Genomic DNA, 72,089 nt, shown 5'->3' with positions numbered 1-72,089 from the left:
CTTTTTTAAAAAAATTGATTCCTTGCTTATTTTTAACCCAATTACAAGTCTGTTGGCTGCCAGTAAAATTTGGATCCAAATATTTCTGCTAACCAAGTGGAATTGTTTGGATAGTACCGTCAAAAATTCTAACATCTTAATCAGTTTGCTTTCTGACTTTTTTAATAACAAAAGTAATTGGGTATATTAAAACTGCAATTCTTGAAAGTCCAAGACAAACATCATAATAAAATACCAATTTCTTTAGGGAAAATTCTAGTATAATAAAGAAACCAAGTGGATTTTATTGAAATTACTTCCAAAACCTATAAAAGTTAACAGATTAATCTACTTTCCATAAGTTTTGCTGCATCTTGGGTAGTTTTACAGGAGGACTGGAATTACATGTTCTGTTATGCGACCACTGCACCTTTTAAAATGTTATGAACATCTTGTCACTTGATTGTGGCCAGAAGAGCCAGAGTGCAGAAGCCCAGCAAGGGAGAGGCTGAGGGCCATGCCCTGCAGGTCAGGGCTCCCCTGTGAGCCTGTGAGAGCAGTGCTGGACTGGCCACACCAGCACCCTGTGTGCTACAAACAGGAGGAGAACAGGTGGAGCAGAGCACCAGGGCGACACCTCAGGCGCATCCAGGGGCTCTGCACAGCGCAGGGCATGGGGCACGAGAGCACCCTCTCTGCCCCCAGAATGGCAGACCCTGCAGAAAGCATGTACAGAGCAACCATAAAGAATGATATTAACTTTCAGAGCAAACAATTGCCACCCCCAACCAGTCCCAAACTAAATATTTTCAGGCAAATATGTACTGAAAGCGAATAAAGTCTGACCACTGCAGGCAACCATCAGACACTCTAAATAATGAGATTTTGTTATAGGCATTTCTTAATGCAGAACAGCAGTAGCAATGAATATGCTGGGACAATGCAGGGGTTTTTATTCTCTTTCTGTGAAAGAAAATAAATGGGGAACTTCATATATTCATTGGCTCCAAAACCAAAGAAAAATAATCACAAACACACAGCAAAACCCATTGCACAAACAAGTTGTATAACTTCTTTTGAGTGCTTGATTAAATATTCCCCCATAAGATGTACTTTACTTTTGCCATAAACACATGAAGGAATGCCAAATTTACCACATTCCCTAATAAATTATTCATTTTCTGTCTTCTAAAAAACCACATCTTCTTTCAGAATTCATTTTATCTAACTTCAGTTAGCAGCCATCTTGCTATGCCTTTCTCAGCAAGACTGGAAAATCCTCAGCATGAGCCTTGGTGAAGAACCCTGTGGCATCTTTGTTATGCCTTAAGCACCCTTTCTTCAAGCCCATCTCTCAACTTCCCTTTGATAAGAAATGAACATATTTGCAGCCCTTCTTTGCTTCCCAGCCCTTGTGGTCCTGCCCTTTACATCATATTCTCCCCTTGTAACGCTCTCTTATTTGTGCTGCAAACTTCATTAACCAGGAGCCTCCCAGACACACCATCAGTGTCCTTTGTCCAGTAAAACTCTCATGGAAAATCAGCTGTTAACCACTGAAATACAATCTCCTGCTGTGTCTCCTCTGCCCTCCAACATGCCATGAGAACAAGAAACTTTCACAGCAATTTCAGTACTGGGTGTTGTTCTGGTTTTAACCTCATTCTGTGAGCTCTTGGTGCCCTGGAACTCCTTCTGAAGTATCTTGAGAGATACAAACCATCATTGTAACCAGTTCAATTCCCTCCTCCTTTTTTCCCAGCCATGCTTCCCACCAGCATGGTGCTGGTGAGCATTGTCCACGAGGCTGGACAGGCACTACCCACCTCCTTCCAATTCCCAATGGCTTCCTTCCTCTGGCCACAAATACTGTGCCTCACACTTTTGTGAGGCACAAATAATTGTATTTTCTTTTAAAATCTATGTTGTTTCTTTCGCTTTTCACAGTGAAAAGAGAATACAGTTTATTAGTTGGATCCTGTGGGGTTTTCTCAATATTACTGGAAGAAGCCAATATTTTGCTGACTAAAGGAAATTTATAAACAGCCAATTTCTAAATGAAACAGATGGCTTATTAAAAATGAGCAGTCACTTCTTTGGCACACAAAAACAGTTTTAATTATTTTTGTATTATAATATTACTGGTTTTGTTTATGTTAGAAATAAGAAGAGTGACAGTTATCACAGTCCCACCATGTTAAGCAACAAATAAAAAATAAATTGTATGGTTTTGTTACAAATTGCAAATATCCTGTTACCTTCACTTATATGTATGTATGAATTGGGTTTGTGGGGCAAGTTTCTGGTAATGGAAGGGGGGCCATCTCTGTGGAGCTGCTATAAGATTTCCCCATGTCCAGCAGAGTCAATGCCAGCTGGCTCTAAGATGGACCCAACACTGGCCAAGGCCCAGCCAGTCAGAGATGGGATAGCACCTCTGGGATAACATTTTTGAGAAGAAAATAAAGTTATTCTGCACAAGTAATGGCAGGCAGAGAAGAGAGGAGTGAGAACAAGTGAGAGGAGCAGCAGACACCAAGGTCAGTGCAACAGGAGAGGCAGGAGGTGCTCCAGGAGCCAGAGCAGAGGTTCCCCTGCAGCCCCAGGTGCAGCCCATGGTGAGGCAACTGTGTCTCATGGAGGGGATGGTAATTGGTGAATGATCTCTCTCTGCCCTTATCTCAACTTCTGAACCTTTCACTATATTTTCTATCCCCTGTCCACTTGAGGAAGGCAGTGATAGAGTGGCTTTGGTGGCCAACAGCATCCAGCCAGGGCCAAGTCACCACAATGCAACAGAACTAAGTGAAAAATATCAAGCAGGTACTGAACTTAAGATCAACTGGTTTTGTTTATTGTCAAATATCCCCAAACTTGATTCAGACCTGCTAGACAGAAAATTCACTGTAGTGGATTCTGAAGTGTCCATGCAATGGTGCCACTTCTTCATCTAGTTCAGGGTTAGATCTTTCACACACATTGTGGATAATCTAAGTTAGCTTTTTTTCTTCTTGGAAAGTAAAAAAAAAACCCAATCAAATACAAGAGAGTCCTAACTTTGCAAGTGCAAAAGTGAACCAAGACACATTTTCTTAAAGTGCTGGACAAAAATCTGGAGGAATTTCTTGCACTCTTGCATCAAAACTCTCCAAGAAAAGCTTCACACAAACTTCAGACGCACCTGCATGGACATATGTTATCTTATTAGAAGACTGGAAACATCACACCAGTTTGAGTCACATGCCCAGTATTTCCTAAGAGATGAAAACAAGTTAAAAGAAGGCAAGCTGGCCTATTCTTCATGCAAAGACTGTGGCTGTTCATGTGAACTAAACATCTCAGATAAATTCTGAAACCAGTAATATTTCCTTTTCCAATCAGTGTGCTGTATAAAACAAGCAGCTTTGAACATATTTGTTTGAACCTGAAAAATATTACTCTCTGAAAATACCAATAAACCTAAAGAATATTAACACCTTTATATCTAGATGAAAGCTGTAATAATTCATCATTTGAAATCACTATTTGGATTTTCTTCACAGATACAAAGTAATTGAGCTCTAGAATTATGTTCACCAGAAAAAGGGTGTCACTGCAAAACCTGTGTACACACCATCAAGCTAGCATTTTTTATGGCCAAGGATTTGCATATTTGTTGATTATCTAGTCTGTGCAGCTTCCAGAAACTTTAATCAAGAACTAATCATGGCAAAGGAAAGTTAGTCACAAATACACACCCATAATAGTTAGCTTCTCAATCTTCCTAAGACAGACCACACTGGACTCTGCTAGAACAAAGTTGCTGACGCCATCATGAAATATTGTTATATATAAGCTAAGTCTGAGGATTTCAAAAGATTTTCAAAGAAAGTAACCTCCTGACTTCCTACAACTTGGTCCTTGTGCCTTGATTCTATGAATAATGAATTTGCAGTAATTTCATTTAGAAAGAAGCTGATGAAAAGGTCACTTCAAACATGGGAAATTAGGCAATGTGATTCTATCAGAAGTCATATTGAAAGGATTCTTTAAAAAAAATTTTAAAAAAGGAAAACTGAAGAGCAGTTAAATATATTAATCTTGTTCCACAGATGTTTGACATAAAAGGATGCATGAAAGAAGTTTCTACAACCCCTACCAGGAACACTGCCACTTCCAGGCTGTGCCTCAACTGAACAAAGAGAACACACACATACATGTGCTGCACTCTTCGGCTGTTGCCTCCTTTCAGTAGGATATTACATGTTGGGAACACTGCAGCTGCTCAGTGCCACACTGAGGAAGCAGCACCAGCTCTCACTGCTGCAGGATTTGGTCCAAAATAGCTGAAGACACCATGGTTTTGTCTTGCCACCTTTCCCAAGCACTAGCAGAACAGTACAGTGAAGCAGAGTACCAGAAGTCCTGACACATCACAAGTACAGGGATTAGATTTTTGAAACGCCTTTACCCAGCAGGACAGCAACTGAGGGCATTTTTAATATCCATGTTTTATCAGATCATCCTCTGTAACCAACAGTAGTTTTAGACACTGATGTGTGGCAGCACATCCTTTAGTAGCTGGCCTCTCCTGTGATAAAACATACTATTTTCTATCTTGTAGCTTCTCTCCACCCTAAAAGGTTGTCATTCATGCATTGGTCATACTGGGTAACATTTTTCTGCAGTAACAGTGATTGATACTTTTAAGTCTTAAATTATTAGCAGTGTGGCAAGCATCTAATTGCTGTACTTGGTCTAAAACCAGAAATAATATCCAGTCTGAGTTGAATTAAAAGCCAGACAGTGACAAAACCAAGAGGATTTGTGTGTGTGACAGTGCACTTGATTTATTGCTTCAGATTGCAAGCAGGGAAAGGCAGTGTCAGTACTCATTTTCAGGTGACAAAAAGATATAAAGAGGTTATTATAAGGACTCCAACAAGTTTCTGCAGGTCTGATCTGGGAGAAGATAATAATGCCAGGTACTACACAGGGATGGAGCAGAAACACAAGAGACTGAGGATAACTGCACTTGCAAGAGCCTCCCAGAAAGCACCTGAGGGCTTCAGCCCCTGAGAACTGTACACATCCAAAATACAGATTTTCAAAGCTTTTATCTAGTCCTGAGGCATTTCAGCTGCAAACAAATAGTAAAGTCCCCAGAGCATGCTCTATTTTGCTTCCAGGAGAAAAGCTGTGCTCAGAAATGAAGAGCTCAGCACTGAGCTCCCGCCTAACTCCCAGCAGGACTGGCACAGCAAGGTCCCTGGTCTGTCTCCGTGGTTCAGCCCCACAAGAGGCACATATCCTGGCAACATGTATGCCAAACACAGCAGAGAACACACCCTTTGGGTCATACTCATGTCAAGAGGAATGCACTAAATCCCCGATGCTTACACAGCCCATTTCTCAGAGCAGGACCATCCAGGCCCTGGATACCCGGAGGTGAGTCACTGGCAATGAAAATAAAACCTTAGCAGAGCCACATATTTCACACTTGTTTCTTTCTTGCTTTCAGTGGGCCACTGAACAAATACAGTCATTCAGGGTGGGCTTCACCTTCTCTAATTTCTATTGCCTGAAAGTTAAATGCCTACTCAAGGAGATGCTGCTAACACAAGGAGAGACACTTGCATGGAGCAATTTATCCCGCGCTCCTTGGACACACACCTTAGGTCAGGCAGTTCACTGTCTGGAGGAGTGTCTCCTAGGGATTTGGGACATGTCTGTTCAGCAGCACAGTGCAATCCATGGTGTCAGGCAGTCCAGGTCTCTTTGTCATCAGCCCAGGGCAATCCTGGGGCTCTCCCTTCCTGAACATGGGCTGAGGTTTTCCTGCAGGAACAGCCAGGACATGCAGGGGTCAGGAAGAACTCTGGGTTTACCCTCAGATGTAGATGGATTGCAGCTGGAGTAGACATCTGAGGATGAACAACACATCCTCAGATGTGTATTGCTGTACTACATATTGCAATATAAACACAGCCTGTATTCATAGCTTAGGTGAGGACCCTTTTAGCCAGGCAATTAGGAGGCATAAATCCAGAATTTAATGATACATACATTAATAATACTTTTAATGGCCCTTATGAAACAAATAACACCAGAATGAAAGATGAACATGTTCTTTCTCACTATCTTTCAGACTGGATACCAATGTCAAATAATTTTAATGCTAATTATATTTTTTCTTTAATTTAATATATTACAATAGATTTTGTGCACATACAGGGCTGGATTTGAAATAACTGTGTCAAAAATAAATATTCATTGAAATTTCACTTAAATGAGAGAAATGATTTTTTAAAATCTGGTCATATTTGGTCAAACTTTTTTCTCTTTAACTAGAATTGGCCAGGTCACCAGTTAAAAGCTATTTTCTGCTTTACTCTCTTCTAAAAATAAGGTCTTAACTGGGGCTACTTTTCAGAACAATGAGATTAAATTATGCTCAAACTAGAAATAAGCACAAGCTGCCTTCAACTACAGACCATGGTATAACATGGTATAATTTACAGTGTTGAGATACCTCTCAGTAGCACTTGGTTTGCCATGATTAAGTCTTCAACACTAGGATACCCTGATGCTTTGGGGAGCCTGCACAAAAGGAATAGTATCTTGCAAATTATATTTTTACTGAGCACATAGGTGGACTAGAGGAAGACTAGGCTACCAACCAAGTGCACTTATTCTCTGGTTGTCACAGGTCTCTTTTGAACAGCCACAATTTTCTGCAGGATTTATGAGCTTAGGCATGGAGATACCTGCTCAACACAGAGTAGATGAGAAAGGAGACATGCACCATCAAAAAGCATTATTTCCACTTAGAAATTCTTGCTAAAGAAAATGCTACTAGAATAGCTATATTGTTGCAAAACATGGCGTCTTAGAGAGCTGAAGTATTTGTGGAACTCTGTAATCCAGCCAATTTCATAGGTACAGTGAGTTCTTGATCTCAGATAACCGCCATTTCAGTGTCAACCAACACACTTTCCTAGCAAACTTTAACCTAACAGAACCTATAGGAATTTCATACCAGGTTAGTCAATAGAATGAGGTTTTCAGTTACTACCAATGTTTTCCTTTTGTGGAAAATTGTGCAGCAGTGGGAGATTTTTTCCCTTATTTCTGCCCTTTTCTTGATTATTTGGAGGGGCTGGTGACACCTTGGGGAGCTGTACAGAGATGCCTAGCCATTAATGAAGTGCCACTTGCCTTGGGAAAAAATAAAAAAAGGGGGGAAAAAAGGAAAATAATAATCATAAGTACCTAGAAAATTCAGTCAGAAGTCGTAGTTGTAGCTAAGTGGAAATCCTGCAAAAATGCAAATTTCTGCTGCATGGATTGACTCTGCAGTGTCTGCATGTCTGCGCAGAGAGCTCAACACTTTTTGGCTTTGTGGCTTATACCCAGTGTCTTTGCTGGACATTGTGCACACATATCTGGATCACAGTGTTACTGTGCTCTACACACAGGTGTAAAACCTCTCTTATTAGCAACAACCATGTGTGCATGCTACATGGCATACACACACACCTGCTTGCCCAGGGGAAATAGAGAAGCCCAGCTGCTATGGAAGTCAGCCCCTTAGAAAATACTGACTTTGAAACAATCAGATAGGAATACAATTGGTTCTAGGGCTTGAGAAAATAAACAAAATAAGTTTATCTGCTGCCATTGTAGTTTTAAGATAACATTTTCTCTTCTGGGTATGCAACCAGGAAACAGTGCTGTAGGCTGGTACCTGGACTGGCCCCAAGATCAGTTCATCTCTTGGAACTTTTGTCTGGCAGATGCTGCATGAAAAAATATAGTTTTGTACCATCTAGCTGCAGCACATGCTGCTGTGGGCTCAGTGGAGTGGTTCTGATTTAGTGTGTCTGGGCAGTGAACAGCACACTGAGCCGGGCAAGGCTCTGCAGCCGGGCGAGGAGCAGGACAGACAGGAACCTGGTGAGGCAGATCATTCTCAACAATAGTCTCTAATGCAGAATGAAGTGGCAGAAACAGTACATTATGGACATTATCATCATTATCTCTTGCTACCTCTAATAGGTTCTTATATCATTTTGCTCATTTTTATAGCTTGCTGGCTCAGAACCGACATTCTTTGTAATTCACTGGAAGAAATGCTTGATTTCAGCTCCTCTAGTTCTAACCATACACACAAAGGATGAAATAGGGATGTGTCTGCTGGAGTAGACCAACCCTTTCTTGCATAATTCTAGTTAATAAATTTCTAAAGTGTGGTATTGTTTACATAAAAAGGGATAAAGGAATATTCCTTTTACATTTCTTTTGGGCTAGCCTTTTTTTTTTTTCTGTTGATTAAAAAACAACAGACAGGAGAAAACTAAACAAAGCTTGGTCCTCATGAAGCTGAAAAGAGGGATTCAGCAGAAAAAAAATCTCAGAAAACTATGTAAAGTGGTTACACAAATTCCTGAACTACTATCTGTAGGATTTTCTCAGAAGATAACTGATAGTCTGCCTCTTTCAAACTGCCTTAGGACATGAAAGAAAATGATACCTCATTACAGAAATGTCATAAATTGTTCCAGCTTTTTTATCATCTGAATATGAAAGCTCTTCTATGAGATGGCTAACAACAGGTTAGTCATCTGTGTTATGATAGAAACTCCTCTGGAAATGCAAAGTAATTTAAAATCACCACTATCCCACAGTGGTGCCAAGAGCCAGCATGGGGGCAGCTCTGGAGACCAGGTAACGTGCTTCTTTCTACCTCCTTCTTCAGCAGTTTATTGTTTTTCCCGTGTATCTGCTGGCACAAGAAGTGCCCTGGGTTTCTGCAGGACCTGCAGGGGTGTGAACTCCCCAAGGAGGAGGCTCAGGGACAGCAGGGAGATCCCAGCTGGGGGATGGAGGGAATGGAGGGAAAGGGGTGTTGTAGAGCATGGGTGAGGGGAAGCAGAAGCACTGGGGTTGCAGAGTGGGAGCCAGGCTGGAAGAAACATAAAAGAAACATAAAAGCAAAGAGGCATGGGCGTGGAGTCTGCAGGGAGGAAAGCCAAGTCTGGACACCTGGAGCACACATGGGAGCTCAGTGGGAAAACAGAATTCTGCATGAAGTGTCTGAGAGGTAGGAGGTTTGAGAAGAAAGAAAAGGAATCTGCTATGCATGCAGGAGAAAGCAGGGATACTGCCACCAGCAACATTCCAATATGCAAAATAAAACAAAATTTACCTAGTGAGTGTCATTACTGAAAAAGGCAGTTTCAGGTGTCACATCCACTCATGTCTCACACTGTTCAGTCTTTATTAACCTACCCACACTTATTTCTTTTTATACCCCAGTCATACTGGTATTTCTAAGCATTCTGTTGGGCCTGTCCTTATTCTACTCAATAAGTATTCTTCAAAAGTATTGTTTGCTCTGTTGTGGGAAAAGAAACTGAGAAATGGAGATGAGTTTTCTGCCTTGTTTGCTCTGTATTCTTTTCTAGACTGCATCACTCTCTTATTTTCTTTTTTTAAGTATAGCCAATTATTTACAGTCTCCTACTCTTAGCAATTTTTCTTATGATGTTTATTACTGACAGTGTTCTTTGCTATGTCACTCTAGTCCTATTTACAGCTGGGCTGGGCCAGTGTTGTTCCAACTGCTCTAGCTGAGGTCCTGGGTGACATGACAGACAGTCACACACCCCCTGAAATACCACGTACACATACATGTGTATGTGCTCAGTGTTTGGTTTTGGGTTTTGTATATATATAGATAGTTTATATGTCATCTGTACATACATCTGACCATGCCTCTTAGACAAGAACAAGAACCAAAACTTGCACTTGAGGAAGAAGACAGTAGGTTTGGGATTAACCTCATCTGCTGTGCGTGCTTGGTCTAATCTTAGACAGGCTGCCAAGAAACCTCTATTCTCAACACAGACAGCAGCACCTTTATCTGTAGGAAGTTCTGTTTCACTGGTGACACAGAAACCTTGTCCTTATCATGAAGCTTTTGTTAGCTGTGTGTAAACTGAACCCCAGCCATCAGAGGCCAGAAGCATGAGGTCCAAAACCTTGAATTTTATTTGGACTTCTGCAGGTTGGTTTGGGGAAAAGATCTTATGTTTGTGTGGGTTCATGTTGTTTTCTGCAATGTGCTGGAATGGTCAGAGTGCCAACCCTCTCCACACTTCCTATATATTTATCAGAGATAACATCCTGCTACACAGTGCTTCTTTTATTCTGGGGTTCCTGTATGCAGTGAAACAAACAGCAGCAAGGAAGCACAGATGTATCTGCCAAATACTGTTTTCTTCTTCAGGTTCTGGAAAATTTTTATATTTGATGAACAAATATAGATGTGATTATTACTATAAGACCTTTTATTTCACTTGAGAGCTGGAAGTTTATCTAAGAATGTATTTAAGATCTGTAGCATACTCTTTTTTTCTGCATGTTTTGCAAAAAGAGGCAGTCAAAACTTCATTGTTTCCCTTTCAGTTCTCCCTATTAATGTGGATGTTGAGAATTTGATTTTATGTCTTGTTATTGACAACATATTAAGGCCACACACCAAGAGTTTGCTCTTGAATACCACATAACCAGTAGAAACACATTTTTAAACTTGTGACTTCTCACACCACTGGAATTCTCTTCCAACACTGGAACAAACTTCTGATGAAAGAGAGGCACTGATGCAGTTGATAGACAAGAGGTCACACCTGTACAAAGCAACGGACCTGTGTCCATAGATTTCTTCCAGATGCCAGTAAATGCACCAGTCCATGTGTATTTTTCTTGGAGTTACCGATAAACTATTTTTCACAAATGAAAATATCTATGAATTCTGTCTGTAAATCAATCAGCTATAATTTTCAGCCTCAACAGCGGTACAATGTGATAGATAAAATCCCTTGTCAATCCAATTCCTTGATCACAGCTGACTGTCTTGGACAATGCTGTGAGGAGTAAGAAAACAAAGCATTCCTATTTCATAGTAATGCCATGGTTCTCTAATGACAGTGAGGATTGTTGCTGAGAATCCTCTTTATAACACTGACTTCATACACTTCTATCTTAGGATATGTTTTTCAAGTGATCATTATCTAATAATGAATTCATTTAACAAGAACTTTGTCTTCACACAAAAAGATATGATGTTATACAGTTTTAAATAAAACATGGAACTGCAACCATCCATGTATTTCACTTTTGCTTGCAATGCCAGAATACACAGTTATGCTAGCTTTTCAGAGGAAGCACAAATTAAAAATGCATATCATGAAATGCATTTCATGTGAACAAATGTCAAAATGGTACATAGTTTCACCACTTGACTAAGCTATAGAATTAATTTAATATATTAAAATGAAACTACATAAATTACAACAGAGAAAACATTGGCAGAGTATCAAATTCAGATTAATATTACCTGCTGTCCTACAGAGATTGCCTAAAAATGAAGGATTCTATATTCTTGTTTTTCTACTTCAACTCACCATCCACACCACTCACGGTCAGAGATCCCATTTAGTTTAAGATATACTGGGGTGGCAGATGTAGCTCACACAAGCCTGTGGGTGAGCTGTAATGCAGAGTTGTTAAATCTTAGGAGCAACACTGCGCATTACAACCTCTGCATCACACAGCCCAGCGCCGACACTGCGGGGATGCTGCAGGGCCAGGGTGCACCAAGGTACAGCCCTCTTCAAAGGCCCTTCACTGCACTTCACTAATACAAATTACAGAAAGGAAAATATAGCACAGATTACCCTGTGCCACATTAACAAAATTTCCTACAGCCGTGGATTTTTAAAGGGTAAGCAGAATCTGAAATCTGTCGTGCTTTTAAAAGATGAGAAAGGGCTGAAGCATCTGCACACATACAGCAGGCAGCTAATTTCAGTCCTTTTCCCTACATATATTCAGGAGAAACTAACATAATTATTAATAGCAGAATCCCCATTTTGAAAGCTTTTTCCAGCACGACAAAGTATGTAATAACACTATCTCATGGACACTAAATGCACATAGGACATGGGAAGAACCTAGAGAAAACAGTTCAAGTGGGAAAGCACACTGAGTTTAGCAGCTGTTTTCCTCAGCCTGGATCCCATTCAATCCATTAAATTAGGGCATAAATAGTTAAATAATAGCACCTTCTGAAGGTGCTCAGCTTGCTCCAGGGTGACCCAGAACAGGCTATCTAGCCAATGGCCATTTACACCTCCCTCCTGATCCACTTACTGAAATGTTTTTCCCCACTGATAAAGGCTGTAAGCATGATTTTCCTTGCACCTGCTTTGGGGACTTGCCCAGCTCTGTAACCAGTTCAGCTACACAGGGGAAAGGCTATAAGAAACTTGGGTTTCATAGCCTAAATTTTTTAAGCATTCATTGGGATCAGGTAAGATCAGACCTCATCCTAAGAGAGAAAGAGAGTGAACAATGGTAAGACTGAGCAAGACATAAGTATTTTGGAAGAATAGACCTTGTCCTTACAAAGAGGAAATGATAGAGATAGAAACTGCTTTCTGCTGGGAAAAAAAAAAAAACTGTACTGCATATGCAAAGCTGGAAGATGCCTAGGGGAAAAGACAAAGTTGATATCAGTGTGAGTGGCATCTTGGGGAAAACCCCAGCTGACAGAAGGAGGCTGCATAGAGGGAAGAGTGCTGGGAACTACTAGACGACTGACTGGCACATATGTGCTTTCTGGTGATTAAAATAAGCCATTTAAAAACAGACCTGCCTGAAAAGCAAAAAAGTAAATTACATTATACTGGATGGAACAGCTACCAGATGGTCCAGTTACCAGCAGCTACTAGATTTTGGTTTTGTTTTTTTAAATGCACACATGCACTCACACGAGCAAACGCTCATGGGCCAAACTGGACTGTAAAAGCCATCTGGCACTGCCTGTGTAAGTTTACTACACTGTGAAACCTCATTCTCTCTGACATTATTTGTGGTTAGAAGACTAATTCCAGTTTCAGCCAGGCAACTAGACTGCAATCTGGAGCATAAGAATCAGAGGGCAACAGAAACAAAGAGGGAGCCATAGGGTGAATTTTCAGCTGTGAAGAAGCAACTTCCAAAAGGAAAATGAACTTTATTCTCTCAGTTCCTAAAATGAGTAATGGATAGTAACAAGAAAATTTCCTCCATTCTTTGCTAAATCAAATACTGTAAAACACACATGTACCCCTTTATACATGGCAGAGGTCCACAATCCTTTTCTAAATAGGATTTGTATTTTTTACAGTCACCTACTGCTTTAGTCACCTACTCTCCATTAGGACATCACAGTATTAGGTGAGTTTCTAGTCTCTATTTACTCATCTATACTTCCAGTTCAATTCCATTTCCCTGCTTTGGCATATTAAGGGGTCTGTAATCAAACCCAGGTACATCCTAAAAATAAAGAAGTATCTGCCAGCATGCACAAATGCCATTTGATATGTCATCACAAGGCATTTATAAAATATGCTTATAGCACTCATCATATTAATCCCCTATGCACCTTTTTCCTAACTTTTAAGGAAGATGTTTAACAATGAGTATTCCTAAAGAATTTCATTCTGGTAGTAACTAGGAATTATTTTATAAAACAGTCAAGGCAATAAGAAAAAGTAAAACATGTACCTATTGTTGCACTAGAGACAAAATCCTTGCCCTGAGATCTAACCTGGCAAATAACTCAATACAGTCAGAATTCAGCTTAGTTTCATTAAATACTCTTCTTGCCTATAATTTTTTTGTTGTAAAGAAGGAAAAAGAAACAAAATGCAAACAACAAATTTCAGTTCTACAAATATGCACCAACAATCAGTATAGAGCTAGTTTTCTACCATATTAAAAGCTACATCTGCATCATATGTGTTATGGGTACCTCCCCAGCTGAGGATGTAATACCAGTGCTGCAATACTGGTGCTAGACCAATGCCCAGAGCCCGAGCTGAGGTTCAACACACAGTACAAACACAGCCCAAAGTAAATGCTTGGCCCCTATTTACCTTCCATCTCCAAAATTCACTCACAAAGCTGTGAATTGTGTGAACATGAAATATCTCTGATCTTCAGAGCATCCTGACAAAGCTTAAAGCACTGCAACCAATGCACAAGGTACTAACACTGCCACGTGGCTCACCTGTGAGGGTGGAGAGGCTCAGCCTTGTTGAATTCATCTACATAGACTTGCCCTTGCTGTACTTCACAAAGAAAATTCTAATAACCTAAATTGTGGCTGAGCACATTTACACAGGCACTGGATGTAGTTCAGTTTGTTTCCAATATTCTGAGATGGCAGTTTAGAACTCTGAATTAGGAGTTTATAAAATTTATGAGTCTTCAATATAAGAAGAAAAATGCTTGTGAAGGAGGTAGTGGAAGCTTCAAGGTCCCCCCTGTAAGTCTACTAACTCTTTGCAACCAATTCAACCCAAAATGTTCCCAGGAGAGTAGCACGTCAGATAAAATGTTATAAAAGGCCAATTATCACTATATAACTCATTCTTAAATTAAATCAGGTTACAGATAATGCTCTGGTCACAAAAGATGACACCTGCAGTGCTTCTTAGCCATTTTCTCCTCAGAAACACTCTAGAAAAGTAAAGCAAATAACGAATGTGAAAGCTAAGATAGCTCACTGGCATTTCCATAATCCCCTTTCCTCTCCTTCCCATCTTAAAAGCATTGTTTTCATGCTTGAAAAGATCTGCTGAGGAGGCTGATCCACAGAGCTCCAACCCAATTCTCTCCAGAGGTCACGGTGGACTCAGTCCCACATCTGATTATTGTCTATATTTTAGAACTGACATATCAGCTATATATAATAGACTAACTTTACAAAGCAGAAATATCAATATTTTGATTACAGAAATTTGATTATAGTCAGGCTGTAGGTATTCCATTTTACAGCAGTGGAAGTACTAAGCTTTCATTATGATAATTCTGTGGAATTTAGAGAGAAAGATCCATTCCCCAAGGACCTGTGAATCTCTTCACCAAATGTTAGAGGCAGCCTCTGAATTCTAAAACTTGAAACCCATTAAATCTTCACATGTACTTATGATGCCTTTAATGGAATTTCACTGATGGAGGATAGCTCTTCAAAACTTCTTGTTGTAGGACCAGAAGATGACAAAGGCATTTCTTTGCTTGAACTCTTGAGCAGCTGTGTACAAAAATGTTCATGGGTCAGACTGAAATTTCTCAGCCCTCTCCCAGTCCCACCACTAACAAAAAGTGGGCTGGAGGTCTCACTTCCTCAACTTGTAATAATCCCTCTCATTTAAAAAATACAGTTTGCAGCAAATTTGGTGTAATTTAAGGATTTCTGGTTCATTTGTGCTCATTTTCTGATCACATAAACTAAAAGACATTCCTTTGGATTTTTAAGTTTGTGACAAAACTAATCCTTGGGGTGCACTGATATCTTTTAGGCAAGCCCCAAAAGATCAGACCTGAGCACACTTTCCCAAGGAGGACACAATCAGATGTGCCATAGCACAGAATGCTCTGTTCCTGTGGTCCTGGAATCCCTGGTTCCTCAATACACAACCTCCTATTTAAAAGCAAATGCTCCCACTAAAAGAAAATACATATATCCACAGTTGACCTACCCTTCTGCAGGCACCTGCCTCGTCTTTTCTACTTGCAGCTATATGCAATTTCTGGAGGGAAAAGAAAGAGTTAAAAGAAAAGCAGCCTAATCTCCACTCACACATTTGTCAACTTCCCCAAAATAGCTGCAGAATTTAAGCATAGTATGCCATTTTCCTCCCTGACAGGTTAATCCGTTTATTATTCATCCATTTAATGAAAATACCATGTCTCCATGCTAAGAACAAAACAAAACCTCCAACAACACTGGTTCTCTTTAAATCATATTAATAATCTTGCACAATTTGATTTGTCTTTGAATTCAGCTTCATTTTTAACTCCAATTTAGAAGCAGGAAACCTATTTCTTCAGATTTCATATTGCTGCCTCTAGCCACATTTATGGAATGTTTTCTGCAAAATTATCAGCATTTCATTACCTGCTTCTGCAACAGCCATGTATCTACTGTGAAAAGGTCACCCAAAAGTTAATGAACCTCATGCTTATCCAAGCTGCTCTTCTCCGGTGGGACAGAAATTTTCATGAAACTTTGCAAGGCTCATCTTGCAAAGTTTCCTGAATATACTCTAAAAAAAGAATATTAGTAAGCCACGGAGCAAATCTGTCTCCTTTTCACTGGCTCCATTAAGCTTTCTACAAAAACATGGGGCTTGAGTTCTCAAAGGCATTACTCCTAAAGGGAAGCTACAGCAGTGTTTTGAACCAGTCACAGAGCTATTGTGACCATGTACTACACAGAACAATCATACTCCTTTTCAGGATTTAATTCTTTTGCAGGATTCCCTGTCTTACCTGGAAGCACCTTTAATACAAAAATGTGGGTTTTTTTACAGATTAATCCTATCAGAAAACTGGATTCATGATCCATTCAGGTAGTATGCCTAGATCTTTCTAGCCCAGCTCCAGCCAAGCAGCATGGTTCCCTATGTTTCATTAATGAAGGGAAGAAACAGGAATGGCCCCATGAACAATATTTGATTATCTCTCTGGTATTTCTTTCTCCAGTACTGATGACTGTTGCCATGGTCTCTGCCTTCCAGTTCCTTCAGGTAGCCTCCACTCCAGCAGCTCTCACTTGAAGACCACACCAAAAGTTTGCTTTCATCAAGAGGTGACATGAGAGAAGTGCAGCACAACCTATTATTTGTGAGCCTCTTTTATTATGCCTCACTAGCCTTTATTAGGTCCTAACACCAGAGAAAAACCTGTGGCCATTTACTGCCTGTTTAGTTGGAGCTCACAACACTCTGAAACATTTTTGTGGAGCCTGACACTGTCTCAAAAGTGAAACACTGCTGTGACTTAGATTCTTAATCCAATATAGTGCTTAGACAGAATATGTGTCTGAAAAAAATTGCTGGGAAAAAAAGACGATGAAAGGATGATGATGATGAGAATGATGATTATTAAATTTTTGGAAGACAATTTCTTGTACCGAGGATGACATTTAAAAGGAAAATACAAAATTAAGAAGAAAAAACATAAAAGTCAAAGACAGTTGTTTTGGAATAGTTCTGCTTTGCATTACAGGCAAATTGCTCCAATAAGAAGAGGGATGTTTTGTCTTTTACTCTCAGAGGAAATGATTACAGCACTAAATGTCTGTAAGGAACTACAAATAGAACAAGACTTGTGTTTAAGGATTGTTAACTCAACTGAATGCAGATTCTGCTAGACTCTGTGGAGTCTGGATTTCATTCACTGATATCCAGAGTTTCCAGTTCAAGTGAACTGTGATTTCCACCTGCATCGGCCACTCAATGTCATTTGACATTGACAAGTTCAAACAATGTCATTTGCAAATGAAACTATGTTTTCTAATGCTTTCATCTCACAATTAGGAGTTGGTGTTTCCCAGCTAGATGAGGTTATGGAATTGAAAAAAGGTGTGTTCTAATAAAAAGCCAAATTAACAGCAAGGGAAAAATGTAATAGGGATAGATAGATAGATAGATAGATAGATAGATAGATAGATAGATAGATAGATAGATAGATAGATAGATAGATAGATAAATAGATAGATAGATAGATAGATAGATAGATAGATAGATAGATAGATAGATAGATAGATAGATAAATTTTTTAAGGGGGGAGGATGGAGACAGCCAAGTAAGTTTGTAAAAACTATAAAAGCTTCTGGTAATGACTAGAAAGAGACTAGGCAAATCCAAAATGTCTATAGGTCAAAAAATCCATGATGTTTCTCATTGGCCCAGAAATAGTAACCTTGTCTATTATATGTCCTGCCATTGCACCTCTCAGTTATTGGTTATTCTTAGATCCAAATAAAAGAAAAAAAAATCCTTTCTCTATCTTGTATTTGAAATGTCCAGATTTCAGCCTAGTACAAAACAAGAAATTAATTTGGAGTGGAAAAATTGTTTCTTCTCCAGCTGCATTACCAAACCCCAGTCTCAGCCCTCATGGAGGTCTCCCTGGGGCTTCAGCCAGGGTCACCTATTTCATGGTTTTCCCGACAGTAATATGGGATAGCAGCTCCCAGAACAACTGAAGGGTAAGTGTTGTCTGAAGCACAACTTGGAAATGACAGGCACTCGCAGATGTCTTAGGGCCAGGACTCAGAGGCACAGCAGGGCTTGGCCAGGTTCAAGGCTTGAGGCACTGCAGAGGACCATGTGCATGATCACAACAACTCAGGCTGGAAGGGACCTCAGACCAACCTCCTTATCAAAGCTGGGTCAGCTGTGAGATCAGACCAGGGATTTAGCTACTTGGGTCTTGAAAACCTCTGAGGACAGGGACTGTAGAACCACTCTATCCAAAATGTTGGATATTTTAAACAACATGTTTAAAATACATGTTGTTCAAGTGGTGCCTCAGAACAGCAGTTATGCCAGGGCTGAATATCCCACTGGTTTTAAGTCAGCAACCCTTCCTGCTTATCTGTCTTGACAGGAGTTGTCACCATGGCATCCAGGCACCTGAAACAACTATCCAAGGAACAATACTGAAATTGCAAGGCAGCTCCCAGCACAGCTATGAGAACTCAAGGACAACACAATGCCCAGTGCATTTGCAGGCTGCCAGGAGCTAACAGGATGCTCTTACTTCTCCCTAAAAATGGGTGACCCTGCTCCTGCAGGAAACCTCCAGCTGCCTGCATGTGGTGAAAGCCAGCAGGGCTTCCCAGGCTGCCAGCAGATGCTCATTACTCATCACAAGCAGCACCACTGTAGGTGGAGCAATGAGACAGGTCATAAACAAAGCAGGTGAGGCTCTGAATAAAAGGAACTCTCTTTGAGAAGTTACACTAGAAAATATAAGGAACTCCATTTTTCCTCATCTGCTGCTGTAACTACAAACGGCATAAAGCTCTCACCTCGGTCTTTAACTGAACAAAAATAATGTTTCATACTCTGCTTTTGACCACCAGACAGAATGAATCTGTGCAGGTTCATTTGTTCAGGTAGACTGCATGCCTTAAGCATAATTATTTAACTATACTGTAACATAATTTCCTAATAATCTTCATCAAATTTCCTCAAGCTGCCAGAATACAGACTGTATTTAAGTAGCAAACTCTAGGTTTTAATAGTCCAGAGCAAATGGCAGTGAAACAATGAAAAACCTTTTTTTTTTTTTTTTTTTGATACTGCCAATAGACAAGCAATCACAGTATTTTAGCTTGCTTATGTGTCTCAGGCAGAAAGGCTAAGATCAAAATACCTGTTGTGAGAAGACTTGTACATATATCTCTCCCACTTTCAAAGAGAAATTCAAATATTACACAAAGTTAAAGCAAAAAAAAAACAGTATTCAATAATTTTCATATTTTTCAACTATGACTGCTGTAACATTTTGGTATGCAAAAGAGGTCTCAGAATGGGGCAGGGAGAGGGAATGTCAGTACTGAAAGAACCTCAGAACTGATTTGCAACACTGCACTTACACAGCAGAGAGCTCAAGGACTTGCTGACCTTGGGTACAGTTACTGGCCAATTGTTCCTCAAGGAAAGGACATTACATTGCTTGGACCTAATAAGTGAGGCAAACACTTATCAACAGGCATGGAAAATACCTGCTTCATTTTTTCTCATTCCATTACCTGTTTACAAGATTAATTTAAAATATGAATAAGTAACATTAAGTCTGGATGTTTGAACATGAAGTTTATGAGGTCTGAGTACTGGCATATTAATTAATGTCTGTGGTTCATGATAAAAGACGATACACACAACTTGATTTATACGGCTGAGTTTTGAATTGTGGGAGTTTCTATCTGTAATTGAGAGCTGGGAATGGGAAAGGAACAACTATGACTTACAAAGCAACAGGCTTTCTAAGTCTGCTTTTAGAAATACTTTGATGACTAAGTAAGCGCTCAGATGTTAAGAGAGATTTGGAATGAGATCTCGCCCCGCCGACAGCCAGAGCCGAGGCAGCTCCGAACGGAGCCGGGGCTGGGGGGGCACAACTTCCCAAAGTTCGCACCGAAAGCAGAGATTGCCACCTCCTGGCCGAACCCAGGGACTCGCACACACATCCATGCTCGGTCGAAATTGTGTGTGGGGACCTTATAAATGCCTCAACCACAGAGGCAAGCTTCAAACCAGAGCTCTCAAATACCAAATATAATCACTGATGGATAATCCTGAGGAAATCAAGCTTCATCAGAGCAGTGCCTCACACTTTTACAGGGGACCAGGCAGCATTATGTTGTGCTAATTCCTTTCCATACTGTCAACAGAGAACAAATGCTCAAGGAAATACTTGCTTTGTTTTCTTGCTGAAGCAAAACACTCTATTCCAACAAGACATGCATTGTACACACTACTAGAAATATGTAAAATATAAACCCTAAAATATAAATGTTGGTATTCTGTTCCCTTTGTTATTTTCCCTTTCTCCCCCACCTCGATTTTGGATTTTTTCATTCAGGGTTGAATTGAAAGCAAAATGTCACATTTTTCCAACCTGAAAACACAGCCTGATGTGCTCAGGGGCAACTGCAAGAGGCCACTGGACACTGGATCTGGCTCATTTGGCTCTGAGAACAGAACCAAACCACAAAAGTTAAAGCACTGGAGAGAGATTACTTTCATATTGCCCCAAAAGACCTTGTGTGGACTAGCACCATGTCATCAGCACCCAAGCTCTGCATTAAACCCCAGTGCAGGAACCATGGTGAACTCCAGCTGTCCTAAGGAGTCCCTCCCTTTCTCCCCCTGCTCAGGAGCAGCTGGAGAGCTGCCCTGCAGGAAGGGTCTGGGGGTGCTGCTGGCCAACAGCATCTCAGTGGGAGCCAGCTGTGGCCCTGGGGCAAACCCCACCCTGGGGTGCATCAAACACAGCACAACAGCCAGGAAAAACAGGTCACTGTCCTGCTGGGTGACACACAAGTCACTGTCCTGCTGGGTGACACACAGGTCACTGTCCTGCTGGGTAACACAACAGGTCACTGTCCTGCTGGGTGACACAACAGGTCACTGTCCTGCTGGGTGACACACAAGTCACTGTCCTGCTGGGCAAAACAGGTCACTGTCCTGCTGGGTGACACACAGGTCACTGTCCTGCTGGGTACAACTGGTCACTGTCCTGCTGGGTGACACACAGGTCACTGTCCTGCTGGGTGACACACAGGTCACTGTCCTGCTGTGCTCAGCCCTGGGGTGGCCTCACCTGAGCACTGTGTGCTGTGCTGGGCCCCACAAGTCAAGAAGGATGTTCAGGTCTCTGAATGCATCCAGAGGAGGGTGACAGGGCTGGAAGGAATGTCCTGAGAAGAGTGGCTGAGGACTCAGGGCATGTCTAGTTTGGAGAAAAGAAGGCTGAAGGGTGACCTCATTGCTCTCTGCAGCTTCCTGAGGAGGGGAGATGGAGGGGGAGATGCCAGTCTCTTCTCCCTGGTATCCAGTGATGTGTGGGAATGGCTCAAAGCTGGGCCAGGAGAGGTTCACACTGGACATTAGCCAGCATTTCTTTACCAAGAAGGTGACCAAACACTGGAACGAGCTTCCCAGAGTGGTGGTCAATGCCAAAAGCCTGTCAGGGTTTAAACAGCCTTTGGACAGTGCCCTAAACAACATGTTTAAAAACTTTTGTTCAGCCCTGAACTGGTAAGACAATTGGAGAAGAGGTTTTTTGTTGGTCCCTTCCAACTGCAGTATTCTAGTCTAGTCTAGTCTATTTTATTCAAAACTGTGTGTTAAGCAAAACCAGGAGCTCCCAAATTGCCAGAAAATAATTTATTATTGTGAAAAAATGTTGCTGCAATAATGCTCAAAGTGAAAAGAACTTTTCTGTGCTGCAGGCACAAGCACATGTACTGAACCTGCTGGTCTCTCACTGCTAACTTGTATTCATGACTTCTAAGCAAGTTACTTGCTTTGTAAGAACATTATTTCTTACAGATATGTATTGGCCATTCAGTCAACTACTCTCTTGCATCCTCCTTCCTAGCCAACAGATTATTTCCCACTAAAAAGCTGTTGAAGTTTGTCTCAGAGCTGCCATTTTGCAGCAAGTGGCCCACAAATCCCAAACTGGCTATTACATGTGTTGTTGATGAAGGCAAAAGAATTGTGCCTGCTTCAGACTCCTGCCAAAATTTGTAAGTCACACACCAACACACAAATAAAGTGATTTGTTGTAAAGGTGAATTTACGGCTGAGGAAAGTTGGAGGAGCTCAGTGGATTACTGCCTATCTCTTCTTACAGAGACCATGGGAACATTTTCCTCAACAACAAATTTAAGTTTTCTGGATCCCCTTTGTATAAATGTTGGAGAGCTTCTTTCACTGAAGACAAGGTTCAAACATATGTAGCTATTGAGTTACACAGGTGTCCTCAATGGAAGACTTTGACAAAGCATCTTGGAGAAGACACAAGGAGAAAAAACTAAGAAAACTGTCATCCTTCAAAAAAAAATGTGGAGACTATTGCTATTGATTGGAAGAAATGGAATTATATGGTCCTTGTTTGGGAAATAAAGACACTAGATTGAAAAAAAAAACATCAACAGAACTAAGCCTGTACATCAGCAGAAGAAATAAATATTGGCAATAAACAGACCTGCAAATACTTTTGTAGAGACAGTAGCATGCCTGAACTGTCTAAAGTTTGTTACTTTAAGTCAAACTGCAGGAACTGTGAAAAGAGGGTTAAATGAGAAAGCACAAGGAAATAAACAATTGGAAAGTTTTAATGAGTTTTGCAGTCCTTTAAAAAACATGAAAGACCGCTGGAGATTTACAAATGAACAAAGGCAAGATAGAAAAGGAAATCAGGTGCATGTTAGCGGAGATAAGAGCAGCATGCAGCCAAATAGCAAATACTTAAAGAAAATTTTCACCTCATTATGTTTAAACCTCCAAGAGAAACTTTGCTCTTTTACACTCTCACAATATGAAGGCTAAAAGTAAAATTATGCTTTGAGACTTTAAATAGATCATGACTCCCTAGCAATTTTAATTAGGATGCTTCTGTTTATACAAATGTGTCTTTGGGGAACTCATATGAAGAATAGAATAAGCCTAGATGAATAAATGGAATAATTTTGATATCCATAACTTAGGTTTCCTTTGTCTGCCCTGGAGCAAAAGGACACAAAAATGCATAAAATTAATATTTTTAAATTAGCAAAATCCCTGTTCATTTAATACACTATTTGCATTTTCCTAGTTTGCTCATATGCTAGTGCAAATAGACATCTTAAAATAGCATTGCAAGTACACACAGCAGTATCTCAACAGAATGTAATTGTGAGAAGCAAATTCTGCCTGCAGTTAAACAGGAGTTTTAAAAAAATACAGGGTGTGGGAAGGAAGGAAGGAAGGAAGGAAGGAAGGAAGGAAGGAAGGAAGGAAGGAAGGAAGGAAGGAAGGAAGGAAGGAAGGAAGGAAGGAAGGAAGGAAGGAAGGAAGGAAGGAAGGAAGGAAGGAAGGAAGGAAGGAAGGAAGGAAGGAAGGAAGGAAGGAAGGAAGGAAGGAAGGAAGGAAGGAAGGAAGGAAGGAAGGAAGGAAGGAAGGAAGGAAGGAAGGAAGGAAGGAAGGAAGGAAGGAAGGAAGGAAGGAAGGAAGGAAGGAAGGAAGGAAGGAAGGAAGGAAGGAAGGAAGGAAGGAAGGAAGGAAGGAAGGAAGGAAGGAAATTCGTAGACAGCAGGCTATCTTTGCTATTTTGTGACAGGATGAGAATCTTGAGATGAGCTTTATAGAGGAAACAGATATTGGAGCCCCTCCCTTCCCTATTCACTCTGCCTGGTTTAATAGCAGAGGGGTAATCTATAATATACAATCCCAGGAGAATCTAGAAACACTTTCACCTGTCCCTGAGTTTTGGATTACTTGTCTAATAAATTATTTTAATCCTTCCCTCAGGCAAAGTGAGAAATTTGGCATATGGCAAATCTGTCCTTCCTCCTCTGCTACATAAAGGTAAAATCCCACTCTGATTTACATGCAGTGCTCTACCACCACAACTAATGAAATCGTGTCAGGAAAAGTCAAGGCATAATCTAGTGCTACAGATGTTTTTCAGGAATGGTAGATTTCACAAACTTTCACTGTTACCAATTTCTATTGAGTTCTGAAAGTTCATGTATCTTTCTCCTGACTGCCTTTCTCTTTCAAGATATTTTATTGCAGGCTTGTAAAGTTCTGTTATGGTGCATAGGAGTTTAGTTTATGGGGAGTGATCATATTTTTTATAATCTTGTCTCTTCAGACTCTTCAACAAGAGGTAAATCACAATTTTGGCTAAAACAAGAATGTACAGAAAGACATTTTAATATAAAATAAAATAAAATAAAATAAAATAAAATAAAATAAAATAAAATAAAATAAAATAAAATAATCCAAATTTTGCCAGGAAGATTTTTGTATCAGTTCTTAAATAAAACTGATATTAACAATCACTCAGTAAACAAAGTTGAAAAAAATACCTTCCAAGCTCATACCAGGAGAGGCACAAAACCAGGATATAGAGAGTTGTTCTATTCATATGAATAGGCAAATTTTGGAACAATCTAACAGACTGATTTGGAGGCAGCAGTCCTAAGAAGCTCCTTTCCTCTTTAGCTTTCTCAATGGCTACACAGCTTCATGTTCTTGCTCCTTTTTACTTTAGAAATCAAGAAAGGAAGACTAAAGTATTCTTGTCTAATGTGGGCAATTACTCATTCTGTCGCTGTGGAGGAAGAGTTGGAAGCTAGTGCTTTTTTCATTAATGGACAGAAGTAAATACAATCAAAACTCTGGAAAATTTCAGACTGTTTTCTCACAAGAGAAATCAAACAGTCCTGGGAAAGGAATTCGGACTTATGGAGAGTCAAAGAAACAAATTTTCATCTATTCTCAACACCCAGAATGAGAAAACTGTCACCACTTTAGATCATTTCCTTTGATGCCAGCTGCCCTGGCAGGACTAGAATATTTTTTTATCAGTGATAAACACTGCAAAACATCCCACTGTGTGTATCACCTGAGGGAAACAGAGCAGTCTGAGTTCCAGGGAGAGCTGTCCTCATTTCTCAGGTTGGACACCTTAGCTACCAGCCTCTGAACCTGGCACACATGTTTTCAGCAAGCCAAAAACCACCTTGCCCCCCTGCAGCATGCAGAAGCATTCCCTTCCCTCCACCAAAGCACCTACATTTCTAACTCCAAAATAAATCTACTGAAGTGCAATGCTGCACTCCTAAGAACTCCTTTTACTAAACAAGCTCTATGACATTAACAAAGGCAGTCAGGTGATGATCACTAACACACAGCAATAAAGATGACAGGAAAAAAAATCTATAAAGGACCTGTTTGTGATATCCAAGGCACAGAAAAAGCTGCACACAGAGCACTCCTGCCTCTCCTCTCAGAAGAGGCTACAGCCAAGCCAGCTGGATCCCGCAGCTCTGTGACAGCAGAGCTGTTTCAGCCACCCATCTCCCTTCCAGCCAGCATATCCATAAAACAGGAAAAAAAGGCTCTTGCAAAGTTGTCTTCTTCCTTTACAGCCTCACTAGCTCCTTTTTACTGAGCAAAAATGTATTTTTACTAATCCCATTGCTGAAGAAAACATGACACTTCTCCATTTCAGGAAGGTTTAAAACCTTGCTAAGAGCAAATAAAAGCTAAAATCCCAAGACATTCAGGAGAATAAATTTTTAAAATGCTCTCTTCCTACTGTATAATCAAAATTGGGATGTGTGAATGTTGGGGCTTAGCACTGGTAATACTGTTAATACTTTTTCTTGACTTTCCATTCTCCTCTGGTTAAACAAATTAAATAGGAAACCTTGCATTTCTCACACTCCCCAGCGTGAGTCTGGGATTGTTTCCCCTTGTCTGACTCCTATATCAGTTCCTATTCAGAAAGCAGCTGGTCTCTGAATAGATTCAGAGCTGGTTATCTCCACACACAATATATCATAGTCGATCCAGGCTTCAATTATTTTTTTTCCCCAGGAAACAATTATTTCACTATTTGTCAGTCTTTCTCCAACGCCTGCCCCATAACTTTTGAAACGGTTGGCCAATTTTAATGAAACCTGGCAAAAAAGCACAAATCTTAAAGACATTAAATTCATATCATCTTTGTGCAAATCAATAGGTGAGGAGGAAAGATTTTGAGCAAGCATTATTATTTCTGCTGTTTCACTGAAGATTTTTTTTCCTCACATTTTCTGCATTCTTCAGAACAAGTCCCAAGAGCTGTCCTTGAAGTGCAATAGCTTGGGGGCACTCCTCTGGGAAGGCAGTAAATCTCAACTCCCATTCAGACACTCCACCTGGATTTACAGTGGTGTCAGCCGCAGGTGGGCAACACACTCCTTTCTCTCTGCCCCCGAGACAGAGAGACAAGCAAGGATGCCAGGCCTGTGCTGGGCTATCTGCAGCAGACGGGCAATGGGTGCACCCTGACTGCACCTGAGCCGCTGCCCCAAGCTGCAGCCAGAGCCAGCAGGGTGGGGTTTCACTACAGCACCTTCTCACTGGCCCCTTCCACACACCCACCTTCCCAGCGACCTCAGACAGCGTTCTCTTCGTGCTCAGCAGCACCAGGAACCAAGCATGGCAGGCAGTCAACAGCAACAAAATGACCCAGCTCCTTCCCTGCCTCCACCCCACCTCTCCTCAAGGAATGCTCTTGAAATGTGACTCAACATTCCTATTCCTCCAGACCTTTGGCACCTCCAACACAAGAGAACAAGACAAAAGCCCAATTTATTATTTTTTATTTTTGTTATTTTCCTAAATAACACTTTAAAAATTTTCCACAGAAAATACTATTTTTGCACTAGATACAATAACTCTCATTTTTGCTTGAGGATTACAACCAAGGTTGCAGAAATGATGGCATGAGCAATTTTGAGCACCCTATTATTTAGTAGAGTCCTGCTTTGATCCATCTCCCTGCTGACTTCAATGGAACTATACCAGGTATAAATTAAAGCAAAATTCAGTCCATCAGCTCTACTTTAAGCTTCATGCATTCCATTTAAGCAATGCTTCCACCTTGATTTCACCTTGCTGTAGTCAGCAAAGAATGCTGATATAAAATGCGTCATGCTTTTGTGTATCCACTCACTCTGCTTTCATGTTTGAGCTGTACCATTTTACCTTACCATTAAAATTACATTCAGGCAAAAGTGAAAGAGTGTAGAAAGAATGTATAATCTCTTGTGCTCTCTGGAGAACAAGCTTCCATTAAATTTTCTGTCTCCCTATACACAAATAGCAAAAACATGTATTTTCCAGTCAAAAACAAACACCAAAGTAAAAACTCTATTAAAAGGACAACAGTAACTCCTTCTAACATTTTTCTCCAGAATGGAGAAATAAAGTGGGTTTTCTCCAGCATGCAGGAACCTACATTTCAAAAAAGGAAAAGAAAAGGCAAGGGGAAAAAAAAGGAAAAAAAAAAAAAAAGATATGCTGAGATCATCAATCACATTAGCAGGAATTAGAAGTCTGACTCCCTAGATGCCAATAACAATCCAAACAATATTACATCCATTAGTCATTGTTTGCTTGTGAAGAGGTAAGAAAGCTGTAATGTGCCTGTCCCTTCTCTCATTGCCATGAAAGTGAACAACACAACCTTGTATCACCAGTCACAGCCATGGCCACACAGATGGGCTTTCCTCTCACAGGCAGGTCAAGGTTCCATCTGCCCCTGAAGATTCCTTTCTTGGTTACAAGAACAACAACAAAAACACCCACAAAAAATCATGTAACACGGTGTATTAAAGTTATTTGTGACAGTAATATTTTTTTGCTCTCAAATGTCACCCTCTAAACAGGCTCTATTCATCTCACAAAACTTGGGCATCCAGAAACTCAATTTCTTGGCATTGACAGAGACATAAAATAAGAAAAATTGAGAAGAGGCATAGCTGTACCTTCAAAATAACGTACTTTAAAAAACATTATGTGTGAGTTTGGTGTCACACTGAAGTTCTGAAATTGGAAAAAATAATCCTAACTTTTCAGATAAAGTTATATGCAGATCTGTAACTTTAAATGCTTCTACCATGTTAAGCTGCATAAAATAAAATGAGTTAATGTCTCTGTATATCAATAAAAATATTAAAAAATGCAGGTTGATAAAATGTGAGTTAGAAGACTTCTCAACTTTTTCTCAAATTATAACCAGACAATCTTCCCAGCAACCAGTTATATTAGCTACTGAACATGAAACTTTAGTATTTTTACAAAGCACTTCAGTCTATTTAACTTGCCAATTTGAGAAGCCACCAAATGTCCATCTCTGCTGAGCTTAAGCATCACTGACAACAATTTTCCTGCTCTCCCTGCTGGGAGAACCAGGATCTCATGGTAGTTTTAGTTTTGCTCAAGGAACCTCTTTAGAAGTGACCAAAAAGTTTTAGAAGTGTCAGTGCAAGGTCATGACAGCCTATTCCAAATAAAAGATTTCCTTTCATCACTTTAAAATGTGTTGTCTAGTCACTGTTTTCATTTCTGCACTTGCCAAAGGCTTGCCTGTGGAAAACACTTAGGACAGGCAGCCTTCCATTGAAGTAAAATACATTTGCTGTTCTACAGATAATTCACTTAAGCCACAAGCTTCACTTATGCCACAAGCTTCACATTTTACACAGGGCCTACTAGCCAGTCAAATAAAAGATATATATACCTGTTTGAACAAACAAAAACATGACTGACACCTGGAAGGAAACATGGTTACAAAGCCGGAAAGAGCATTTCAGGCATGCACCATTGAACAACAGTTTATCTAAATGCTTTTATTTACATACCAAAAAAAAGGATGGCAGAATCATGTCCTCCATTTCTGGCAGTCCAATAACATTTTATCTACTGCAGCTATTCCCATGTAAGGATATGGACATCACTGCAGTCACATCCCAGCTGAAGGTACGGTCCGTGCCTTGGCTACATTTCGCTCTTGCAACTACAGCATTTCATGCTGCAGCTCAGCTGGAGCCACATATGCTGTTATTGATGAAGCATAAAACCTCAGCAAGGCTGGCACCATTTCTCTGCTGCTCCACAACACAGTGCACTAGATTGTGATTACTAGTGATGCTCCTAGGCATAATTTTGCCTTTTTTTAAGAAAAATTCTATAACAGTAAGCACCAGAAAATCTGAGGCTTTCTCTAACTAGAGACAATCATAAAAGTATACTGTTTATGCACAGGGGGAAACAAAAATGAAATATGCATCAGGCAGTGCACATTCATACAACAAATGAATTCAGCATCCACAGTTCTGGGGTTTATCGTGCCATAATAAACAACATACCAATAAGCTACACACTAAAAGATAATAAACCTCAGAGATGGATGGTAACACAGATGGTGCAAGGCACAGACATGTTACCCCATATGTAGAAGAAGAAGTGAGCAATTCATCCAGGACAGATCTCTTGTTGCTGTTGGGCAGCTTTAGAGCTTTTACTATCCAAGAATCTGCTCAGGCATTTCAGTTATTCCTGTTGAAAAGTCATGATTTTTACTACAGAACTCAAAATGTTACTAAAGAGCTCCCCTTTCTGTGTAGCCTTGTCTGTAAAAGATGACAGTGGTTAAAGAGGAACATCACCTTTGTAGGCTCAGTACTGACAGCAGTACTTTATCTTTGCAGAGCACAGAATTTTGCAATAGAGTTCATCATAGAGGAAGGGCATCTCCTATCACTACCAAATTTGTTCAGATTAATCCTTGACTCCTATGCAAAGTGAAGGACTTTTACCTTCTTTTTTTACTTTCTTAATCCAGCTGTCAACTGGATTTCAGTTACTTCACAAATTTAGATTCATTATCAGCATACTCATCATGAACGAAGTTTTGAGGAAAAAAACACACAAAGTGTTTCACTGAAAAACAGAAACCAGAAAACATCAACTAACCTGTCAAGTTCAGTTACCACTTTTATCAATTATGGTATAAACTGACCTCAAGAGAGTTTAAATCTATGAACACTCAGAATCAGCTGGGCACTTTGGCCACTCTGAATTTGACACTTGCAGTAGGCATCCACAGAATAACATTTCTGCAACATTGTCTAAAAAAGAGTGAGCTATTGCCAGTGCTTTATTTTTATTTATGCTACTACAAGCAACAGTATTTCCAAATTCATAGTATTTTATTCCTATTTCTGCTTCGGGTGAAAATCATGCCATTTGTGCCCCCAGTTAGACAAAAATGAGACAAAACATGAGACAAAAATATGTTAATCTGAAATCACAAGTTGCATGGCTTGCTGATGTGACAGCAATGGTTGAAATGGCTCTGCCCAGCCCTGGAGAAGTTCTCATATTCAGGGACAAAAAGCAAGCGCAGAGCCAGAAAGAAAAAAATATCTTCCCAGTCCCCTACAGAGCAGGGATTCTGAGCCACAAGCACCTTCCCTGAATTTTGTGACTTGTTCTTTCAAATACTTGTCCAGCCTGAAGTCATGTAACAATTTGTTCCCACAATATCATATACATTTCATTTCTGTTTGCCTCATATCTAAGTATTTTCTCAGCAATTTAAATATTGCTTGAAGTTTAGGAACTGCATCTGGAACTACATATGCTGTCTACTTTACTTAGAAGACATGATGAAACTTACTGAGACTTTATATATTAAATATATGCCAAAATATTAAAAGTTAGACTATCCTAAAAGAGAATGCAAAAGCAACTTTAGTTATAACCGGTCGGTAGACACATATAGCAGAGGCTACAGGTTAAATTGTGTCACACAGCACCAGGTCCAGATGCCTCAAACAATTCCAGGGACGGCGGCTCCACCACCTTGCTGGGCAACCCACGGCAACGCCTGACCACCCAAAACATGAAAAATATGAAAAGTGAAAAATGTTTTCTAATATCTAGTATTAGATATTAGAAAACATATCTAATATCTAATAATTTATCTAATATTCCTTGCCTCAGCACATTGGACAGTTGTCACCGTAACACCGTCACATGAAAAACAACTGCTAAGAAGGTAACCAGGAAACAAGAAATGGGTTGAAAACATTTCTTTCACAAGAGCACGTCAGAATACACTGATGTGTAAAGGTGGCAAATTTCAATTCAAGTATTTTAAGCATCATCTTCCAGCCGCCTTCTCCAGGGGTGCGGCGACAGCGGCTCCTGAGGCCGGACGGGGCGGGAGCGGAGGCAGTGCCTGCTACACCCCCAGTGCCCCGGAACAGCCCGCAGTCGTCCCAAGCGGCACCCGGACCCGGTCCCGATGGTCCCGATGGTCCCGATGGTCCCGATGGTCCCGATGGTCCCGATGGTCCCGATGGTCCCGATGGTCCCGATGGTCCCGATGGTCCCGATGGTCCCGATGGTCCCGCCCCGCCGCCGGTGACCCCGCGCGGCCCCGCCCCGCCCCGCGCCGGCCCCGCCCCGCCCCTGAGGGAGGAAGCGCGCGGCGCCGCCCGCACGGTGATGGCGGCGGGCGCAGGAAGGGGCGGGCCGCAGGGCGGGGCCGGGGCTCGCCACCGGGAGTGCGGCAGCGGCGAGGGGCGGCCGGGGAGAGGGGCGCGCCCGCGGTGCTCGCAGCGCCCAGCGGCGGCCGCGCCACGCGGGGGGCCGTGGGCGCGGGGGGAGGAGGCCGAGCGGCGCCGCGGCCGCTCCTCTCCCCCCTCAGCCCGGCGGGTCGGGGTCGCACCGGCCCGGGGGCCGCGAGCGGCTCCGCCCCCTCCGCCCCTGTGCAGGGCCCGCGGCGGCTGCGCGCGGCCCCGCCAGTGCTCGTCCCGCGCCGATGGCGCCGCTCTCGGCGGCGGCGCCTCCGCCTCCCCCCGCGCCGCTTCCTCCCGCCGTCCCCTTCCGCTTCCGGGGTCAGCGCCGCCGCTGCTCGCTGAGCAGCCCCGTCCCGGGGCCCGGCCGGCACCGCCGGCAGCAGCCGCCGCCCCGCCGCCCCCATGGCCACCAACCCCCAGCCCCCGCCGCCCCCGCCGCCGCCCCCTCAGCAGCCGCCGCCGCTGCCGGGGGCCGGGGCCGGCGCGGGGGGCGGCGCGGCCGAGCCCGAGCTGGTCTCCATGATCGTTAACCACCTCAAGAGCCAGGGGCTCTTCGACCAGTTCCGCCGCGACTGCTTGGCCGACGTGGACACCAAGGTGCGGGCGGGCGGGACCGGAGGCTCGGGGGGGTCCCAGCGCCCCGGGCTGTGGCCGGTCGGGGACGGGCCCGGTCCGGGACAGCGCGCTCGGCGGGGCGGAGCGGCCGCTGGGCCCGCGTGGGGCTCCGGCTCCGCTCGCGGCCGGGGGAGAGCCGGAGCCCCGTGTTGCGCGGGGAGCGCGGCTGGCCGGCCGGGCACACACGGTCTCACACAGCCGGTTCGCGCGGGCTCCGGCCGGACAGCGTTTAACGCGCTGAATCCGCAGGGCAGCGGCTGCGCCCGCACAGCACCGGGGGTCCGACCGGGGCTCCCGCTGTACCAGCCTGGCCTCCGGGAGGATAACCAGCCGCTTTCATGATGCTCCCTGTTCAACATCTCTGCTGTTGCTTTCTAGCCTGCCTACCAGAATTTGAGACAGCGCGTTGACAACTTTGTTTCCAACCACTTGGCAACTCATACCTGGAGCCCTCATCTCAACAAGAACCAGCTGAGAAATAACATTAGACAGCAGGTTCTCAAGTAAGTTACAGCTCTGGGATTTCTCTGAACATGCCCGTGTGCTGTGATAGGTGACAGAGGGTCTGGGTCAATGTAAGGTGGGTTGCTTTCTTCAGAGACACTTCTGAAGAAGTTGGGTTGTTTTCCACTCTCAGTGTTTAAAAAGTTACTACTGGGGGTAGTAACTCTCCATCAGTATTAGTCAGAATGAGACTGCAGATGTTCTCTGATCTGATCCAAGCTTATGCAGGGAGGGGACCTCGATTTTGACTTGAGATGTAACCCTAGCTAAAGGCTACCTTTGCTTTTTCTTTTAAGGGAGATGTTAATAAAATTGCAGTTATAATTTTTAGAGCTAAGGAGAAACATTCCACAGACTAAACTCTGCAAAGTATAAAGCTAAGGTCATGACATGGAAAAATGGATTTAAATCTGGCTGGACATAGAAGAGGTTTTAAGAACTGGTGTTATGTTAAAAGTATGTCAGACAGTTCAACCTGTATTACATTATTTCACGAAGGTTCCTCCAGTCTTTCTTCTCAAATTTTAGACTCACAAGAGACATTAAGAAATTTTTTCAAGGTACCATGAGTTTGGCCATTAAATTGGGTCAAACCCTGGATTTGGGGACAAACCTAATCACTTGTGCTGTGACGGTACCATTGGTAACTTGTACTGAGGCCTGTTTGGTTTGTAGGGAGGAGAGCAACTGTTCTTTGTTGTTAAAGAAGAAATGCCAACAAGAGGTAGCATGTGTCCAACAGAAGACTACAAGGGCTATAAAGAGATAAGCTTTATAGCTGTGGGTTTTCTTTTCTGTTTTATTTTACTGAAGATTAAATGTGTTCTGTACAGCTGCAGAACTTGCCACCTTATACTGGGCAGAGAGTAACTTAGGGTAGTTTAAAAAAAACCAGTAGTTTAGTAGTTATTTATGCCTCATGCCATCTATAATAAATCTCTTTTTTGCTATGGTAATTGGTGATACAAGGTTTCTTCTAAATTTTTTCCAAAAAATGTTTTTTTGCAGTTAGATAGCACTTTTAAGTGTGACCACTAATCATATAGGAACAGGCTGCTTGTTGGATTAGTTCCGTGTGCTTGGATTGTTTTTTCCTTACGTTTTTTCTTACGAGTAAGGCACAGGCTAAATGCATAGCTGTGAGAATGCTCAGAAAACATTAGTGCTTCATTGGAGCACATCTAAATGATCATATTTCATTAATATGTTATTAAAAACTAATTTTTCGTACTAATTTATGTAACTTTGTTCCAGGTCTGGAATGTTGGAATCGGGAATTGACAGAATTATTTCTCAGGTTGTGGACCCAAAGATCAACCACACATTCAGACCTCAGGTGGAAAAAGCTGTCCATGAATTTTTAGCCACATTGAATCACAAAGAGGAGGCAGGCCCCAGTGCGTCTCCAAGTGAGGAGAAAGCAGATGCTTCTGTTACAGTACAAGGTATTCTGCTATTTCTGAGTAGTCTGTTAACAAAAGAATGGGATTTGGGAGTGCAGAATCATTGACTAGGTTTTCTGTTGCCATAACGTTGTTAGTATCAGTATTAGCAAGCTAAGATCCAGGCAGCATGCCAGAACACTTGTCTCTTACTCTATGTGTAGAGGTAGAAAGCACAAGAGATGTCACGCTGTTATGACCGTGTCACTCTTTCACTTCTGCTTGAGATTGTGGGATCAGTTTATTGTGGGGAGAAGAGTTGGTCTCAGTATTAGAGAATCAGATAAGACCTAGACTGTAAGAGAAGAATGATGCAACTTTTTTGTCTGTCAGTAAAGAGAATTCTTTAAGAGGTAGTTAACTGTGCAGTTGCTGTGTGTCATGGAATTTGGATGGCTAAGGTCCTCATATTACCTGTATTAATTTCTGAACACTCCTGCAGATAATTGTCTATTCTTTCCTGTTCTGAGAGGCTCTGCAGCCATCCATCTATTTGTAACCTTTATTTAAATCCACGCCTTTTTCCTGTGAAGCCCCCTTCCTTTAAAATGGGTTAACAAGTCAACTGCAGTAGGTAGTACTAGTCTAGTTGTCCAAGTTCAGAGCTGGTTCTAAAATGATAGAAGAGTGCTAAGGTATTTCTGATAATCCTGTTGTTATATAGTCCATATGCTGAGTCAATTTTCCATTACATTTATGGAGATATTAGAGGTGTGAGCTACTGCCTTTCTCTTGCAGTGTATATACATGTGTATTCATAGAATATATATGATATATGTAGTATTTTAGCCACAGTTATCATCCTACTTGGGATGTTGGTGAAGTTGAACAAGGGCTGTGCTCAGATGTCCCTCCCATTGACAATCCTCCCTTTCTCTAGGCAGAGCTCAGGAACTGTGGTGTGTCACAGAGCAAAATGGGTCTCTAGTAATTGTATGGTGTTTGCTGCAGGAATGCAACATCTTGGAGATTTTTGTTCAGTTATTTTTTTTTTAGCCAAAATCTCTCAAGCAGAATTAGTCAAATATTTTAGTTAGGTATATGTATTTTGTAGAGAGTGCTTATTCTGTTTCTTTTCACGTGTTTAACCCTCTATCAGAACAGAATTACGGAAACAACGGTGAAGTAAAATTCTTTTCTTTCTTACTATTCAAGGTGTCACTGCTACAACTTCAAGTGCTAATGTAGCTAGTGATGCAATGTCCATTTTGGAAACAATAACTTCTCTTAATCAAGAAGCAAGTGCTGCCAGGGCTTCCACAGAGACCTCCAATCCCAAGAACAATGACAAAGTTGCAAAAAAACTCTCATCTCAGCAGAGTGTGGATGGTAGTACTGATAAAGAGAGAAATGCAGAGGACTTGCCAGACAAAGCAATTTGTGACCTTTCTGGAGAAGGGGCTGAAACACTTGCAAAGTGTGAAGATTTAAATGAGCTTCCCTGCCAAAGTGAAGAAACAAAAAATTCAGCAAAGGATGCTAATACATTTACAAGTAAAGATATTCCACAGGAAAGTGAAGATGTGAAGAGTAAATTATTGGATAAATCTGACAGGAAATCAGAGAGCAGTGAAAAAAGTGAAAGAAGAAAAGAAAAGAAGGAAAAGCTTGACAAGAAATCTGATCATTCAAAGAAAAGTGATGATACTACAAAGTCAAAAGAAGAAAAGCAAGCAAAAGAGTCGGAACCAGTGAAACACTTAGTTCCAGAAAAAAATAGCAATAAACACAAAACAACTGAAAGCACTAAAGAAGGTATGGTATGGGCAATGCTCTTCCTCAAAATAGGGATAAGGAGTGAGGTTTTTAAGTTAATTCAGGAGTTGAATCTATATTTGGAATGTAAGTTTTCTGCTAGTTCTGGCAAAGTGGTCTGCTAATGACAATTGGATTTGATCCCTCTCTTAACTGAGGTAGCTGAATTAGGAGTCAGATGACCTTTGATTTCTCAGCTATGTGATTGGTCATCTTAATTTGGCAAGTTCTCTCAACAATTTCAGTCCTCATTTAAAGTTTATAGTTCTGCCTCAGTGATTTTTGTTTTGAATAAACATTTTGTTTTCTTATTTCTAATTCTTAGCATAGTTTTGTTTTCTGTGACAGAATTGATGTTTTGGTAGGAAAAGTTTAACAGACTCAGTGTGCTGCCTTACAGCCCTTTGTTTTTACTTTTTCCTTTGCAAGAAAACATGTTAATAGATTCAGATGTGGATGTACTCAGTGACATCACGGTCAGCTCTGTCCACACCAGTGACCTTTCTTCCTTTGAAGAGGAGAGCGAAGAGGAGCCTGTAATTTCTGACAGTACTGAAGAGGGGGAGATCACATCAGGTGGTAATATAATTACATTGTTAACTGGCAATAAGGAGTATGTAATGCTTTTGTTGAGTGCACCATGTTGTAAATGTGAGGGTTTGCGATATTGTACCTACCTATGGGAGAGGCTTTGAATGTGAACTGGGTGATATTTGTGCATGTGCAAAAGATGAGTAGTGGGTTTACTTTTTTAATATTTTTATTCATATAATATAGTATATTGTAAACATTGTAAATCTTTTTTATGCTACAGTATTACATAGGTGACAAAAGCACTTAATAGTGAATGTCACTGTTCTGTGGGCTTTCTTCCTCTCCCATCTGCCATGAACTTGGAGTAACACCTGGAGTGCTTTGTGGTTGTAGCTAACTTTGTAGCTGACATATTGGGTTTAGAGCTTTAGGGTTCAGGAGCTTTGCCACAGTAGAAAGAACAGGAATGGATCTAGTTTTAAAAGTTCAGAAACACCAAGTCGTTTCACTGATTGTGTTGCCTTTTTGTGTTCTCCCTGTGTAGTACAGACTTTTTCATTTCTGTAGTTAATAAAACTTTCCACCTTATAATGCAGAATGCCTTAGTACCTGAATGAGTTCTCTCAAGTATGCTCACAGCTTACCTTTTCTGCTTCTAGCTTATATTCTAAAAATCTAATTTAGAAGCACTGAATCACTTGTGTATTCTCTGGCTTTGGTCTTACTTTGAAACATGACAGATTGTGTTAGTTATGACTAAATATTTATGAAATGAAGGCAAGCCTTAAGTACATTTGATGAATACAAATAATTTGTACAGTATTGCACTATATCTAGTAATACTGATAAAACTGGAATATATTTATTTATTTTTATTTGATTAATACTTAGATGTGTGTAACCAACAGTGTGTTTTTTGTATGTATTTCAGTAGGCCAGCTAGTTTTTATGTGCTGAAATACTGTACTGGTATTTTTGGTGTGGGGAGAGCTAGAATTTAATACATAGCAGAAATTATATTGACTTCTCATGCATAGCTAGCTACTAAATACTATGTGCAAAGGGGCAGTGGGATTAGAGGCAAGAGGGGTAAGCCCAGTTGTTGTGTCCTGGTTTATTAATGGGCTTGTGTTGTGCAATTTTTTGGCTGAATGATATACACAAACACATCAATGCACTTCGATTTTTTTCATAATCTGGTGATATTTTGATACTAAAAGAATTTAATTTGACTGTTCATGGTTTTAGAGTAAATAACGGTTGATACGTTTTGAGTAGTTTTGCCTTCTCAAAAGTTATGCTGAAAGCACTGGCCTGATTTATCAATATACTCTACCCTGACCAACCTTTGTTTAGATGAAGAGGAGAAAAGCAGCCAAAGTAAGACGAAGCCGCAGGAGCTGAGCGATGGGAGAGCCAAGCCCGTGCGCCACACGTACGTGCGCAAGCCGTTCCTCTACTCCAAGTACTTCAGTGACTCTGACGATGAGCGAACCGTGGAGCAGCGCCGGCAGTCCATTGTGAGTGCCCCTGTGCTACTGCTCACGTCCCTGCCCCACAACTTTTTAAAGCAGAAATTCCACTGCTGGTTTGGTGATGGTTTGTGCAAGGGGGAGTCTTCAGTTTCTTCTCCCTCAGGGATTTTTCTTTTAATCCTTATACTACAGCTGCCCTTTATTCAGGTTTCTGTCAATATGGCACAATCTGGTTATAGTTAGAAGGCTTCTGGCAGTGAAAGCAATGATAGTTTTCTATCTCCTTCCCCCCCCCCCCCCCCCCCGCAAAATACTGCAACAATATGGATGAAAAAAGTAGCATATCTACCTGCAGCCTGCCTTCAGCACATTTTTTTGGTAGATCAGGCTTGTGTAGAGTACTGCAGGCTACTTCATTACCCCAGCACTTTACAAATGTAGTCCTTGCTGACCATGAAATCAGTAGTTTGTAGCAAGTCTGCAGTCGCTGAGAATGGAAACAGATTTAAGCATGTGCACTCTGTTCTGTGGCAGAAGGGCCAGCAGACAGAAGAAGGAGCAGCAGTTCTTTTAGATTTCTCTGTTGGCCAGATGCATATATTTATACCTATAATAAATATGTATATATTGTATGTACATACAGAGAAAAAATACATTCTTTGAGAAGGTTGCATAGCTTCAGTCTGCAGTGTTGAGCAGCAAGGAAATTCTGGAACTCAGCTAATTTACCTTCACAAAAATATTAGAGGATTCCATTAACTTTTATATGATTTCTAAGGTGTATTTATGTTTTAGTTTTCCGTAAGCTACAGTGTTCTGTTTTCTGGGGGGTTTGGACTTATATTTGTAGTCAAAGAATGCTCTTTAACCTAATGATAAATCGTTTACCTTGGTTTTGTATCTCTAGGCCAAAGAAAAAGAGGAGAGACTCCTCAGAAGACGAATTAACAGAGAGAGACTTGAAGAAAAACGTAAACAGAAGGCTGCAGAAAAGACAAAATCCCTAAAAACTGGAAATCAGAATGTTAAAGGTATGAGAGGAAAAGCTGTGAGTGGCCCACACCACCCTGCTCTCGCTTACCCTCCGTAGAATAAAACATTCAGTTTTGAATAGTGGTCATATAGGGCTATTGTCATTTCCGTCCCTTAATAACCCAACATCTCAACAGTGATGTAACAGAAAAAACTATAATTCAAAGAATTAATACAGAATTTCTTCTTCACTTTTTCATATATCCATTGCACTACTTAAGCTTAATTAACACCTAACTGCTATTCTCTGCTATGCCTTAGTACTCTCTGTACTGCTTTCTGTCATGTTTATAGCTGAAACTCTAATATAATGATGTGTATGTGTTTCACCATTTGTGTATTATTTTAGGAAAAAGTGGCTTGCAATTAGAAGAACCTTCATCAAAAAGTCTAGAGTCAAAAACAGCTGGTACCAGCATTAAGGATGTGCTTAAAGAACAGAAATTTTTGGAAAAAAAAGTGGCCCTGAGCAGAAAAAGAAAAAGAGATTCAAGGTATTTACGTATTTGCTCAAAAGGACTTAATGTTTTGAACATTCATTTTTGCAGATTGGAAAGGTTCTTTTCTACTTTCTACTTAGCCTTATCCATTTAAACAGTTTTTTTTCTTTAAATATTTGCATAATATTGTTGCTAATAAGCATGAAATTCTAGCAGAAAAATTACAACTGATTAAATATATTGCAGCTCAGTAGCTGTCTTTGTGGTTTTTCACAGAATGGTAATAAAGACATGAGAATGGAGAGCTCTTACATGTTTGTGAGTCTAATAGGCAAGTCAAGTTGGCTTCATCTTTAGGTAGATATTTCATGTAGATACATACCTTTGTACAAAACTGTCTACATATAGGTAGATATGGGGCAAGGAGGACTTTTACCCATATTAGGACAACAACAGTACTAATGTCCTTCTAATACTGCTTAAAAGCACTGGTATTCAGGGTATTTTTGAAGCTGATATATATAATTTTATAAGAGAAAAAAGCCTGGGTGGATTAGTCAGAAGTTTAATGATCATGCTCTGTTTCTGTATTTTTAGTGGGCATTTCTCTTGCATTCAGCTTTGAATGCAGAAAGTTTGCAAAGCAGTGTTAGGCTGGTACCAATTGTTCTTTGTTAAATTGTCCAAATACCTGTTTCAGGCATGCTGAAGATAGCTGCAGAAAGAAAAATGAGCCATCTGAAGAAGATTCTAAAGAAATACAAAAGACAAATGAGGTATGTGTCTCCTAGGTATAAATCTTCCAATCTTCCCTTTAATTCTGATGGTACTCTTTCATATGTCCACGCCAAACTGCATATAGTTGCATTCGTTCTCACTGATAAGTTTTTCCCTGCCCGTTCCTTCAGTTGTATTAGTGATCTGACATCACTGTAGTAATGTTTTCTGAATTGCAATAGCCACTGAAATGTGGTCTGTGTATTCAGTGCTGATGCATGTTGTAGTAGAATCTGAGATGCAGTTTGAGCCCTAATCTGTGAAGCATGCTGGGTTTTTAAAAAGAGCAGTGTCTTTTATATGCAAAGACTTGAGCTTGGTCTGTTTTAACTTCTCACTGGAAAGTGAAAGGAAAACTGACTGTGCTCCACCACAAAAGGAAAGAAAATTTTTATGGTGAGAATTTTATAAATAAAATTGTTTAAACTAAAAAAGGTGATGTCGAAGTTCAAGTAGAAGTCTACATGTATCTTTAAGTTTTAATGTGTTGTTCAGTTTCAGATTTTTAGTTACAGTTTTGTTTTACCAGACAGCATAATAGCTATTTAAGGTAGCCTACAGAGTACTTGAAATTGTGATTGTCTATTCAAAAACCTTTTAAAGTCATTTTAGAAAAATTACCTTATGAAGAAAAAATAATAAAGTTCAGACAGCTTAAGGATAACTTCTTCTGCTTTCAATTTTTCCACTATAGCAGATAGCTGAAAGAAAAATGGTAATTTTCATTTCCTGGCTATAATGAATTTTTATTACAATATTAAGTGTATTCCCTAGTGTATTAAGGTTTTTTTTTCAAAAATTTGTGCTTGTCAGTTCTGTTCAGGCACATTAGTGAGGGAACTGTGTAATGTGTACTTATATATATTCTTTAAAAATCTCTTTTGTAGACCTCTGAAAAAAATTCTTCCAAAGAATTGAAGCACAATCATGGAAAAAATGAAGTCTGTAAACAACTTAGAAGACTTTCGGAATGGGGGCATTTGGCTGAGGAAAGCAAAAGTGATTCTAAAGCAGAAAAAGAACATAAAAGAAAAACTTCCACTTCTCTTCATGCTGATGGAGCTCAGCAGGACAGTGAAACAAGGGATCCAAAAAAACAACTGGATAAAGCAGAAGTCAATACTGAAGAACTGCAGAAGCAGAAATCCATATCTAAGAATGAAAAACATCCCAAAAAAGATACTGACACAGAAATTCAACATATGAGAAATTCTGCCAAAAAAGAAGCCAAGTCTTACAGAGATAAAAATGAAAAGGACAGAACTGCTTTAGAAGATAAACTTCCTTTAAAGCACAAATATAAAGGAGATGGTATTCACAAGTCAGGTGAAGATGTTGAACTTCATTCATTTGAGCGAAGTTTGAAAGGAGAGGATGGTGGCCAGAAACATAATCAACAAATAAAGGTTTCCTCAGATGACAAAAGTGAAAGAAAAAGCAAACACCGAAGTGAGCGGAAAGTGTCAGTAACAGGGAAAGATGGAAAAAACCCTTCTGAATCAACCTTAAAAGCTGAAGAATTGCTGCGGAAGGAAAACAAAAAAGACAGACATCTCTCAACAGACAAACCAAGAGCAGAATGCAAGACCAAAAGGTCCTTGAGTGATTCTAAGCCACAGAAGGATTCCATAAGTGCCTCAAAACAACCTGGTTCAGCATCACACAGAAGGAGTGAAAGCTACTCAGAGGATAAACGTGAAATAGAATCAACTAACTCTGATAGTAATGTAAAACTTGAAGATGGTGTTCATAAAGACAGACGAAGATCTAAGAGCCTTGCAGAAGACAAGATTTTGTTAAAGTCCAAGTCAAAGAGTCATAGTAAACAGTTCAAAGCATCTGAAACAGAATTACAAGAATTAACAAAACAAGACACTGGACAGAAGCTAGACAAAGATAAGAGCATGGAAGACAATGATTCAGATAAACAGCAGAAATCCAGGAATGAAGATAAAGGTTTAGAGGAGAGTGGTGCTGAGTTTCAGCTTGCAAGTGGCCCACAGTCAACTCAGGGATCACAAAAAGACTTTAGTCACAGAGTTAAGTTACATTCTGGAGAAAAAGGGGCTGTAAAAGAGAAATACAGAGGTGATAAAGACTTAAGTAATTCCAAACTAGAAAGAAGGTTCTCTGCTGAAGGTCATAAAAGCAGAAACTTAAAGCACAGCAACAAGGAAATAAAGAAGAAGGAAGAGAGCATCAAAGTGGAAGATAAAGATACTAAAGAAATGGATAGTGGGCATGAAAGATTATCTAATGTCACAATGGCAGTGGATAAAAAGCAAAGCAAGAAAGTCTCCTGTGAAAATAGGAAAGGCAGTATATCAAACCAAGATTTACTTAAGGAGGGAAAGCAATCGGTTAGCACAACTGAAAGCAGCCAGGTTCCAGCCTCTCAAAAGGCAACTATGAATAATGATGACTTGCATGCTGGTCATGAGGAAGAACTGATTGAACTTGATTTGAAAAAAACAAAAGCACAGGAAGCATCTAATATTGATGGAAAAAACATTCAAAACTCTCTCCATGCTACAGATGCCAAGTGTGCAGTAAAACAAAAAGTATCTCGTTCTATTTCAAATAAGGAGTTAAAACACAGCTTGGCAGATCCTGTAGCTTGTGAATCACAGTTTCTGCCTGCAGCTGAAAAAACTGTTGAACAAGATACTTCTAATAAACAAGTTGGTGCCTTAGACTCTTTGTCCAAAAAAGCTTCCATGGCTCAAGGTCCCAGTAAACAAGGGGCTTACAAAACAAGTACTGTGTATGAAACAAGTGGTAGAATCTTAAAGAATGCATCCAGTAAGGATCAGGCTTCAAAAGATAGCAGAAGACCAAAGAATTTAAAAACTGTGATAAATTCTAATTCAGATGATGTTCCTTTAGCAATTAATTCTTCAAGAGAAGATGCTGCTGATGCAAAATCCATAGATATGGATACGTCAGATTCTACAGATTCTTTAGGTACCGTGTCTAAAGAATGCCACAATTCAGAGGGGACTTCCTTATTGGAAGATGCTTTCCTTATGAAGAATGATATAGCACAGGTTGTATACATGGAACAAGATCGTGCAGTGCCAAGCTCTGTCATGAAAGATGGTGATAATAGCATCGTGGCAAACAGTACGGGAAAAGTGAATGAGGTGTCCCGGCCTGATGAGCAGGCAAGGGAAGACAGTACAGCTGGGGTGTGTAGGCGAGAAGATTACAATGAAGCAGCAAAGTCAGATGGCTCTCAAAAAAGGAAGTTAAAAAGAAAAGAGGGAAACTTGATGTCTGGCAAAACTGAAGATCATGGAGCAACAAAAGAACTTACAAGAAGAAAAGGAAGAGAGTGCTTGAATATAGATCCTTCCACAAAGGGAGAAAGAAGCACAATAATGGATAGTGTGGAAAAGAATAAGGTGCATGACACTGATAATATGATCCAGTCTTCCTCCGTTTTAGTGCCTGAAGGAGTTCCTGAGGAAAGTTTCAAAGGCTCTGTTTTAGCCAATGGTCAAGAAGGGACTAATGTGGTTGGCATGGACAAAAATGAAAGCAGTGCTGTAGGTACCAGTGCAGGAAGTAGTAAGCTTAGTTTGTTGTATAGCAGCCTACAAAAAACTCCTGCCAGTGCAATAGGAACTAGCACAGAAAAGATCACTGAGAGCACTGCAATGGCAACTAGTACAGGAGGAGAAGGAGCTGAGGGTACATCACATTCTGGAAAGGACAGTGATGCTACAACCACTTGCTCAGAAGAAGGTGAGGTGACAGTAATCTGCACAAGCATAGAAGCTGATGAAGGTTTCACAACAGGGATATGGGTAAAACGTAGTGAGGACTGCAGTTCTGTCACAGGAGCAGATGTTGGTGACTGTACTGTTGCAGCAGCCGAAGAAGGTGGTGGCAGTGTTGTCACTGAAGGATTAGCAGAAAGTGAAAGTTTCCTAACAAGTACAGAAGGAGAAGCAAATGGTGACTGTACCATGGTTGATGCAGAAGAAGGTGGTAAGGATTTAGTGAACCCAAGTGGAGTGGAAATCGAAGACAGTGTAAATAGTGCTGGGACAGAAGAAAAAGATGATGCTGTGACTAGTGCGGGCTCTGAAGAAAAGCCAAAGACCTCAACTTGTGTAGATACAGGCAAATTGGAAAGCTCTGTGTCCTGCTTAGGTGAAATGGAGAGCGATGGAGCTGTAACTAGTGCAGGGACAGAAACAGGTGAAGGGTCAACCAGTGGTGATAATTCAGGTGAATTTAGGGGCAATGTTACAGCTGGCCAAGTAAAAGAACATGAAAGTACTGTGACTTGCACAGGTGCAGAAGAAAGAGGTCATAACTTCATTGTGTGCTCTGTGACTGGTACAGATACCCAAGGAGAAAGTACCGTAACTGGTGCATGTGTTGCAGTGGTCACAGACAACAGTGCCACAGCTGGAACTAGCGGTGACAAATCTGAGGATATTGTAAATGGTGAAAGTGCAGTGACCAGCACAGGCATAACCCCAGAAGATGATGCTGAAATTTCAGCAGTCTGCACAGGGATAGAAGACAGCAATGAGGGATTTGTAGTTTGTTTAGAAACTGAAAAGTGTGAAAGTCTAATGGACAGTACAAGGGCAAAGGAAGAAACCAGTATCACTACAGTCAGTGTAGGTCTGTGTGATGATGAAGGTTTTGTGACTAGTACAGGCTCAAAAGAAGAGGATGAAGAAGGTGAGGACATCGTGAGCAGTACAGGAAGAGGAAATGAAGAAAATGAGCATGCTTCTACTTGTACAGGAGTGGAAAGTGAAAGTGCACTGATTTGTATCAGTGCAGAAGAAGGTGAAAGTTCCATTATCTGCATAGTTGCTGAACAAATGGAAGCTGAGTCAGGAGTGGCTGGCACAGATACAAATAAGCTTACTGTCGACAGCATGACAAGCGCAGAGAAAGAAGCTAATTGTGGCACAGACGGCAGAAGTGATAAAGGCATTGTTGAAAGCAGTGTGACCAGTGCAAGTGCTGCAGATGAGGGTGCCTTAGCTGCACAGACAGGAAAGCATGAAGGTACTTTGCTTCCCTCAGATGCTGGGGAATGTGAGGGTCCCATGACTAGTGCTATGGCCATGCAAGATAAGACACAGTTTGGTGCTGAAGATAAACATGAGAATGCCATGACTTCCTTTGACAGCAGAGGACTTGATACCTCTATAAGTAGTGCAGTTCCAAAGGATGAGGCTTCTCTTACTCCTGCTGACAGAGAAGTAAAGGTAAAAGGTGATGTAATCTCTACCAGCACAGTGGAAGATGCTCCTTTACATTCAGCCACAGATGCTGAAGAGGGTCCACTTGCTGTTGCAAGAGTAAATGAAAGTGGGGAAAACTCTATGATCTTAATAGACTCTGAAGACACAGTGCCTATGCCCAGCACAGCTGCAGAGTTTAAAGAGTGTGTGAATACTTCCAGCAGTAAGCCGGAGAAAGATGAGTGTGCTATGATTTCCACCAGTATTGTGGAGGAATTTGAGGCTCCTATGTCAAGTGCAGCTATTGAATATGATTGTCAGATCCCCTCAGTGAAAACAGAAGAAATAAATGAGAATACCATGGTTTCTGTAGATATGGAGGTGTATGAGGTTCCCATGCCTAGTGAATCCAGCACAGGAGGAGATGATAATGGTGATGATGGAAGTCACCCAACTGCTAGTGGGAAGGAGGAAAAGGATGAGTGTGCCATGATCTCCACAAGTGTTGTGGAAGAACAAGTAATCCTAATGTCAAGTGAAGTCACAGAAGAGGTGATTCAACACATCTCAGACACGGAGTCAAAGAATGAAACATTAATGATCTCTACAAGTTCAGCAGAATGTTTTGAAGCTCCTATGTCTAGTGTAGCTGTGCAAGATGAAAACAAACTCACTGCTTCAGAAACAGAAGGAAGATATGAAGCTGCTATGATCACTACAAGCATGACAGAAGAATGTGAGATAGTCTTGATCAGTGCGGCACCACAAGCTGAAAGTCAGCTCATCGTAGCAGGAGATGAAGGTGCCGTTCTCTCTCCAAATGCATCAGAGGAATGTAGGGTAGTGGAGACCACTGCAACTGTAGATGAACAGTTTGGACTAACTGCTTTCAATGCAGATGGGAAAAACAAAGGTTCTGTGATAATTGTGGAAGAATGTGGAGCTCCTGTGCTAAGAGTTGCAACTGACAGTGAAGATCAACACACTGCTTCAAATGTAGAAGATAAGGAGGAGGGGGCAGTGATCACTCTGAGCACAATGGAAGAATGTGATAGTCTCTTCACCTTCACAGTCATTGAAGAAAATCAACTTCCTGCTGAGAGCACAGAAGTGAAAGACAAAAGTGAAGAAATTTTTGATACTGCTAACCAGATTGAATGCATGCTTTCAACTACAGGCCCAGAAAAAAGTGAGAATTCTTTGCTTATTATTGGGAGAAAGAACGAGACACATGAGAGTGGGGTGAGGACAGAATCAGCAGCATCTCAGGCCACAGCAGACAGTGAAATCACAGAAGCAGATGAAAATGCAGTGAACCTCATGAGTGTAGATGAGGCCCTTTGTGTGGAGATTAGTACAGAGACTGCTGAGAGCCCTTCCCCAGAGGCAGGTGGGGATGATGAGCAAGCAGAAGATGTTTTGCACGAGGACAACACATCAGAACTCTCCAGTACGATTTCAGAAGCAGCGAAAGAGAGTGAAGCTGTAAAGAATGTAAACTATCAGTTAAATTCAAATGTACTTCTAGAAAGTGACTCACCTGAAGTAAGGACTTCCCTGCCTAAGACACAGGCTCTTTCCTTAGTTTCTGCAAATGAAGTGACTGTGAACACCAACCATGGTAAAGTAACAACAGAAGCAAAACTAGGGAAGAAAAGGGACCTCACTTCGTTGTCTGTAGAAAAGCTATGTGACAATGATGACAAAACCAGCTTGGTCAAAACAGGTGATACTGGCACTGAAGTTACTGTTCAGAAAAGTAATGCAACCTTTAATTCAGGTGAGCATTTATTTTTGTTTTTAATTCTTCAGTTCATAAGTTGTCATAAATGAATGAACATTATAGTTAGGAATAACTTATACTGTTCAAGTATACCTCACTTCTTTGTTAATACACTTAAACTGTTAATACACTTAAGAATTGGTGACAAATAAATAAGCATGTGATTCTGAGCAAACAAGGCTAACTGAGCACAATTACCTGAGCTGTGTTGGAGAACAAATATTGGAGTGCAAGAAATTACTAAAATACATTGACTTAAAGTTGTCAGCCAATATATAAAGTTATTTGCAAGGGGTAATTATTATGAAGGTACACATGGATTTTGTTATTAATGTGTTATGAAATTCAAAAAGTTTTTTAGGAAAGAGGATGCATGTCATTTTGACATATGTTCATCATTTTAGAAAGGTAACTTCATAATAATTTTGAAGATTGAGATTGGCCACCCTTAGTCATAACTGCAGATTTTCTCTGGGTTATTATTTAGTGATCATGTTCAGATTCACTATATTACACTTAATTTTGTCTTATGAATATACTTGAAATGGTTCTGCTTTGTGTTACAAAGGAATCAGCCAGTTATCCTAAATAAGTATTTTAAGTGAGCAATAGATATCTATTTTAAATAGAAAATTATATGAGTATATGGCATGAAGGATATCATACTCTGTATCCAGATCTATTTTTCTACACTAGCATATGAAGTGAATCTGCATGGTTGCTGGTTCCTAAAATACAGTGTAATGAACATCCTACTATTTTTAACCTTGCATGTATTTAACCCTCTGAAGTAGCTGAAGCACCAATTTTTTTGAACAATGATGAAGTATGTAGATGCTGTAATGAAGTCAAAGTTGTGACTTCATTATAAATTTTAAACTGTAGAAAAATCTGTTTATGCCACAGAAAGTGGAATGATGCTGGTCAAGTACTATTTTTTAAATCTTTTCCTTCTCATGTCTGTCTTTGCTATAATTTAAAAAAATATAATGTGGATTTAGGTCCAGTTTATTAAAGGCTGGCTATATTCTCCAGTTTTATTGACATTTGGGTTAAGAGAGCATTCTCTGCAGATTTTGGGATTTTAGGAATTTTTCTAGGAAAGATGCTGGTGTAGTAAGCTTGAAAAATGTTATTTGCTATTTATACAAGAGTCACATGAGCCATGAAAGTGTAAAATATTACACAGTAAAGTATTCCTATCTCAGTGCTTGCCTCAATCCTTGTTGTCCATTGATGTAGCTTTTATAAATGGTAATGGTACTTATTCTGTGGATTGCAACCATAATTTAATCATTTTGCATGCATCATTGGTGAATTATCATGTTGTAACTATTTCTCTTTGTTTAAAAGAGCTGTCCAAACAGGGTTCTGAAATAGGTTTTAAAGAAATGTTGTGGAACTCATGTGACTGCTGTTGCCATGGCCTGTTTTTAAGGTGTTACAAGCATACAGTTGTTCCCCTGGGGAATGAAATGGGAAAGGGGTTAATGATTTTCTGAAACTGTGTTGATGCTAACAGGAGCTACTGAGTTTTCAGTCTCTGTAGAAATTGAACATTTTCAGTGGTTGTGGTTGTAGAGCTGACAGATTTAGACCTAATTGTCACTTAAAACAAAATATGTCATTAGTGTTAACTCTTAGCTGTGCATTTATTAACACAGAGGTAGTTTGCTGTTTGGAATTTGATCTAAAAAATCTGTTGTTGGTTTCTTTTTGAAGGAAAAGCAAAAAGTAAAAACCAAAGTTAGAATTCATAAATAAGCAAGAAAAAAAGGCCAAAGTCAGAATTCATAAGTAAGCTGTGGTAAATCCTGATACCCTGTATTTTCCAAGCCTTTTGTATTTAAGGAGAACATAGCAGTACTTGTGTTCTTGCAGATGCCAGATTTGGGTTTTATTGAGCTGGTTTGCTGTAAACAGACTGGCTATTGTTTCTCTTGTCCACAGGAAGGGTTTAAATTTATGTGCCGTATTCATGAGGTAGTACTCAGAAATATCATTCTACTGTAGCATGAAATAAATGCATAATGTATTCTGATCATTTTAACATATTTCTATTTCATTAGGCAATAATGCAGCCTTACCAAAGTCAACAGAAGAACTAGAAAGTACCTTGAGAACTGACAAGGTATTTGTTATTTTGAAAATTTTTACTGCACTGTTTCTTGCTTATTCATACATCTTGCTAGGGTTTCTTCCTGTACCTTTTGATTTTTGTGCAGCAAAAATGGAGATTTAAAAATTTAAACTGAAGAACTTTCAAAAAGTAATTTTTCAGATTATTCGGCTGTAGTTTTCTAAGCAGCTGGCTTTTAAATTGTGGGCTGTCCATGTTATTCTGTGTTAGGAATAATTCCCTCCTTCAGCCATACTCCTTCTGTGATTGAGACATTGAAGCTTATTTTTTTAAAATTGGTCATACTGTGTGCATGTTGCTTGATAGGGCCTGCAAAATAGTCACCCAAACCCCAGCTCTTAGGGCTGGCAGGTTATTCCTTTGAACCAGTAAACAAACCTACACTGCTGTGCATTGTGTTGCAGCACTTCCTGGCCAGTCCTCAGTCACACATCTGTGTGTGTGAGCAGCACTTGCTGCTGCTGCTGTGTTCTGATAACCACAGCCCCTTATCTGCTCTCCCAGAAGGGTGGGGCACCCTGCATCATCCAGGGTGTTGGGGCTCATGGTCACCTATAGCCTGTGTAAAACCAAAGCTGGCTCTGTGTGTCTGGGCTGTGTTCCATAGCAGGCTGGATTCCACATGGTTTAATTCTTCATTCAGAGGCAGGAGTGCGTTCATGTATCCTGCCGTGCTGTGAGAATAAGCTTTTGAGGGATAACACGGTTCAGAGATTCAAGCATCTATGAAAGGGTGGACTTCAGGAGAGTGGAAGTCAGCTTCAGTCTGGTGGGAGTTATTGATAATTCCACCTGCAAACAGCTGCACTGTTTACCAGCATAACATGGTTCTGGACTCAGTATAGCCATAATGTAGTGCTGTAGCTGGATTTACAATTTTCAGATCAGACTTAATACACTTAGCTCCATGTAGCATTATTTATGCTATGGTAACTTTGAGCTGATCTGCAACTTCTTTTTTTTTTTTTTTTTTTTTTAAAGCAAACATAAAAAAATCTGCCTGAAACACAACTTGAAGGGAGATCATTGTACCTTGTTATACGTAGCAGATCCTTTTTTTTCCATGTACAGATGAACATTTCTAGGCTATTGCTTTTATTTGGAACTCTGAGTAGGTGTTGCCCGTTGAATTCCTGAAATCTGCCTTTTTAAGCTAATCTCTGATGCTAATGTTAACTCTAAGGTCAAATCTAAATACTGTACTGTTGAACTTAGCTCTTACTGTTCCTTCTTAATATATGTGCTGATGTCTTAAAAAGAAAGCTTTTGAAGACTTTTATAATTCATGATAAGACAATGTTCATCGGGACACGCAGGAGCAGAGTGAGACATACTTGTTCTGAATATTTGCAAAATTTGTTTATTTTCATTTTGTTCTTAGTCACAACAGCCTGAAAGTGCAAGAAGTGAAGAAGGATCTGTGGATCTTCAGACTAAGGAATTGCAAAAAGGTGATTTTTATGCTTGATAGCAACTTAGTTTCATGCTGAAGGGACTAATACTTATGATGGGAGGGTTGCAGATTTGTTATATATGGCATATAAAGGAATTGAAGGAAGCCTTCATAAGTCTTTAACTCTGTCTAGAAGTTCGGGGGGCCTTCAGTTTGGTTTGTGGGAAAGGATGGTCAGACTTTTCTTTCAACATGATATGCTGAAAGTAGGAAAGGATTTTATAATTTGAGATTTAAAAAAAAGTCAACTGCTAATATTCTACTTAAAATCACTAAATAAAGAAAAGCATTTGTTCAGGAAAGATAGAGAAACTTCTCCCAGGAATGGCTTTCATCCATATGGGTTTTGAACATCCTGGTTTTAGGGTGCTGTGACAGGCCTTGTGAGAATATGAAAATAGTAAGTACTGTGGGACAAGTCATAGAGAGTTTACAGAAAATTGCTGGGTTTTTTTTCTTCTTAATCTCCAAAAGATTAAAATAATTGTGGCATTCACTCAAGTTTGAAGAGCAGTTATAAGTAGGTAATCATCTAGTTAGAAACCTCAGTTAGTCACCTTGGATCTGTGCTCAGTGATTACTTTTCCATGTATTTAAACTAATCTTCAGAAGGACCAAAACTGAAAAAGAATCCATTCCTCCCAAACCCAATTTATGCATTGCAATTGTTTGGCTTTCCTGTTAAAGCAGAAACAAACGCCTGCTTTGTGCCCATCTTGATGGATTTTGTGCTCCAGATGTGTTACAAAGATGTTCACAGCGCTGCCAGATGAGAGCTAATCCTCAGTTATTGGAATAGCAAGCAGAACTAAAATGAGTCCCAGGAGGTACCAGTGTGACTGCTGCTTATATTGTCCAGGGAGGTTAAAGATGCATTTCCTCTGACAGAAAGTTGCAGCTGAAGGCCTACATGCTATGAAGGGACACACTGTTAAGCTCACTGCTAAATTTTTAGACATGGAAAGCAAAAACAGCAATAAGGTGAGATATGAGCATTGGTATAAAACTTTGGAATTCTTTTTTTATTCTCACAGTAGGTCAGATGCATATACCTGGTTATAGGGTGGTGTATATGCATCTGAGTGATAAGAGACATGCTCTGTTCACAAGAAAGCAAATGTAAACCCTGAGAATTGGTTAGAAGAATGTAGACATCAGAATGACAGATCTAAAATTTGAACAGGTTTTTCTGTACTGTGAGGTTTCTTTGAAGTGCCTTTAAAACTCTGCCACTTCCCATCACTCAGTCACCCAGCCAGACAGTACTTAAATTTTAAATGTGCAGATTGAGCTAGCTGAGATAATCTTGTTTCTTGTAAAATGTTTAACAAAAGTCCATTTGTTGTGTAAATCATGTTGGATGTGACATACTGAAGACTAATGCTTTGTAGATCTTGGTAGAGAGGTTTTTTTCTCCCCCACAATAATCTCTCTTATATGTATATATGCATGTATATATACATACAGCTCAACATACGTAAAAGGAAGTTGTTTAAAAGACAAATGTGTGTCCTGTCATGAGAATGAACAGCAGACACAGTAGTTTAGTAGTCCAAGATTCTTTGGAATGTAAACAAATCATTGCTGTTTGAGTGGGTAGGAACTAGCTCTTAATTTGACACTGCTTTAAAAATTGAAAGATGTGCAGCTCAGCAGTATAGCTATGGAAGAATTGTTGCTAAAACATGGAGATATAAGAAACAAGCTACAAAATATATAAAACTCTATATTAAAAAAATGTGGTTTTATTTGATTTTAGGTTTATGTTTTTAAGGGAAAGTTGCTTGGAATGTTTCAGCAGCTTTTTTTAATCAAGGTATTAATTTGGTGCTTTTATGAATCAGATTTTAAGAACACTTGATAGAGCAGCTTCTTTATAATTCTCTTTGTGCATTGAAAGTTATGGAATTCTTTCAAAACTCCAGATCACTCATCAACTGTCATAATTATTTTCCCTATTTTTGTGATATGGAAGGCTGAGGCTGTACTTCATCAGAGTATAGTGGAGTTTGGCAACTGAACAATTTCCTTATGTGCATTCTGTCAGCTACAGGTATTACTAGTACAATTAAGCAAACTGTAGTTCTCTGAAATTATAATGTAGCTTAATCACGTTCTACTTCATCCCATGATCCAGAATCTAGGATTGTGATGGATGAAATTCTGATTAAGATGGTGGAATTATATTTGAAATTTCAGTCACCATAAATTTGAAATATGACAGCCCCTTAATTACCTGTATTTCAACCATAAGGTGATTCTCAGTTATCCTGTGCTGAGAAATTCATATTATTGTTTTGTTTTTGTGGGTATATTGTTAAAGAGAAGATTGGATGTCTTTTACTTCTGACATAGAAAGTTTTACGTAGTTTCAGATTCTCTGGAATCCTTTCAGGGAGGTGAAGTAGAGGATACTGTGATACTTTGCATTTGCTCAGCTTTTCTAATTGTGATAAATTATTTTTAGTAGATATCCCGCAGAGGAATATTCCTTTAGAAAGAGAAACTTCTCATGTAAGTACTTGTTTTTTAAATTTATTTTATAAATCTATACTGTATTTCTCTTACTTGAATTTACTTCTATTTACATTAAGTATTCTCTAAAGGAAAATATTATTTTTGTATATGCAGAGATTATGTTTATTGAGACTCTGCAGCTGCATAGGTTGATGTCTAATTATTCTTTCAAATCTGCCAGTAAATAAATCTTGCATTGTTATTCTATAGTCTATGACTATTTCGAGGCTGTTAACTGGCAGAAAAGAGAAGCTTGACTGATCTCCATGAGACTAGAGAAAAAAAATAGGGATTATTCTTGGAGGTTTATATCACAATTAGAAACCTATTTTAATGCAGTCTGCTGTCTTTCACAAGATTTTATAAGAGGCATAACTCTTGCCTTGCAAATGTAAAGTGTATCTTTTGGAGGCAAAACTAAGGCATTTAATACAGATAGCAGGCTGAAATTGTGTTTGTGGTTAATTAAACTCAGGTAGTAAATATATTTATTACTGTATTGAAATGCTGGTTGGCCACATTTCTGATGCTAATGAGATAATTCTGTTGTTCCTGTGGTAGGAGAATGTTCTTTAAACCCAGAAATATTCTTTGTGATTTACTGTGATGAAGTACTTTTAAAACATGTACTAGGGTGCTTAATTCTGATCTTGATAGAGACTTTTTTCAATAAAAATATCAGTCAAAAATTTTGAAAATACGGCAGGTTTGAAGTTTTTTGATCATTTTGTTCTATAGTAGGAATGTTACTTGAGTCCTTTGTAACAGCTGCTTTCCATTTTAATGTATGTTGTGCTTGGAAGTAGCCAGTAGGGAAAAGTTTCTCCCTTCTGTGTTTATAAATTTCATGGAGAAAAAAAGAAGTTATCCTTCTTTGTGTTTTGTGTGTAGGTGGAAAACTCGGCTACCCAGATAACAGAAGAACATAGATCTGGAGGAATTCAACTTAAATCTCCAGAAAAAATGGATGATAAAAAGTGTAAGTGATACAGAAGTACAGGAATTTCTGCAAAGCTTTTCTGTGAGAAAACCATGTTCTACTGTGTCTAGGCCATAAAATGGTATTTTTGAGAAAATAGTAGAGATGGGTAAATTCCAAACTCCAAAGCAATTTATACTCCCAAAATAATTTCTAATATTTCAGTTAAGATATTTGATAAAAATATTGCAACAAATGTAATTACTGCACAGAAGAGCATTATAGTCATTTTCTCAATCATAGGTGAAGAAACATTTTTTGTTCAGTCTATAAAATAATTGCTAATTTTATCCTTCTAAAATAAAAGATAAGGAAGCTGATCATTAGGAAAATCTAAACTTTGTGGGGATGGATGCTTCCTTTTCTTAGGTGGAAAGAAATAAATTTTAGCGTAGCCTTTTATTTGTCTGCAAGAAAAAAGTGAGAAGGAGTACAGTCCATTGAATGGCATAAACATTTCTAAATTTCATTTAGATGCAGCTAGCATCAAAATAAGTTGGGCATTTTGTTGATATAGTATTTACAAGACTGACAATGTAATACCTCTTCAAGCTCTGGATTCAACTTCTTATGTCTTTTCAGCATCAGAAAAATTTAGAAAAAAGACAGTATCATTAATAATAGCATTTTTTCATAAGAGCTTTTATTCCTCTTCTAAGAATTGTGATCTGATGAAGTGAGTGATTAAAAGTCATGTATTCATTAGTGTCCCACATAGCATTAAGTGCTTTCCCTGTCTCTGGGTGAGTTGAAGTTGAGGTTGGTGTTGTATTTCTTGATGTGTTACTTACCACATTTCAATTTTGAGCTTATCTTTAAAAACAAACAAGCAAACAAAACAATCCACACCTGTAATATACAAGAAACATGTAATCCTCTTCTGTTATTGTGTTGTCTTCCCATTTCAAAGAGTGATTAGAATAACTTTCTGTTCATATTTTTGGTAGTAAGAGACTATTTTTCAGACTTTGAATTTCAGTAATAGTGTAGGTGACACAAAAACATGACAAATGCAGAAGACACTTTTTAACACTTCAATTGTCACTTGCTTTTGCAGGCAACAAACAGATTTCTCAGGATGTGCTAAAAGATGATGAACAAAGTCAGTGTTCCAAAATGAAACCTGGTAACGTTAAGGTATTTTCAAGAACTCTTATGTTCTGCAATTGTAAATAAGATGAAAATCTTAATCATAATTTCTTCAGCAGTTTATTTTTGGAGATGTTTCCATAATTAAGCTACTTTTGCATTGTATTGAGTACAAAAGAACTGATTGAAACTTTTCAGTAAGGGAGACAATTAAAAAACAAAAAAGGCAAGTGTCTGTGTGGACTCTTTGAGGTGTGGAAGTGTGAGAGGACTGGGTTGCACAGAGGTTGGGAGCTGGGGATCTCATGGAGCATTGTTGGATGCCAGCGCTCCAGTCAGTTCAGTGTCTGCATGGGTGTACTGATCTGAGCTCTTCAAGAGGGTGTATTGCACTTTTCCTGAGTTCTGCTAAATCAAAACAGGAATTAGGACAAGATAGATGCTCTTTTTAGGAGTATATGCGGTATATTTGGGACTGCCTCACCCACTGATTTGTGATGAAGCTTCTCAACATTAAAGCTTTTAAGAGACAGTACAAAACCTTGATGAGTAAAATAACTGCTCATGTATTGGTGTGGGGTGTTTTTTTTTTAGTGTAACTGGCCATGATTTTTAATGTGTAGTAAAGCATATTTCCTCTCTTGTTTCAAAATAATGTAGGACGTTATTTCACGTGATGCAGCAGAAGTGTCCAAAGAAATTGATGTAACACAAACACCTCCTAGAAGTACTGTGGAAGGAAAAGGTAATTAAACTGCCCATTATGGCAGATTTTCTGAACCCATATTGAATGCTCATTTCTTTTCATTTGAATGATTTTTGAGAGAAAGTGGGAACTTGATCCCAGCAAATATACTTGCATATATTCTCCGGTTGATTTCTGCTCTATTACTGCTAGCAAATAATGCATTACTTTTAGTTTCTTTAATGATGAGAAAAGTTTTGATGCTTTTGCTGTTTACCACCCACTGGCTTCGTTATTGCTTCAGTATGTATCTTGGGTAGGAAAGCCAATGGGAAATAAACCGGTAGGTGGGGAAAATAGAACAACCAGCATTATGTGATAAGAACATCTACCTCTGACTACAAGCAAGGACTGTCCTACGTAAAAATCCATGACATAACCATCAGATCAGTTTTGTTTGTTTCTGTAGAGTAAACAACCAGAGAAGAGTGCAAGTTGCACTGTTGTAATTGACTAAATTGCACTAAAATAAATAATAAAATGTGGTGTGTCCACATAATTAATGTGGCTTTGTTACTTCAGTCTGTTTTTGTGGGAGCACTCTGAGAATGTTCCCTGCTGTTAGTTTGGCCTATTAATAGTTTTGTTTCTCATTGAGCAAGTTGACGAGTCTGAATCTGTTCTGCAATGTGCTTTTGTATCCTCAGCTTCCTGTTTCATGGAACATGTGAGAAAAGGGAATAAGGGCTTGTATTTGTCCTACCATTTTATAGTATGTCACAAGTGTGAGCTTTTGTTCTTACCTTAAAATAGAAGACCTCCCTAACTCATCTGGCATTAGTGGGAAGCATTTTGGCAGATCAAGACACTGTTGCTACAAGGCAAGCAGTGTTGATTTCTGATGGGTGTTTTTAGGAAATTTTGGGCTAAAGAATGAAATAACATTTTCAGTGTTGAGGTTGTGGCTTTTATTAGTTCTTTTGCCTAATAAAACAAAGGTATACAATTTCTTTCTTTTTTTTCTTTTCTTATGTGTGAAGATGAACCTAACTTTGAACGGGAAATGTCTGAAAAGAAAAAGCACAGTCCAGAATCAAATGAAAATTCTCCAGAGGTGAGTGATCTTATTCATGTTAACTCACTGAGATAGTGCAGGTTCCCAGTACTCTTTGTGGTACAAAACTATTTTGTTGACAGCCATATTAAAATTGTCTTCAAAAAGTACTAAGGACTTATGTAGCTCTGTCACAAAGTACAAACTCACAGACCATAAAACATCAATGTCTCAATATGGAAATAGGACTAACTCCCTTCCTAGGTTTAATAGTGCTTACAAAATGTCTAGAAAGCAATTATATAGAAATCATATTTTTTGAAAACTTGGTAATTGATGTGGACAGTTTAGTCATAAGCAAATAAAACTTGCCTTTTAAAATACTATCAACAGTTTTTAAAGTCTTTATCTCCTAGGCATGTACTTGAGATAATCTGCAGTATGGGTTATAAACAAATGTCTGATCCCTCAAGATTAAAATTGATGTTGGCCCCTAGAAATAGACACTGATCTCAGAAAGGTGTTGACTTTCATCGTTTGGGGATTTTTTGCCTCAAATTTGGAAGAAGAAGAAGAAAATTTAAAGAATATGTTTTTATATTTGTTCACTCAAGGCTTGAGTCTCTAAGAACCATTCTGGGGGAGATATTGCTAAACCTCAGTAAATGCTGAATGAGGCATTTAAACTTTCCTTGTGTATAAGAGAAAGTCCTATTGGGGATTTTGCATCTGACTTTGTTACTTAAAAGTATTCTTTCAAAGCTTAAAACTTCAAAGGAAGGGGCCCTTTTTTGCTAAAGATCCTGTTTATACAAAGAATTCAGCAATCTGTGTATTGGGATAATTAGAATATTAATTGTTTGAAGCACTTGCTCAACATACAGGATGCAGCCTGTGCTATATGGCACTGGGAAAAGGGGCTCATGGGATGTAAAGTCTGGAGTTCTTGTATGGGGTAAGCCAACAGCATTTGTGACACTAAGAGATTTTGGGGCTAGGGGAACAGAAGGTACTTACTGCATTCTCAGACATGCTTTGTGCCTCAGTCAAACCACTGAGAATTTTGTATAACTGGGAGTTGTCTTGTTTCTTTTCACATATATTAGTGGATTTCTTAACGGGCAGTGTCTCTTGCTATTAAACTTGCCTCATCTGTTTTTTTAACTGAGAAGTACTACTTCTGCCACTGTCACATTATGAATTCAGTTAGCAGTCTTTGTATTGTATTGCTCAAATGCCAAAAGTCAGTTACAGGAATATTTTTGTCCTTTACTTTTAATAGGAAAATCAGCCTGTAGTAGTGAAACGCAAAAGGGGCCGGCCTCGTAAATACCCTCTTGAAGCAGTACAGCCTGGTGGTAAGTAGCTCATAGTACCTGTGTGGGAAAACAAGGATAATAGTGACATTCAAGTTCTGAACTCATATTTCTTCCCTCAGGTGGGGAGTCAAAAGCTGATATGAGCACTGGGAATGTAAGTGCCTTTATTTTGTTTGGGTGCATTTAAACACAGTATTTCAAGAGCCATTTATCTGTTTAACAGTTAACAGCATTTCAGAAATATCTTATGGAAAACTTGATATTTGACTTCAGTCTAAGCAAACAAAACTTATTAATAGTATCTCTTAATGTAGATGACCTTTGTAAGCAAAATATAGTGTTAATTCAGAATGTAGCAAATTACCTACCAGCTTCACACTTAGTTCACTTAATACAAGTGTTATTCTAGCTAGCAATAAATACCTGAGTGCAGGGTGAGTTTTTGGTGGTGTGCATATGTGACTTTTAGTTCGTGCTGGGAGTAATTTTGGCCTGAAGAGCAAGGGTGACTTTATTTCAAAAATGAGGGTTTTTTCCCTCTACTGAATATATCATAATAATAGCACATAGAATCTTTTCATAGCTGTAAAATAAAATATTATGTAAAGCAGTTGTATTACACATCATGTGAGAGATGGAGACATAGTGATGAGTAACCTAGGGGCTCATGAAACATGTCTGTTTTCTAAAGCTCAGTGGTAGTTTTATTTCCTAAGCCCTGTGAAGGATATTCACAGCTAGGAAGGTGGTCTGTTGGTATTGTTTCTGCAATCCAGTTGGATTACAGCACAGGACAGTGGTGGGTCAGGCATGTTTGTGGAGTGCAGCCAGTTAGATTTATTCTGGTTAAAGGCTTCCGTCTAGGAAATGCCTCTATTTCAGAATCAATGGTATTGCATAGAAAAAGGTGGATTTTAAAAATGAAGTTGTGTTGAAACACAGGTTTTCCTACTGCTTGCCTGGTGAGGCAGCAGCTGGCATGGCCGTTGGAAATCTTGGGAATTTACCTAGTTTATGGATAAAAGGAATTATTGTCTCTGCTTGTTCTGTCCTCATATTTCAGGCAGTCCTTTGAGTCCTGTCCCTTCTTGCAGGTTGACTGGAATTCTGTTTCAGAATTCCTAGTCTTTCCTGGTTGATTTTTTTTTCAATGTTAATTTAATGAAATGTAATTTGAACTGGTGTGGATTTTGATATTTGGTTTTTCTGTTTTGGTGTTGTGGGTTGGTTTTTGTTTGGTTGTTTTTTTGTGTCCAAATAATGATTAAATTTAATTTTTAAGTCACCCCCAGAAATAGGTGTACCTTGGCACCCTCAGTACTGGAACAGAATCATCTTGTTCTGGTTCAAGTGTTCAGAGGTCTGGTACTTCCTAGTGATGAGTGAGGGGTTGGTGTGAGCTGCAGGCTGGCTCAGGGAGGAGTGTCTCACCTGAGACAGGAGGGCAGGACGTTTCCCCAGGGCTGCTTTGGGAGCACATTGCTATTTAGGGGAACCATAAGCATCCTGGTGTGGTCATTCAATGGGGAAAGCACTGAAGTTTTTGGGCAGTCATAGGATATTGTGTAATTATATATAGCTTTTTCTGCATACTGAGTAAATAAACAATTTCTGGTGACTTATAGTTCTAAAGTGACTGTACTAACTTCTTTGTTGATAATTAAATACTTGGAAATGTGTTTGACTGAAACTGCTTTTATCTTTTGTGTCCTTTATTGCAATGACTTTAGTGTCAGGTTACTAAAAGTGCTGTGATTTGTTTATGGGCTGATTTGTTTCAGCTATTTATCAAAATGGAAAAATGCCTCCTACTCTTAAACTACAATACAAACTTTGTGTGCTCATTAGTGTTCATGTTTTCTAGATTTACAGATTGATTCTACATTGAATGTGAGCAACTTTCTGTGATAGTGTAATGCAATGCTGAATTTTCCTGATCTTTTTTTATTAAAAAACCCATTTTTTTAATTTCAGCCGCAGTCTCCTACCTCTGCAAGTAGAGGGAAAACACCTCAAACAGGTAAGCAAATTATACCTGCCTCAACTTGTAAAATGAAAGGTGGAAGAAATGGAAGAGGATTTTTACAAAAATCACATGAATCCTTCATCCTGACATCATCTCTGGCAGTCAGTGTGTTATTCGTGAATGACAGCCTCAGAAGAAAGAGATGAAATGAAGACTTATCCCTAATTGCTACCAAGTGTTTAGTTCCAAAAAAGAGCAGCTTGATAAGAACTTATCTCAAAGATGTAACAGCACTGCTCAGTGCTGAATAATGCATTGCAGAATATACCAAATGATTGAGTAGGCTAAGTAGATGGCAGAGCTTCAGAGGAAGGTAGGTGCCCCATCAGACTGGCTCTTAGTGATTGTTTTCCATTTCTGCATGTTACCTTTCATACACTGACTGCCAATCACACTTCCTACAATACCTTTCAAATTTTATTCTGCTAATTGTTGGATCTGTGGATATGTATCTAAAGATCTTAGGGGTATCTTGAGAGGATATTTCTTTCCCTTTTCACAATTGCTGTACGATCTTTGGAACATGGTTGCTTAGCTTAACTCAAAAATGTATTTAAAGTGCTTCAAACTAAAATACAATTAAGTGAAATACCTTTCTGTTTCTCTTTTCTAATTTTTCTTGTGTATAGAGTCTGAACTGCACTGGTTGTTTAAATGTGTCTTTTTAATTATGGCCATTCATAAAAAAAACTTTTTAAAGCCATTTTAGGAAGCAGGTGAACTGAAAAGTAGATTAAAATGGTTTTAAACAAATGCAAACAAACAGGCAGAAAATCTGAGAAACCAAACCTTCAAAACGAATCTTCTGGAATTTCCAAAAGCTTAGGTTTCTACCGATATACTAATCTGGCTGCACTGAGCATATGGGCTGTTTCCTATTTTCTCCACATTTGTTAAAATGTCAGCTTTAATCCATATGCTTCAGAATTGTCTCTGGAGGGTTAGCTCATTGTGTGGTACTTGACTTCCATGAACTGCCAAGAGAACAGACAAGAATGTGAGAATGAAATGAAAGTGCATTCTGCTTTGCTTTTTATTCAAAAGCACAGACACCTAACTGTGTACTTGAAGTTTGAGTGTGTTATGCAACACACTCTATTTCTATTTTCCAGGTAACAGGCTGTTGCTATTACAGCAAAGTTCAGAGGAATATAAAGGGGAATGCACTGTTAAATTTTTCATCCTGTATTAGCATTCATGGGCATTAAGGGGTTGAGAACACCTGGTGATGAAAAGGAAACCAAGTTGAATCCCCCTGTGCAGTTCACCTACTCTGGTATTTTCTGGGTGTTCTGCATAAGGATTTGCAGTAGGGACAGACCCACATGTGGAGTGGGATGCAGAGTTTTATTTTTGGTCACTACAGCACATGCAATTAAGAGACACATGTTTTCTGAAGGTATCATCCTCCCATAACACTAACACTGAACTTGAAACTAATTACTTAACACTAATCAACAGTTGCTGCTCTAAAATTAGTATGATTTTAGATACTATGTCTTAATATTTTTATACTTATCTTTAGGCGAAATGCTACATTTTGGTATCTTACAGAGGGTAATCTGTTAAAGGCATGTCATGGACCTAGATGGGATTATTCTTCAGTCAAAAACCCCTTTGCTACAGATTTGCCCAAGTGAACCAGAATTATGAAGTATCTCTTTTGAACACAATAGAACTAATACTGATAATGCTGATTGTATTATGCATGTGCTTATGTTGTGTGTAGAGCTTAATACAGTGGACAGTCCAATATTCTATTTCGGTTATGTTTTGAACACTTAACTATATTTCTGTTTTACTTCATTTGCATAAGTTTTCCCCATAACCTTACAAAGGAGTGCCAAAAAGCTTGTGAGTTTCAGAATATGTTTCTGCTCTTTGAGATCTATTTTAGATCCTTTGCTTTGTCATTCTTTTGTTTTCTCACTCTAATGGGTGAGGGGTTTAGAATTTGTGTCCTCTCTTATTTAGCTTTCAGAAATTAGACAGCAATTTTATGGCAGGGGGAAAAATATATAAAAACTTGCTTTTATTTAGGTTTCTCTTTTTTACTGCTAAGGATTTTTATCCTTGCAGTGTTGGAGATAATTCCATTTGACAGAGTTTAAAAGCTTTGTAAAATAATCTCTCTCATCACAAAGTTAGGATAGAAATAGTAACCATAGAGAGAAGCCAAGTTGAGGCATGGGATGTAAAGTTAAAAATCTGTTTTAACATGTATAGGTTAGCCTGTAAAAATTACTGAGTTTGAAGTAAGAAGTGTTTCAGCAGAGAAAGTCATGTAATTCACATGAAAAAAAGTTTTTAAATAGTATCTTTTTGAGCTTCATCTTAGTCATCTTGGTATGAGAACAGTTAAGCACTAGAACAGGTCACCTGAAGGAACCATGTTCTTGGAGACTTTAAAAGTTGGACTGAACAAGATCTTGTGCAAGATTTGATCAATTAATTCTTTGAACAGGAGATTGGACTAGGTGACCTCTAGAGGCCCCTTCTAAGCCAAATTTTTCTATGATTCTGTGATTGGTAGACAGTAGTTAAAGGGGGTAAGTATCTTCTGCTTTTCCATTAAAACAAAACAGCATATGCAACAAAGCAATAAATACTGTCAGTCATATAAAGCCTTAGTACTTAACAATTTAATCATTGTCCCAGTCTCTGTATGTAACAAAGTACAAGAAAGCTATTTTCTAAATTAGAAAGAGACTTGAAATATTTTTAGGGCAACAGTGATGTTTACACAAAGTTGAGAGAGTATGAAAGAACTCCTTTTAAATTGATTGGTAAAAGATTTGAAGATCAGGATCAAGTTTTATTCTTTCCTTTCTTTTTAGGTACAGACATATCTAATAAGAAAGAAACAACAAATGTAAGTGTGATTTGTAAATTTACAAGCAGTATATAATGAAAAATGTCTGTCTTCTGTGTAAAGTAAATAGTTCTTGACTTCCATGGTTCCATTTTGTCTCTTCAGGAAGATGAAGCTGAGAAGGCAGAACTGGTTGTGCGTAAAAGGGGAAGAAAGCCCAGGCGCTCTCTGGTTCAATCTGAGGAAACGGGTAAAAGCATGAGAGGCTGTGCCACTCCTAACAGAATCAGAAAATACTGCTGTGCCTTTCTGTTTACTAATAGCAACAAGATAAGCTTTATTCAATTTTCCTTTCTTGAGGAAAAATCATTGAGTTACAGCTAGTGTAAATATTATGTAAATATGTGTAAATTGCTGTAATCTCATGTCAGAATTGCTACATCCCAGATGCTTCTATAAAGCCTCATGAATTTTCTAAGAATTCTGGCTGTGAGCTGTGTAAGTAAACTGTGGTGAATGTGTTAGCAAGATTAAGTCAAACAAGTGTGAATTAAAAATGTTGAAATATGAAGGAAATGGAAAATTACTTACTGAGAATGGGACTTGTGACTAGAATACCTTTTCTAAATTAAGTGTTCATATCCTTTTGGAGGCCTTTTGGAAAATTATAGCATATGTGTAAAATTTTAAATGGACAGAAACACTGGAGCCAGAGAAGAAACGTCGGAAATTGACTTCTTCTGAAGATGAGCTAAAAGAGCAAGAGGAAGGTGAGGAAGAGGATGGTGAGGAAGATGAGGACGCGCATTCTGGGGCCACAACTAGATCAGCCACAAGATTAGAGGCTCAAAGGTAACTGTGTAGACACTCCAATAACAAGCTTTTTTTCTACCTTATTTTTAGGTGGTGTGGGGTTTGTTGCAGGGAAGAGTTGTGACTTCCTGTTTAAATGGATAAGAGCTTCCCAAATATTTTTCATTCTAATTCTAGTACCACTCTTCAAGGAATGAAGGGACAAAAGGTGAGGTTAAGGGAAATTGTCAGGGTCTCAAAAGGCATACTTGAGTATGTAGCAAGGTAAGAATTGATCCTATTGGCACTCTTCATCCTAGTGATGCCTCAGAATTTAAGTCTAAGGACACTTGGTTCTGATGGATAAAGTGGGACATCAGAGTTGACTGTGCACTTCACCATTTGGTGTTGGAACAAGTTGAAAATAAAATTATCCCTGTTGGTTTCTTTAAGTACGCTGTCCAAGTTAAATACATCAATCTGCAGTACTGGAGGACTTTATTTCTAGTATGGTGATCTGCAAGCTTGGAAAGCAATCTTGCTGTGAATGACAAGTGTGGGTAGCAAGAGTTCTGTTTTCAGGAAGCCATTCTTCATCTGCCTTAGCACTGGTCTGCCTTTTGGAGGCATACTGAATTCTAGCAGAGCTCATCCTCTTGATCTTATTGTGGAAACAATGAAACAGCAGCTCTGGGAAGTTTTGATGTGTGTTGCTGTCTTTCAGAAGAGAATTGAAGTGCAGGCATTTTTTTTTATGTTGGTGGTGGGATTACTTTCAATTTACTGTATCTACTTCCCTCTTAAGGATATTATGTTTTATTGTATATATTATATGTTAGCCACAGTGCTCTTGAACTGATAATTTCAGAACTGAATCTGAAAGTAGTTACATGATTCTTCATTTACATAAAAACTGTGAAGGTTTACCACTACTGCTTAGTAAACAACAGTTTTGTTTTGGTAAAGCCACAGGGACTTCCTTTAGTGTCACATAATTGTTAACTCTAAAATTGTAATAAAGGATTAGGTATTTGTGGGTTTATTCTGCTTGCTTGTGGAAACATCTGCTTTTTTTATAAATGTGGGGTTGTGTCTCAGATTTCCAATGCTACCTTTCTGACACTGATTGCAACAAAGCATTTCTACCTTAAGGTGCTGTGTACAGTATGCATTTTATAAATAGCATCTGGGAATAAGTCTGTGGAAGAGGATGCTTCTTCATATTCAGCATTGCTGGATTTCTCTGACTTAAGTCACCTGTTTTCTTAACTATTAAATTAATCACCAATAACCAAATTTTCAGGTTTCTGAACTTGTGGATACCAAGACTTACATACTATAGTCTGAATTCACTCATGTTCTTTTAAACATAGACACTTATGTACAAAAATTATTGCAAGATTTGGTATGGATTGGTTTTGTTTTGGTTTTCTTTGTAAATACCAAATACTGACAGTAAAGCAAACTTTTGATTCTACATTTAATACAAAAATACCCAGCCTGGCTTCGCAGTGTGTCTTGAAGCAGGCAAATATGGTTTTCTCGCTGTTTCTTTTGGCAACTTTGATTTACTTGTTGCAAATACTGTGCAGTCTTGATTATCTGCACTTGGAATGCAAGAAGAAATTGACTTGGTAAAAGTATTTGGTTATATATAAATTCATCATGCTTTTGTGTTACAGAAAAAAGGCCAGCAAGCCAACCACACGTGCAACTTCTAAAGGCAGCAGTCCAAGTTCAGTTTCTCCTAGAAAACGACAGAAACTAGCAGCTAAAAAAAGATCTCCAAGTGATACAAAAATTAATAAATCTCCTCCATTGACACAGTAAGTATTAAAGTTGAATTCACTTTGAGGATTTGTTCTGGAAGCCAGTACAGTGATCCTTTCCTTATATGTAACATAGTGCTTCAAAATCTGAACAGCAGACTAGTTTTGTTCTGTTCTCATGTGAATTATAAAAGCTTTTAAAGGATTTTCTTCTGTTTACATTTTTTCTTTTTCTTCCTTTATTTGACATTTGGAAGACTAGATTTTTTTCTTATATCCTTGGAAACCTCTTGGGAGAATCTGAAAATGCTGTTTATGTAGTATTTTAACTTCAGCTGTGATTCTTTCCTGGATGGGGGGTAAGAGCATCGGTGGTTCAGGTTAAAGCTAAATATGATGACTTGATTCTAATGCTTTAAAGATCTAATATCAGATGATAAAAAGAGGAGAAACTGAGAGCCCTTATAACCAAGTTTTGAATATATTTCCCTTTCCCTCCTTTCCTGATATACTTTTTAATTTGCAAAGCTGAGATCATAGTGCAGAATCCCAAGGGAATAAGTAACAGACGTGGTGCACAGTTGCTCTGCATCTTGTAGTTTACCTGTAAAATGTGTTGTATGCCAAACAAGTGTAGCTGTCATCCTTTCTGAAGTGTGTCAGTGTCTTCAGGCTGAGCCTGGAGAACTTGTGCATTGTGCACTGATGACTGTCACAGTACACCTCAGCTCCATTATTTTGTGTGGTTATGAATGGCCAAGAGTTTAAACCCATTTACAGTTAGTTACAGCTGAAATATGGTGACTATATAGATGAGTGTGAATGCACAGGGTATGTGAAGTCTGCCCCTTACTCCCTCTTGTGTATGCTGGGCTTGAGACACTGTTGCTGCTCTTCTTTGTGAGACAGGGGACAGGATATTGAAGTCCATTGTGTTCTGTTATAAATCCACAAATCTTTCCAGAGAAAGAGAAGGAAGAATAGAATCCTAGCCCCAAATTGTACATGTGGAGCACTCTCCAACATACAGAATCAATACCCCATTTCTTACTAAGAAGTGGATTTTAGTAGTAAGCTTTTATATAATATATTAGAGATGGACAGTTTAGTTCAGCTCTGAATAGAATTGTGCCTGACCACTCTTCATTGTGGAAATAATTATTATGTTTTTCAGGTTAAAGGTGCAATCTGCCAAGCGTAAAAGGGAGGACAGCCCAACAGTGGTACGGAGAAAAGGCCAGCAGAAGGCGGAGGAGGCACCACTAAAGAAAGCAAAGCGATAATCTTTACCAGCCAGTACTGTTCTTGGAAGAGTCAAAAGGAAAACAAACATCTGTGCTTCTATTTTTTTTAAAGCAAAGGGATTTGCACGTGCTTGTTTCAGAGCTCTAAGTTAAACAATGCAGTACTTTTAAGTTACATTTTAAACAGCTTTATAAACTATTGTTTATACAAAATATTATGTACATTTATTTCAGATGAAAAATAAGTTTACTTTGTATCTGAATGAAAAACAAAGTAGTTATATATTTTATCACTGACTTGGAAAGTTGGAGTTTCCCAATGTGACATGCTAATGCAGATGCTTCCAGCCCATAAGGCACCCATGTGCCTACTAATACTTTGTACATAAACTTGTAAAAATAGGTTGTATTTTACTCTGTGTATGAATCTGATCAATGATGGACATTTTATTTATTATATGGAAAGCATTGGTCTGTAAACTTTAGTATATATCTTAGGGTTTTTTAATTATATATTTTACATTCTATGCAGATGTCAGTAGGAAACTTCCCCTCTGCTCCCCCAGGGCTGTCTAAAATCTGAAGTTCTCTAAAATATGCTCAGACAGTTGGTAAAATATTTTTCTCGCATGCATTAAAGTAGTTTAGCATAGTGAAAGGGACTTGGCTCCTTTCTGTTCACATTTGTGGCAAAGTACAGCATTTAAAATGTAATCTTACTAGATTATATTTTCACTTGGAAATTTACTACCAACTTCAAGAAATAAATAGTACTAGGTTAGATTTATTCACAGTCAACCAATACCACCCTAAAATGAAAGTTTTATTTTGCAACTAAACACGTGTTCTTTCAGTATTTATCTTTTTCAACAAAGAGGGACCCATTGAAATCAAATGTCACTTCTCCTAACTATAGAGCTTCAGCATTTTATGTTACATTTTATACACAGGTATTAAAAATAGAAGCTGGTATTATTGCCAGAATCTTTTTTTAATGTATATTAACTCTGGTAAGAGCAAATGTTCAAGTGAAGTTGTATATAAAGTTAAACTTTTCTTATGATCAAATGTGTCTCTTGTTATGATGTGATGAATTGCCAAACAATCTGAGATTATTTTAAGTGTTTTGTTGATATTCTGGTTTATAATTAAAAAATATTTTGGGGGTTGGAATTTTACTTTTTTTTTTCTTTATTTCTCTTTTTTTTTTGTGAGTTTTTTTTTTTCGAACTTGTAAGGCAAATGTTTTGGTCAGATATTCTGCTAGGTTTCTTACTGAGATTTTTGTATAAAAATATAAAATGTTTGCCAAAAATCTGAGTTGCCATATTTTATTTTCCTTCAATTGTTTTACTGGGGAGCAACTTGTCTTTACACATGTGTCTGGTTGGAGTCATGTCTATAAACTTTACCTGGTTAGTGTCTTTAAAAAATGTTCACAGGTGCTTACATGTTAGATACGTAAACAGTAGGGAAAGTCTGTTTCCCTGCATTAGGACACTATAAGAGTGCTCACATAATACTTTTTTAGGTAAATTAGTCTGAAAGAAGAAAATACCTTGGCTCTGAAAATTAATTCCTTTTACTTTCTACCTTAACTCTGCTGCCATAGATGCCTTGCTAGCATACTGATTGATATATTCCTTTATGTTACTAACACTGATGCGTATGCACAGCTGTAGGATAAGTTGAATCTTTCCTTTTTTCCATTTTTTCCCCTTTGCCCCCTGCAGCATGCATGGACTGAAATTGTATATTTTGTCTCAGCCTTTGTTCTGTAAGACTGAGCTGCTGGTTTTTCCATGGGTGCTTTCCAGTCTTTAGGTGGGATTTGGAGTCCTTGCCTGCACCTTTCCATTTGTTTCCTTACACCTGGATTCAGTAGTGAGGTTGCTCAGGGGGTTCCTAAGGAAGCCTTGCCACTGCACTCTACATTTATTCTCTCTGCTGGTAGTACCTGTCCTGCTGCTCCAGGACAGTTCATATTTGCCTCTTTCACAAGCAGAGCTCTTCTGAGGGATTATAATGATTGACAAAGCTCTGACTTGTGTCAGATCCTTTTGACTGGCTCTTGTCTGATATCTCAGTAGATAAACAGCTCTGAAGATCAGTGTCAGTCTCTCAAAACTAAGCTCTTAAGGCCTACTGTCCTTTCCCCTAGTGATGGATAACATTTAGGAATAACATCTGGCAGCATCTCATGTATGGAATGTATCTTTGATTGTTGATTAAGTTTTTCTGTAATATGAAAGCATTAAAGGAATTACCTTTCTGCAGGACATCCACTTTCACTTAAAGAGAGGGTAAAACCTGCCAGTTCCACAGACTTTCAGCTTATGCATATTTTTCACTTGCTGCCACCTTTCTTGTCAAGAAAGGCCAATCACTGTCAATCCCTACTGGGAATTTTTTCCCAATGTTTTTTTTGCTCAGTTGTTTCAAAGTGTCATCTAAATTACTGTTGCACTTTATAGGAACAGTACTGGTCTGCTGTAGTTAAGCAAAACTTGAGAGGTTCAGGTTGGCCATAAGGAAGGGTTTCTTCACTGAAAGGGCAGTTAAGCCTTGGAACAGGCTGCCCAGAGAGGTGGTGGAGTCACCATCCCTGGAACTGTTCTGGATGTGGCACTGTGCTGTGTTTGAGTTCACATGGCAGCATTTGATCAAGGTTTGGGCTCAGTGATCTTGGAGACCTTTTCCAGCCCTTGTGGTTCTATGATTGAATGTTCACAACTTCCACTTCTTTTATACCTTCTGTCGCCCAGAACCCTTCTGAGCACGACAGGCAGGGGAAGAAGAATCTGTTTTCCTTGGGTGTATGCAACAAGAGTCATGTTAAGGCCAAGTAGTAGAGAGAAGAGTCAGGCACAGTAACTCTGACACTGGTTATGTGGATGATTATGACTGGATTTATTGCTGACACAGTATCTGAGTATTGCCAGTGTAAGACAAGCAGGTCTAAAGGGTTTATACATCAGCAGGAAGAGCTAGAAGTGTTTGCACTCTTTGGCTTTGCAGAATCCACAATTACTATACAAGCACCTCTGGAGCTACTTCAGAATTTTATCTCATTATGTGACAGTTCTTCCTGCAATTCTCACCTGGTTTTCATCTTGGGACAAATCATACTGCCTGTAAAAGAGTCTTCCTCCCTTCCTCCCGCTCCCTCTTTGCACCTATCTTTTGCCACAGACACGCACAACCCATCTTCAGAAGTGAGGTTTGTACTCCAGCTTGAATCTTGACATATGTCCAAAGCAGTGACACTTTCCTAGCCCATGCAAATTTAGAGAGGTCAGGAGAAAAATACTGTCTTGCATTGTGTTGAAACAGAATGTCCTGAAAGTGTTCTGTGGAGAGATTTGCTCGGGGCCGTTTGGTGCAATAACATGGCTAGGCTTCAATCCCAGTCAATTCCTAAACCACTTGGCTGGTTTTTATGTTTTAGTGGCTGTTTGTTCTTCCAATTCCTTCTCTTGGGACAACTCCATTTCTCTGAATATTAAAATACTGAGTGTGCAGAGATGTGCTGGTGGAAGACTGAGTTCAGCTCCTCCCAGAGTTTTACAGAACAGGACCTTGAGTCCTGCTTGCCATACCTCAGCTGCCTGTGTTGCCAGCTGCCTGTTGGCTTGTTCTCAGGATCTCTTCATATTTCTGATGCATTCTACTTAAAGGCTATTTACACCTCTTAACTCTCTTCAACTTGAAATACTATGGTTTTATGTACTATATAGATTTTAAATCACACTAATGATTTTTTTTTTTTTTGTGGTGGATTTTTAAACCAGCTAGAGGGTCACCAGTTACAAGTTTTCAGTTTTCCTTTTTAGGTGGGGTCTGGCAAGATTTTCAGTCTTGCAACTGGTGAAATTTCCCTCTAGAGCCTTATCCAAAGTCAGTAGGTGCACTCAGCAGCTGGGGCAAGGTTTTGCTGATGTTGGCAGATCTCTGAGTGCCTCAGTTTTCTATTCCAACAGCTTCTCTAGTAACACATCTACTTCTCTCTTGAGGGAGGCCGGGTTAATCTGTGACATCCATCCCAAATACACATGTACTCTTCTCTCCCAACCAATGTTCCAAGACTATCCTATACAGAACAATCTCTGGCCCCAGTCCCTCAAAAGCTCCATAAGGTCCTGAGCTGCTTTAATCTCTCCAGAAACTCAGTAAAAAATTGTCCCATAACACTTGGCAACCAAGAGCAGCAGGTGCTCCTGGTTGTAGTGACAATCAGCAGATGTCCACTGTGAAGCAAGTCCAACACCAGCTTGGGTGTCTACACCTAAAAGTGGTTTAAGTCTGATACCTGTATCAGGTTCTGCATTAGGAAAAGATCGTTTTCCACCACAGACTTTTGGTACTCCCCTGCTTTTGGAAGAGGTGGTGGCACCTCTGCAATGCTGAGCATCACTGGTCTGAAGAGAGAGAGCTGCTGCCCTGAATCTGGGATGCACTGAGTGCCTTTACAGATCCTTCCAAAGCAGCACTTGATTTTCTTGAAGCTGCACCTGTTCATATTGTAAAGGGTGAAAGTAACTGCTACGCTTTAATTCTCTTCCCAGTAAAATTTTCAGTTTTAAGGTTTAATGGGACCATCCTGACAAAGGTGACTGCACATTCATACAGCATACACTTACTCCAAACTCTTGATAACTCTGGTATCCTCATAATTGCCTGCTTATTTGTTTTGTATAGAGCTCAGAAGACTCATACCTTCAATTTCAACAACCTTCTTCCATCTATTTCATTTGCTTGTAGCTTCAGTTTGGAGGAAATTGCCCATGTAAGCCTTCTGCAGGTCTTGGCAACTTCTTAAAGGTACTGTGCTCTCTTCTTCCTGAATATTCCTTGTCCATCACACTCCATTACTTCCATCAGCTCCTCAAAAATCTGGGGCCTGTTTCAAACAAGGTGGGTTTTTCTCTACTAAAACATGAAAGTTTAAACACCAAGGAAATTCTATCTCCATTCTAATCTCTGTTTCAAGATGTTTCACCAAAATTCCTTGAAAGGGTATTTCTCATTTAAACCCGCTTCTCTTTCAAATCTCAGCTTTTTAGTTATCCTTTGTGAATAAAGTCCAAAAGAAAAATATAATAAAAATAAATGTCTTGCTGGGAGTCCCTG

General features: G+C 39.4%; 1 protein-coding gene across 2 annotated transcripts; it reads left to right on the top strand.

Moving 5' to 3' along the window:
- Window positions 1–31,909: 31,909 nt before the first annotated feature.
- Window positions 31,910–68,137, top strand: BOD1L1 (biorientation of chromosomes in cell division 1 like 1). Of its 2 annotated transcripts, none has more exons than XM_058023990.1 (25): window positions 31,910–32,104; window positions 32,501–32,625; window positions 33,881–34,071; window positions 35,224–35,823; window positions 36,253–36,399; window positions 37,714–37,877; window positions 38,740–38,863; window positions 39,214–39,358; window positions 40,005–40,080; window positions 40,969–47,077; window positions 49,150–49,211; window positions 50,602–50,671; window positions 53,144–53,187; window positions 54,082–54,169; window positions 55,227–55,306; window positions 55,919–56,003; window positions 56,984–57,057; window positions 58,280–58,355; window positions 58,436–58,470; window positions 60,291–60,336; window positions 63,180–63,214; window positions 63,320–63,404; window positions 63,853–64,006; window positions 65,629–65,772; window positions 66,890–68,137. In XM_058023990.1, exons 1-25 carry the CDS (start codon window positions 31,910–31,912, stop codon window positions 66,996–66,998), a joined length of 9,063 nt encoding a protein of 3,020 aa, XP_057879973.1. In that variant the 3' UTR covers window positions 66,999–68,137. The 2 variants fall into 2 exon arrangements, with proteins under 2 accessions (XP_057879973.1, XP_057879972.1); XM_058023989.1 differs by having other exon boundaries at window positions 53,141–53,187.
- Window positions 68,138–72,089: the final 3,952 nt, after the last annotated feature.

This window comes from Melospiza georgiana, chromosome 5, assembly GCF_028018845.1.
Source record: "Melospiza georgiana isolate bMelGeo1 chromosome 5, bMelGeo1.pri, whole genome shotgun sequence".
NCBI lineage: Eukaryota > Metazoa > Chordata > Aves > Passeriformes > Passerellidae > Melospiza > Melospiza georgiana.
Note: the sequence above shows the minus strand (reverse complement) of the source record. Positions and strands in the feature narration are given on the sequence as shown.

Bases quoted from the DNA above. Each gene is read 5' to 3' on its own strand.
- BOD1L1 (XM_058023989.1), top strand. From the start codon at position 31,910: ATGGCCACCAACCCCCAGCCCCCGCCGCCCCCGCCGCCGCCCCCTCAG. The intron at 38,864-39,213 runs GTATGAGAGGAA...GTATTATTTTAG, and splicing joins TGGAAATCAGAATGTTAAAG to GAAAAAGTGGCTTGCAATTA. The intron at 60,337-63,179 runs GTAAGCAAATTA...CTTTCTTTTTAG, and splicing joins AGGGAAAACACCTCAAACAG to GTACAGACATATCTAATAAG.